General features: G+C 37.1%; 1 protein-coding gene across 2 annotated transcripts; it reads left to right on the forward strand.

The window, feature by feature from the left end:
• The first annotated feature begins 5479 nt into the window (after positions 1-5479).
• COL1A2 (collagen type I alpha 2 chain) lies at positions 5480-58618 on the forward strand. 2 transcript variants are annotated; one of them, XM_032235695.1, is made up of 52 exons: positions 5480-5717; positions 9191-9201; positions 9670-9687; positions 10559-10594; positions 14306-14389; positions 15087-15143; positions 18714-18758; positions 20138-20191; positions 20625-20678; positions 21066-21119; positions 22159-22212; positions 22868-22921; positions 24332-24376; positions 24562-24615; positions 24716-24760; positions 25804-25857; positions 27073-27171; positions 27445-27489; positions 27602-27700; positions 28715-28768; positions 28878-28985; positions 29993-30046; positions 30173-30271; positions 30812-30865; positions 31365-31463; positions 32703-32756; positions 34093-34146; positions 34238-34291; positions 35327-35380; positions 36832-36876; positions 37939-38037; positions 39136-39243; positions 40482-40535; positions 41343-41396; positions 42649-42702; positions 42819-42872; positions 42975-43082; positions 44048-44101; positions 44196-44249; positions 45392-45553; positions 47567-47674; positions 48987-49094; positions 50729-50782; positions 50881-50988; positions 52200-52253; positions 52850-52957; positions 53559-53612; positions 53747-53854; positions 55011-55257; positions 56153-56343; positions 57526-57768; positions 58172-58618. In XM_032235695.1, exons 1-52 carry the CDS (start codon positions 5648-5650, stop codon positions 58316-58318), a joined length of 4092 nt encoding a protein of 1363 aa, XP_032091586.1. In that variant the 5' UTR covers positions 5480-5647; the 3' UTR covers positions 58319-58618. The 2 variants fall into 2 exon arrangements, with proteins under 2 accessions (XP_032091586.1, XP_032091587.1); XM_032235696.1 differs by lacking the exons at positions 25804-25857; positions 27073-27171.
• The last annotated feature ends 2330 nt before the right edge of the window (positions 58619-60948 follow it).

The following is a 60948-nucleotide window of genomic DNA, read 5'->3' on the forward strand; positions in this document are numbered from 1 at the left end:
CATTTAGCAACAACAGCCTGAGACCAGGGTCCTGATTACTCGCGCCATCTGGCCTTGGAGTGGGACTCATAGGGCCGGAAGGAGGGATCTCTGTGACGTAGCGAGCCCTCCTTCCCCGGTAATGGCCAGCCCTAAAGTCCCCGCCGTATCTGCCCCTCCCTGTTACGACCGTAATGCTCCGGCCCACTCCCGTGTCCGTGGTTCCCTCAACCACCCCATGGCTCCCGCGTTCCTCGACAGGCCCTCCGAATCAAACACACTCATTTGTTCACCCAGGCAGTCCCCACGTAATAATTAAAACACATAAAATACAAAATAATGGAATAATAAAAAGTGGGATCATTCACTCAATCACATGCAGTCCCATACACTCACCATACCAGTTAAAAATTGCGCAATCGCGTGAAGTCCGTACAAGGCTTATATCTTAATGATCTTGGCCTTCTCCTCTGCCAAGTCCAGTAGAGAGTCCAGTAAAAAGTATAGTAAAAAGTATATGGTCCAAGAGGGGTGTTCCGCCCCTCTCCCTTTCTCCAAGTTCCAAAACACACCCAACAAAGGAGAGGCCGCACTGTGAGGAAGGCCGAGTTAGATGGGATGGAGGGGGGGGCACCCAGACGGGTCGCGGTGGCAACAAAACCAGCTGCCAGATCTCATCAAGTGTCCTGCCAGGCCGACCACCCCCTCTCTGGAACAGTTCAATGCAGTCCGAAGGGGAGGGCGGTCGGAAGGCAGAGTAGGTCTGAATATCAGCAGCAGCAGCGAGAGCCAGAAGGCCAATCATGATGGTCAAAGGCCCAATATGCAGAAGTCAGTTCACAACAAGAGTCGTACCAATCATACCAGCCCCCTTAGTAGTCTAAGCCCAAGGTTGAAAAAAGCTTCGTCCAAGGTGGAAGGAGGGGGGGGTGTCCCATTCAGCAGCTGGGCCCCGGCGTTCTCAAAGGGGCCTCAGCAAACCAGAGAGTCATCGGGCCAGCAGCGACATAATGATGATTGTGGTAGTCGGGGAGGTAGTCGTAGCTGAGTCAGGCTCCCCCCAAAAGCATCTGGGCCATACGGTCTTCCAAGCCGCTAAGCTGCTAAGCCGCGGCGGTCTCACAGCCAGCGGGCCAGCGAGCCAACAGACAGCAGTGGTTGCGGCAGCCAGCAATAATCGGGGGAAGATCAGGGCTCCCCTAGCAGCTCGGCCGCAGAGTCTTGTAACAGCTGAGCCGCGGCGTTCTCAAGCCGCGGCGTTCTCGAGCCGGCTTCGGCAAGCCAGCGGCACAGTGGCAGTTGTGGTTGTGGCGGTCAGGCAGTAGATACGGGGGGGTTGGGTTTCTCAGCGGTGTCGGCGTCTTTCGGAAGCGGCAGCCTTGGGGAGTAAAAACTCGCCAGTCCACTGCCAGCTCCAGGACCGTGAAAAGTTCACTCTACCTTAGCCTCTCTCGGCTCAGTTCCAGAGCTCGATTTCTCCTCTCTACTGGTTGTTTCTCCTGTACAGAGCCGGAGCGGTGAGCTCGGCAGACATGTTCCTCGCACATGCGCGGGGGTAGAATTCTTATGATAATTCTTCTGATGAGCCTGAGGCTGCTGCAACAGGGAAGGCAAAGGAGTGATATACAAACTGTATTACCCACAGCTGCAGAAACTGCTGAGGATATGACAGAAGAAATGCTGATTGATCTATTCAGTGCACTACCTGAACTTGAACAAGTTATATATATATATATATTTTAGCTCCTTCAATATTATTATTAAAATGGCTGCCTTTATCGACTTCATGCACTGGAGAAAAGAAACCACTTGGATTTCACAGTGGAGGGATTTCAGTTCTGGATGTGATGAGGACTAACGTTTCTCCTCCCTTTTCAGTTCTTTGGACAGTTTTAGCAATCATCCTTTTTGAACGGTCCAAAGAATGTAAAGAACGGTCCTGGCATTGACATTTCTGATTCTTTTCCTTCTAAATTTCCTCACCACGCTGAAAGTGGTCCATACAAAATTGCAGAAGAACCAAATCAAGAAGTTGTGAAAGACATTGACTGAACTGGCAGACAGGACAAGTCAATGTGGGAGGGAATTCTAGTTTATGGTGGCCTTCTCTGCATGTCTTCTAACTAGTTCTCCAGCCTCCTGACCTGCTGTTAAGTAAAACCCTAGAGGAAATTCCACTCAATGTTCTGTTGTGCCCTCCAAAACTGATTGATTGGTCTATGCTGCTGTCTTCCCACCAATGAATTTTTTTTTTTAAATTAAATAATGTTTTTAAAAATAATTTTTTTTTCTTATTGCTCTTTGAATACAGCTTCATAATGGAATTAAAGGCAATGGGGATTTTTATTAACAATTTAAAGTTTTCTTATTATTTTCAATGTTTATAAACATACATAAAATATGTTTTATAGGGAGATTATATGTGCACCAACAATAAAATGACATACTATTACTAAATACCTGTAAATATGATATAACAGAATAACAGAGTTGGAAGGAACTTTGGAAGTCCTCTAATCCAACCCCCTATTTAAGCAGGAAACTTGTACCATTTCATACAACTGGTTGTCCAATCTCTTCTTTAAAAACCTCCAGTATTGCAGCACCCAATTTCTGGAGGATAGTGGTTCCACTGATTTATTCTTCTAACAGTCAGAAAATTTCTCTTAATTCTAGGTTGGTTCTGTCCTTGGATTATTTTCATCCATTGCTTATTGTCTTGCCTGCTTTGGAGAATAAATTGACTGCCTCTTCTTTCTGGCAACCTCTTAATTATTAGAACAATGTCATCATGTCACCCCTAGTGGTCTTTTTTCATTGAACTGAACATACTCCTAGTCCTTCTTTTCATTAAACTAGACATACTCAATCCCACAACTGTTCTTCATAAATTTTAGCCTCCAGTCCCCTAAACCTCTCTGTTGCTCCTTTCTGTATTCTTTCTAGAATCTCAACATCTTTTTTATATTGTGATGACCAAAACCGGATGCAATATTCCAAGTGTAGTCTTACCAAGGCATTATAAAGTAACATTAACACTTCGCATGATTTTGATTCTAGCCTTCTGTTAATGCAGCCTAGGACTGTGTTGGTTTTTTTGGCAGCTGCAGTATACTGATGTCTCATATTTAAATGACTGTCCACTAAAACTCCAAGATCCTTCTGACAGTTACTGTTATTGAGCCAGGTACCCCCTATTCTATACTTGTGCATTTGGTTTTTCTTGCTTAAATGTAGAACTTTACTTTTCTCACCATTGAATTTTATCTTGTTAGATAGGGTCCAGTTTATAGCATCACTAAATAACTTCACCTGTCTATAATGACAAGAAGACTTCTGCATATGCTCAAGGCACTCTATTCTTTATTGATGCTTAACTCAGATTATAATTTGTTGCTGTTCTCTAAGCAGGATTCTATCTGCTTTCTGTTGTTTGCTTTCCTCCCTCCCAATAAAAAAGTAAAAGAATTTCAGTCTGCCAATTCCTCTCTTCCTCCCGCCTCCTACTTCAGAGTGGTGATGGGGAATGAGATGAAGTGGCATAAGAAAATCCTATGAAAGGTTTTAAGAAAGAAGGTTAGTCAAGAGAGGGAGACATTGCTCTGGAAGTAGATCAGCCAACCCAAGCTTCCATCTTGAGATACATGCCAATGCAGCTGACTTTCCAAGAAGGGGTAAATAGGAAGTCACGCCCCATCAAGTGGAAGCAAGCTGGGCAAGGAAGAAAGACCACGTCAGCCACCGGACAAGGCAGCAGGTGGGCGGAGGGGGGAGGGCAATGGGAAAATTGGGGTATCAGAGATTGTGATGACAGCAAGGCAACCTTAGGAAGCTGTGGAGGAATGAGATTTACATTTAACATTTAAAATGCTTTCTTGGAGGCAAGATTCCTTGGAATCTAATGAGTTTAGAAGTGAGCAGAAATTTAGTTGAAGCCCCTTCTCCCTCTGGGGGAAAAAACAGGCACAAATAAGGCAAAAGTATAGCAGGACACAGCATGACTATGAAATGAAACCAGACTAAGAAAAAATATTCCTTAACCTTAATTATAAGTGGATTATTTCTTGATCTCACATTTTACTACTTGTGAAATTGTAATATTATCAACCAACTTGAGTAGATTGTTTGTGGGGTTAAAAGAGATCATAACTCAATTTCAAAGTCTTATATACTGTCTAATGAGAAGATTAGAATTTAATTGTAGGAAGGAGAAACCAATTAAAATACTCTCAGAAGAGAGAGCTGGTGGCAAAGGAGCTCCGCTAAAATAACTACAAAACCATAGAGAGTGGAGAACGTAAAAAAATGAAGTGTTATGTATACATGTGCATAGGTGTGTTTGGATATTTGCATACCTACATATAAATCTTTAGACTAGGTTATTTGAAAACTGTTGTCCTCAATTTGGGGTTTGGAAGCCACAGATTGTTTCTTGTTAAATGTAAAAAAGGAAAAATCTTCTCAGAAGAAGAAAGCATGATAATGATGATGATATATTGTTTATGTGAGTCATGAACAAACACCCTGATATAAAAACACTGCAAGAGGTAAGATAAGGTTACCTAGACAAAATAATGGTGATACAAAATATTGCAGGAACAGCAGCAAGCACCACTTCATAGCTGGGAAGTATAGCCATGTGGGCGTCCAGAAAAGTGCCAAATATCCAACTCTCCTTGCCCACCTTCCTTTGGGCAGAAATTCCAAACTGGCGGTGTCTCAAAGTAGCTTCCATCACCTAGTGAACTTGAGGAAGGAACTGGGTTGGCAGGGCTACCAGAGAAAGGCTTCGATTGGTGAAGGGAATCTTCGTACAAGAAGGGGACGGTGGGGGGGGGATAGTAAGGAGGGGAAATAAGCAGTTTTTGCAGTGTCGAAACCATCGAGCTTCCGCCTGGATGCCTCAGTTGATGGTAGAACCTGGACAGCTCCCCTTTTGAACGCGGCGGAGGGCTCCGCAGCCTGCCCTGCAACCTTCAATTTGCCCAAAAGGCTAGAGACGATAAGTGCGAGGAGTAGGAAGAAAGTGGAAGAAAGAGAAACAGGCAGACACAGAAACACACACACACAGAGAGAGAGAGAGAGAGAGAGAGAAACACACACACACACACACACACACACACACACAGAGAGAGAGAGAGAGAGAGAGAGAGAGCGCCACATTCTCTTTTGTAAAGCTGCAAAATGTCCACGTCCTCAAAAAGAATGGAATCAATTTAACATTCCCACCTCCTGCCCGGCCCCTTTACTCCAAGCAGCCCACCTTCCCTTCCCCCTTCTGCCTCCCCCGCCCATCATCGAGGCGTGCGCGCTCTTCTCGCGCCTCCTCCCCTCTCCATCTCCAGATCCCAAAGTAAGGGATAGGTTAGAAAGGGGGGAGGTCACGTGACGACCACGGCTCGTCGTAACCCACCCTCACCCACTAGCCAGTTTTGCTAATCTCCCATTGGCTGAGGCGCGTTCCACGGCTTTGCCGGAGCAAAGAAACTCCTGCCATATAAATAGGGCCACTGAGGGCTTTATTATTTTAGCATCCCGGGCAGCAGGTTTCTGCTAAGTTTGGAGTTACGCGCCCCACGACTGTATGCCTGCGTCCCTTAGATAAAAGCTCACCATCGACACCCAGGGACTCAGAAACACAAGGAGTCTGCATGTCTAGCAATTAGACATGCTCAGCTTTGTGGATACACGGATTTTGTTGCTGCTTGCAGTAACTTCATGCCTAGCAACCAGTCAATGTAAGTGCCTTTGGGTCTTATTTGCAATAGGGTGGGGAGCGGGGAAATTGAAGAAAAGAAGACTGACTTGGGGTTGGACTACTGAAAAAACTATTTCAAATAGTTCTGGACATATCCCACCGGTGGTGTTTTGTTTTTGCCCCAACACTATTTGCCCTGGTAAAGCGCCATTCGGACAAGCTGCTCTAGTGTAAGTAGTTGGGATATCTTATGTCTATGGAGATTCTCACTCATCCAAGTTATGGTTGTCCCAACGGTGCTTTTTTTTAAAGAGACAATTGGACTTTCTGGTTTTTCTTTGAAGACGCTTCGCTTCTCATCCAAGAAGGAGGGAAGGAAGGAAGGAAAGAAAGAAAGAAGGAAGGAAACGTGTCCAAACAAAAGCTAGAAAGTCCAGTTGTTTCTTGAAAAAGCACCTTTGGGATATCTTAATTATCTCTTTGCAATGATTAAAATTGACAAAACGCCTTCTTGCTTCGGACGGACGCAACGAACAGTTTAAATTGGTTTAAAACGTATTGAATTTTTCCTCCTGCTTTTCTTGGCTTAGATCAAGAAATCCTGGCCAAAAGCCAAGAAGTCTCCCCTCGCTCCTCCTCTGGTTTAGAAATGAGAGTTGGAACATAAAACGGAACCCAAATCCGAAGTAGGAATAAAAAGAAACGACTTGCATTTAGATTAACTTGGACAAACGAACTTCTACAGATAAATGCTAACATTATTGTTATCATCTTCGTTATACCATGTAAGGAATTTAGAAAACAAGAGGTGACCAAATGTTTAAGAACAGTTCGCCTTCTAGGGCGTTGTACATAATCTTTACTGAAGTTGCTGAAGATGCTCTAAGAGCTCCCTCTAGGGGGGAAACATGGGCAGGGCAGGTAAGAGTGTAAGTATCCCCGAGCTTGTAAATAATTTAATTAAGAAAATTTTGTTGAATGTAATATTCCTAAACAAAGAAAGGACTGTCAGCAGTTCTTTCAGGGTATTTTTTTCTTGACAAGAAAGAAAATTCTTTTGATAAAGGGCCACCCAGTAAAAGTGTTTCCTGATATTTTTATTAGGAACCCAATTTATATGAGGGACAGATATTTTAGTTATTGCATTTTATGAAGCTCAGAGATTGATTTTACTATGAGATTTTAAATGGTCTTATAAATAATATTCTAGCATATAATATTAATAAGAAGTATCTGGTTTTTAGTAAATTATAGAAAGACAATAAAATGTGATACTAGCAATTACTCCCAGATTAATTTCAGAACATCAATAACTACTTCTTTATCTTGGTATAGTAAAATTAACATTAATTTGTTGAGGTCTCCAAGTAAACTAGCATAGATTTAAATTTGGAATTGCCATATCCAAACAAAATTTTAACAAAATATAACTCCTATCTTCTATGGGCCTCGTTTCTAGTACTGTAGACAAACATCAGAATTACTGCATAATTCAAAAATTGTCAGAGCAGTGAGTTTAGGTATGCATGAACGAATGTTATGTTCCTGATGCTCACTAACACATCCATTCTCCAATTTTTATTTTTTTAAAAACACTTTTCATTTTGAATAATGCAGATCCTAGCTATGACCATATCTGGCCTTAGTTAACTTAGTTGACTAAGGATTATCTGAAATTCCTGGACTGTAAGTGAGACTAGAAAATTAGAAAACAAAATAACTTGGAGAAGAAACAGCAAACTACTTCCATACTAATGCCAAGAAATTTATATGGAAACAGACCCAAGCAGCTTTACTTTGTTTTGGAAGAGCAGATTGCCATGATTTCAAGAAGATAATTAGATCTAGTAAAATCAACTGGCAGTAAGAAATTCTGCAAATTATTCAACATTGAAGAGTTTGCTGAATCTTTTACTGCCCAATTCTTTATTACTGATAATTATTCACCACTGAATTCAGCAGTGGGTTTTTTTAATGGCAACATTATCAGTTTGCTTCTGTTCTACAGTATTAGGTCTATAGGATGTCCTCTAGTGGCAAGGAGAAAAAGTGACTTTTTCCAACCAATTAGTATTTCTTTCTACCATTTAGTTCTCCTTAGCTTCAGGTTTTATTTGCAAGCATCAGTTTTTCAAAAACAATATGTAACTTTATTCAGACACCAGACCAAAACCATAATTACAATTTATCCTTTCACCGAAGTAATTATATATATACTTGAGATAATTAGAATTTGCTAAATTAGTTACTTCCGCTATGAAGCAATAATCTGATTCATATCAGTTATCAACTTTAAGCATAATACTGTAGTAATGTGCCATTATCACTATTTATAATAATAACAATTACACACTTAAGGAGAAGGAGAATGATAGGTTTTTCTTTCGAGAAGTTATCTGAAGTGTAGAATTAGGTTGTCGACCTAAATACACTTAGAATGTAATTTTACAGGCATTTTCCTGGAATTACATACTACTGAACTCAGTGGGCTTACTTCAGTGAATGACCTGCCAAAAAAGGCCCACTGAGTAAAATTCAGCTTATTTCGGAGTAAGATGTCTGAACATTTTTTTAAACTAGCTACCTAGTATGGATTCTCTTTGAGTAACTAAGCAGAATTACCTAATTCTGCTAGATGAACCTAACACAATGACTTCATGATAGATACATACATGCATGCATGCATGCATGCATGCATACATACATGATGGTATAGATTTGGTACATAGCATTACAAGATCCCAAGGAATCTCTTGTCAGAAAAACTTCTCATTCCCCCCACCCCCAGTAATCCAGGTTTAGCTATATCACCCAGTAGCCAGAGACAAATGTGTGGAAAATGTAATATAGCAAAATATAGTTTCTTATAGTTTCTTGTAGTTTCTATTTTTGTGCTAAACTGAGATTTAGCTATTTAATTATAAAACAAAAGCCCAAACAAAGGAGCAAAACTAGAATGTAGGCATTTCAAACACATTAGATGACAATGAAGTATGTTCAACAGTATGGGATCTACTTAGAAGTTTTTTACAAACTTAGATGGACTTCGTTATAGAAACAACTGGCATCTCCTTGATGCCACATCACAATCTACATCTGGAAAAGTAATTTGGACAAAAGTCAAAACCAATTGGTTTTGGGAATCCTGGCCTTCATATGCCTGGAAAATGTGGTGTGAAGCTGTTTCCCAATTTTAAAAAGAGTAGTTAAAAAGAAAATAATATGAATAAGTTTGCTAACTCAAGACCTACCTGAGTTTATGAGTTTCTATAGAATTTCAAACGTAGTTTTTGGTGTTATAGTGCATTTTATTAAACATATCAATTGAGTCAAAATCCTTTGTGAGCAATAAACTGTGAAAATCATTACTAAATAAGCTTTTTCTAAAAAAAGAAAGACATATTTGTATTTCCTACAATCCTGCATGTAACAGTGTAAAATATAGCACTTCAAATACAGAACAATTTGCCAAATAATATTAATTATCTGTTTCTTCTTGTTATTTTTTTCCAGCTGTAAATGAGGTCAGTATAATTATATTAAAATACAGTAGAGCATAACATAGAAACACCAGACAAACTCTTTTTGGAGGGGGAGCATGGCCATTTACTAACTACTGTTTTCAAAACGTGCATGGGAAAGCTAATTACTAGGTTTCATGGGTATTGCCCCAAATATACCCACCCCTAATTTCCTAGTGGGCTGTCCTTATAATTTAAAAAAAAGTACTTTCATAGGTGAATGCAAGTGTCACATTGCATGGATAGCAGTTTCTGGTGTTCCTTGCTGGATTTTGCTCTAGGATTGTAAAGCATGAATGAATTCAGGTTTGCTTTTTAATATACCTAACTTTTGTAACACTAACTTAATTTTTCTATCATTTCAAATTTGAAATTGATAAAGCTTCTTTGCATATAATAATGATTAATTCTAGCATCTGGAATGGAACATTATTTAATACTTTCCTTAAATTCATTTTTATTTCTTTCTAGGCAACGGAAGTACGGAGGGTAAGCAATTTTAGAAAATTCTTATATAAGAATTGTAGATTAGATTAAAGGGCAACTGATGCAGAAAAGTAGAATTGGCACAAGTGAGTCTTTTTAAAGTACAAAATTAAACTGAAAGCAATTTAAAATGAATTCAAACACAGAATCAGTATTTGGGAGAAAATATTTTTCTTCAAAATAGGTATATTACAAATAGTTTGCTTTCAGAAGTTGTGGGTGTCTCATCATTGGAGCTTTTCAAGAGGAGGTTAGACAACCATTTGTCTGAAATGGTATAAGATCTGTTCGTGCAGGAGGTTGGATTAGATGACCTTCAAGGTCGCTTCCAACTCTGTTATACTACTATTGTTAGATTACTATTGAGATTCATATTTAGTCTCATGTGGTTCCTCTTAAACAATTGTTAATAAAAACACACTTCATTGAAACTATGCTCCAGCATGAAGAGTGGAATTTCTGATGTATTGGCATCCAACAATAAGTGGAGCATGGCTGGAAATGCAAGCATATAATTAATCATTTAAAATACCAATTTAATTTAATGATTTAAAATATATTCAACTGCTTTGAAGATTAAATATGCAATAAATGAACACCAGATGTCTAATGATTGGAACTTCCTAGTAACAAAGTAGAGTTTTTCTCATATATATCACTATTCATTTTTTAACAAAAATTTAAAAGTAATCTATTAGTTTGTTAACCTGATTCTTGAATTAGATTGAGAACTATCTTTAGTAATACTAAGAGAGTAGCTTTTTAATCTATTGCATGTTTAATATCAAATAGTTATTATTAATATTACATTATTCTGTAAATAATTATTTGAACATTCATTTCTAATTAAGATTCTTTATTTATGCTTTTTCAGGGTCCAAGAGGAGATAGAGGACCACGAGGAGAAAGGGTAAAGATTGTATTCCTGTGACTGTATAACATCTGAATCATTCTGAAAAAATATAATCATCTGCCCTATGAAAATTTCTAGAATGACAGTATTAATGTTGCATCTTAATCACAGTTTTCCAAAACTGAGTCTTAATCGTGTATGTATGTATTTATGTATGTGTACACATATACACTCACATGTGCTTTAAATATCTTGGCAATTTGAAATTACAGAGTTGGATCAATGCTATATAAATGAGGCTTCAGTGCCCTTCACTGAGGATTTTTAATGGCATTAAATAAGGTTTTGGTCTACCTAATCACCTGTTTTGGCCACCTGTCTTTTATGTGCTGTAGCTAAACCTTTCCCATTAACTCTTGTTACACGGATGTATTTGTATGCCTGTATATTTCCTTATACAAGTCACTTCAATAGAGTTATTCTTATGTAGATTGGAATGAATTTATTTGGAAAAGCAAGTATAATTTAGGGAAGCATATAGAGATCTGAGGGGAATATTCAATTTTAGGTCAAAATTGGGACAGCAGATGTCTTAATTTTATAATTTGAAAAGTCAATTACACAAATGTATTATTTACAAATCCTATATCAATGTCCAGAATTTTTCAAACAGTTTTTACCAAAACTACACTTACAGATAATTTTTTACCTATTTTATAGGTTTCTGTTTGTTATAATTTAATTAATTAATGAAGGTTGATGGGATGAACAAAAATATAAAAGAATTAGATACATTTTCATACATTTCATTCATTACTAAAAATATCACTACAAAATTCACATGTTACAGTGACAAAGCCTCATTTTTCTTAGCATACATTCATAAAGTTCCTAGTTCAAAATGCATTATATAAAAAAGATGGAAAGTTAATTATTGGCATTCCCATTATGACAGGAAAAAGTCATATATAAAACTTTTGACAGCAGTTCCTGCCAGTCAGTGTCAATATTATTATGTTAATATTGTCAACTGTTGTTCACAACTAATTCAATTTAAAGCAGTTCCCTTTTATCTTGAAATTCTGTGGCTTAATGTAGCTGCAGTATCATTAACATAGATACCATAATAATTTGGGAGACACTGTAAAACAGTCTAATTTTGCTTCCTTAAACTAGGTTATAGCTCATCTCTATGATATATTTCTTAATCCAGCACCCCTGTGCATGGTATCTTCTGGTGTTTTTGACTCCCATAGCCACCAGCAAGTAAAATAGAAGTTTTATTCCTATTTGGCTAATTGATTGATGTGCAGAAAATAACCTCATATTGTAAAACAACAGATGAAGGGAGCAGCTCTTCATCACATATTAAACCATACATATTTTATCTATAACTCTGTATGTGTGTGTTTGTGTGTGTGTGCGTGTATTGTGCATGGCTTTCCACTATAGTATGTGATACTGGTATATATATATATCCAATACATAGGTGCATTATTTGCTACATGCAATGTTAAACATGACTATGATACAACATAAGAAGGTAATATGTTTAGGTCAATCACCCTCAATCCAGTACCTTTCATATGTATTAAGAGTGCAGCTCCCATAATTCCTAATTAGCACGGAATACTAGCTATTAGTCTAGAATCACTTATGGTATGTTCTTCCTTCATAATTTTAATTAGCTAACATTGAAATAGGCACCAATGTTTTGGTATTTAGTGTGTGTAAGCTAATAATATTTGTATTCAAACAATTGCCCAGAAGTAACCTGACAAGAACTCTTCTCCCTCCAAGTTTAAGAATAGGTGTTACCAAACTTTTTGAAGCACTTAGGAACATGCACTTAGCTAAATGGGTCACATCAGAATAGATTTAGTGATGATAATGTGCCATGCAAGTGTCTTAGCTTAACATTCCATCAGGGCTCTTCCCCGCCCCCATGACTTACTTTCTTTAAATACTAACCGTAAAAGAAGACATATTTCCCAAGTCTTTCAGACATCATGATTCTGTCTGAGATGGAAGTTATCTCAGTGTTAAAACTAACAGTCTGATGAAAAGTCTTTCAAATCAGCCTGGTCCTATGCAGTGCAGATATTGCAAAGCTGCAGCATAAATTACTAAGGATCCAAAAACACCATAGTATTATTTTGTAAGTCATTTTTACTCTATCAGACAATACAATGATATTTGTTAAGTTCTACTTTAGGTCATAGTTAGTTTAAGAGAATTTTTGTATACATTCCGCCTCTCCTTTTGGAATAAAAGGTGGGCATTGTTCATAGATATGCAGAAGTCCATTAAGTTCCATTAATGTGATATTATTATGCTCCATTTCAATGTACACATTTATTAGTAAATAATGCTGTAATTATTAGTTAGGCACATTTTCAATATGCTAGGATATAATCTCCATTTATTGTGGCAAACAGACACAACTTGTCATTATGAAAGTGAATTCAATATTTGATTAAATGTTTTAATAGTTTTTTTTTTGTTAAACTAACAAGTCTGAATAATATTAATCAGCTAATAGAATACACACATATATTTTTATTGGCTATGAGCTTTATCAGTGGAAAATACAATGTATACAAGTAGTCCTCAACTTACAACAGTTCACTTAGTGACTATTCAAGGTTTCCATGGCACTGAAAAAAGTGACATACAACCAGTTTTCACACTTATGATCCTTGTAGCCCCCATGGTCACATGATCAAAATTCAGATAGTTGGCAACTGACTCATGATGGTGGCAGTGCCCTAGGGCCATTTGATCCCCTTTTGTGATCTTTTGACAAGCAAAGTCAATGGGGAAGCCAGATTCACTTAACAACTGTGTTATTAATTTAACAACTGTGGTGATTCTCTTAACAACTGTGGCAAGAAATGGTCACAAAATGGGGCAAATTAACAACTATCCCACTTAGCAATAGAAATTTTGGAATCACTTATGGTCATAAGTCAAAGACCACCTGTACTATCGTTCCTGCTGTTATACATGAAATATGTATGATTTGTGGGAGCAGAACAATTTGCTCAAATATCTAAGAGACACTTCTTAAGTTACACTTAGGAATGAATGCACATAAATTGCAGGGTCAAAAGAATATATAGGGCTGGCTCATTTTCTTACATCATGATAGTTAAAGATTATTATAATGTTTATCATGAGATGTTCAGATGTTATCTTCATAATTATTCCAGTTTCTAAAGTAATAGCCACCAAATGAGCTCAAATTACATATTTCAAATCCCTAGAGCATTTTCCTTTTGTCCCATTGCTTCAGAATTGTGGGAAGTGTAAAACAGACATAGCTGGAAAAGATTGATATCCTTAACTTTCCCAAGATAGCGGGAATGTTTCTTTTTCTTATGCTGCCATAAGCCATCCTAAGTTTGAGACAACCATCTATATGTAGCTTTAAGTCATATCAAACGCCCAGATAAAATTATCCATGTACTAAAGCCTCTAGGGATTCAGTCAAACAGTTACACTCATTTACTTGGGAGGCAATACCATTGATCATAGTATGATTTCCTGCTAAAATGTCATGCCTGGGATTACATCCCTAATCTTCCAGTCTCCTTGAAGTATAATGTAACATGAAGTTTGGATATTTGCAACTTACAAAAGTTGCGAAGCTAAGGGACCGACCTTTTGCGTTGAGCAATATCGTATGAAGTTATGAAGTCTCCCCTAATTGGTTTTTTTTTTCAGTTTTGCTTTGTAACTGATTGATGTAATATATTTTTCTCCTAGGGTCCAGCAGGTCCACCAGGCAGAAATGGTGAAGATGGTCCACGAGGTCCTCCAGGGCCCCCTGGACCTCCTGGTATTGGTGAAGTAAGGCTTCCAACTTTTTATTTTACTGACAATGCATCTAATGTCTAAGGATAAATATTTATATAGCACCAAAGAAGTGACAAAAGACTTATTTTGTGACTTCTTTTAAAAGCATGAAGTATACATTTAAAGGCATCTTTTCATATGTATATGCGCTTCAGGTAGCTTAGAAACATTTAAAGAACAACCACTATATTGTTCTTCAATCTAGAACTAAGGAGAAATTTCATGATAGTTAGAACAATTAATCAGTGCAACAAGTTGCCTTCAGAAGCTGTAAATGTTCCAACACTAAGAGTTTTTAAAAAGAGATTGGACAACCATTTGTCTGAAATGATATAGTGGTTTCTAATTAAGCAGTAGGTTGGACTAGAAGACCTCCAAGGTTCCTTCCAACTCTGTTATTCTATTCTATTTTCAGTCTTCAGTCTTCCTTCACTCTACTCATTTAAGATCCATTTGATAAGCTGAGTTTTCAAAATCCCAGAAAGTAATGTTGAATATTTATGATGAATGATGATTTATGATAGAAATAAGAAATGTAATACCATTTAGTAGGGTGAAGTTGTCATCCCCTTTCCCATGTAATTACATTTAATATACACTAAAATAAGTATAAAGCACTTGAGGTACAATTAATGCCAGTTCAAAACAGCTCTTCTTAGTCATGTTGATATCTGCTCTTACTCATTTACAGACCTTTGCTGCTCAATATGACATGTCCAAATCAGCTGATATGGGCCCCGGACCTATGGTAAGCAAATGTTTCATTTCACACATATCCAAATTGTATTCAGTGGGCACTTCCAACAAGGCAAAATGAAATCTGCAGCAAGGCTTCCCAATATTGCATTTCTGCTCTGTGATGCAACTCAACATAAATTAGATTAGTGAACCATGGAGCCCATTTTAGCTTTTCAAATACCATTAGAATCCAAACCATGTTTGGCTGGGTGTACAGGAGTCAAAACTGTCCTCTACAAAATAAATTAAGTATTACCGAGCAAAAGTTTGTATAATTGTGGTATTCAACAGCTGAATTTACAGAAATCTAGGAATTTGCAGAATTTATGGAAATCTATCTAGAAATACTATGAAACCATGCATATAACACTTCTGTTCACTGTGAGTCAATGAACTTTGCATCCCTTCATTAAGAGATTCCCACTTTCATAAGTGTTCCAAATATTGAAGTAGTTTTGATACCAAATTCTAATACTGCATTTCTCTTCTTATATGTTACAAACACATGAACCTATGAGAAAACAGCACTCATTAATAATGTAGAAAAGATAATACTTGGTTAAGAGATGCAAGATCTAGACAAAAGATCCCCAAAGCAGTACAAGAAGTGAATTTTTAATGTACATATTTTGCTTTTTCTAGATTAGGAAAGGGTATTATACCAAAGGACCCCCAAAACAGGAAGCCAGCATTGCTTCAAAATATTCAATTCAGAAAAAGTCAATAACTTGGCTTAGAATCATGTCCTATACGTAATGCTATCTATACTTATTTGACCAGAAAGACATATGTAGTGTTGGGATTGTGATAAGTAAGCTTTTGAGCAATGATATTATGGTTACCAGTTGTCTTCAACTTTCCTCATGCTTGGTGGTTTATTTACAGATATTTTTTGTTTCCTTTCATACATATGTTTAAAGAAATGCCCTAATAAATTGGATCATCAAATTAAAGAAATATCCCAATGAATTGGAACATAAATTTAATCTTCTAAATTAGCCAGCCAAGTTATGTTATGATGTGGCATACATTCAGTGGTGATGCCATTTGGTGCATAGTCATATTCTAAAATTTGCAGTAATAACATAAGGTGGAATTGGAAACACAGACACAGTTTTTAGATGTATATTTCCCCAACTAAGTGGCCTTCATATGCATCAGGACTCTCAAAATCCCCAAATAAACTCTCAATTTACTAAGAAGGCAAAAGACAGGGAAATCTGTATTAGTTTATGAACTTCACCCATCTCCTTTTGTCTACATATTTTGGAATGAGATTGTCAGATGAAATTTATTCTCTATTGCATTAAAATATTCTTCCGATGGAAGAGATTCTTGATGTTCTCAGGTGAACATCAATTTGGTTGTTTTCATGTAGATGTTTCATTACAAAACTAGGTAGTCAGTGCCTAACCAAGCTCAGGGAACACTAAGAATACCGCAATTCTTGTCATTTATTAGAAAGGACTGAACTGGATGGCCTTCCATATAGTAAAATGTATCAGTAGATGTGACCTCTTGGATCTCATTGAAGATAAACATAATCTATTTAACTTTTTAAAAGTTTTTATTACTTAATCCAGTATATTTAAAGCCAGTTTTATCTAGCAGTTAAGTACCAAGCTACAGACCAGGAAACAATGATTTTAACTCCTGTCTTATGCCTGAAAGCCAGTTAGGGGACTTTGGGGCAGCCATTTTCTCTCATAACCACTCCTCACAGTGTTGTTGTGAGGAAAATAGAATGAGGAATATGTATTCACCGCCTTGAATTATTTATTTAAAAAATAATAAAGACAAAATAAATAAATATTGTCACAAGTGATATAATATAATATCAGCTCAATCTATAGAACAAGAGGCATAATAGGAAGCATGGCCCGCTGGGGGGAAAGGGAGAGAATATTAATATTTCTTTACTTAGGCTTGTCTTTTACAAATGTAAACTTTAACATAAATACACTTAGGAAAGTTCACAAAAAGAAAAAAAATATTCATGCTTTCTCCCTTTCCGTTACCTGTGGCCACTAAACTTAGCATCTCTAGGGAACTGGAAACACTTTCATGGCAAGGACTATGTGAGAAATAGCCTTACGTTATCTCACCTCAGAGTGACATCCCTGAGCAGCTTCTCCCTTTCCTGGCATCTCATTCCACATTGTATGGAGAGCCCATTCCAATGTCACTGAGAGATTTGGGGCAAATCAAGGAAGAAGAATAAAGGAAGGAGGCTGGACTGACTCTTTTAATTAATGTTCAGATCCAGGCCATATTCTAGTTATTAGGAAATATAACCAAAGTTCCTGGATCAGAAAAACTATGTTCATACATGTAATAAATGAAAGTGTCTAATCTCTTATACTAAAAGCGCAGAATGAGAAAGGAATTGGCTGCACCCATTATTATTATAATATAAGCCAAACAGGTTTTATTCTTGCAGAAGAAACTTATTTTCCAATTCTCAACTTTAGAGAAGATTCAAAAAGTTAATAGGGCTTTGGAGAAAAAAAGGAATTTTGATCTATCAGCACCATCTGTTAGTCTAGTTGAAGAGTCCTTTCCTATTATGATGTATTTTCAATATTGTCAAACCCCAATGATGTAGGACTTTCTATCTACAGGCTGATTAGGAGACCATTCTGTCTTTTTGTTCATACAACTAAAAATCTTTGAGTATACAGATCAGCCAGGAAAGAAAAAGGGAAAGGGGAGAGAAATTTTATTGATTTTTTTTTATAAAACAATTTTTTAAAAGACTTTGGGCCAGTTACAAAAATTATATTTAAGCCAGACATCCAGCCAACTATTAAAGTCTTCTAGGTATAGATGAAATAAATAAATATAGATAAAAGGCAAAAATTTTGTCACGTTACTGAATTATATGTGTGAAATTGCAATACATCTTCTGGGGTTGCTATTACATTTCATTTTTATATACTTTTTCTCATATTTGACAAGCTCATATCATGCTTGACAAGAACTATTAGAAAACAGTACACTATTGCTGTTGATTTGCTTTTCTAGCAGAGTGAGATCCACTGGGATCCACGCATATCTAATCCAGCTCAAAGTGTACAATTTGTGAAATCAAAAACTCTCCCATTAAAAATATTCATTCTTCAAAAGTAGTAAGCAGTAAGATTAGCAACAACAACAGGGGAATCATGCAATAATACCACGATGGAAAAAAGCATTTATTTTCTTTTAGACAAAGCCAAACTAAAATGCAAATTTAATTCTCCTCTAATCCAAAATAGTGTAGTGTTTAAATTCAAATTAGATAGACCAATGTAATATTTTCATTAATACTGTAATAACAGTCTATTACACAGAAAGAATAAGCCAATATTTGCTTTTTTTTTTTTTAAAATGGCTCAATGATTACAGTAAACAAAGTCTTCAGTTACGTTGGATCTCAAATCCAACAATCCTCAGATATAACCTTCATTGCTATTTTTAATGCCAATAATACTATTTGTTTATACTTCAGCTTTAGATAAATTATTACTGTATATTTCATGAGAGATTATTCAGTGTCTTATTTTATATGACTTCTATCTTTTAAAATATCCTTTTTCAGGGATTAATGGGACCTAGAGGCCCACCTGGAACCAATGGAGCCCCTGTAAGTATATTCTGATCCCTCCTATTGATCCCTCCTATTGGTAGGAAAGGAGCTTCATAAGCTACAACTGTCAAAAGCATGAGTTGCCAATATGAATGACTCTGTTACCTGTAGTGTGACCACAGTGTTCCACGTTGGCAAGTTCCATATTATACTCCTCAATTGATGATCAAATATAACATGACAGAATTTATCTAAATTTTCTGCCATGGTAGAAAAACATATCCTTGTTTGATTATTCTATTTTGCCTACTTCCCCATTTAAGCTTAACTATTCCTAGGATGTATAAAGTGTGCAATGGCTGGCTTAACACTATTTACTTAGCCATAGTGTAGTTTTATCACAGTATAAATTTAGCCACTGGAGTTTGTAAACTAGTGTTTATGCTTAGCGCAGTATGAATCACAAAATGTGATTAAAACAAATCACGGCTTAATACAATGCAAGACCTAGTCACAGCCTTCCTGAGTATGAATTCTTGGCATCTCAATTAAATTATAGGAATAATTTGGAGGGTTCCTTCTGTCTAAACAGATTAGTAGCATTCTCCTTTATTATCGGTGTTTCTGGGTCACCTACTTCTTTTTCTGGTAAGGTGGTGGGGAGGAGAGCAATCTCAATCTCTCAAGAATTGACTCGAACCTTCAGAGGGACAGCATATACCATATTTTTGGAGTATAGGATGCACCGGAATATAAGATGCACCAAGGTTTTGAAAAAGCAAATTAAAAAAAGGTTTTTCACTCTGCAAACCTCCCAAAAACAGTCCCTTTTAGCAAAAATGGGCCTTTTTTTTTTCAAAAAAGGCATGAATAGCTTTTAGGGGGCTTGCAGAGTGCTCCTGGGGGGGGGGGGAGTTGAGAAAAAACGGGCCTGTTTTTCATAAAAAAGGGTCATCGATAGCCTTTAGGAAGCTTATAGAGTGCTCCTCGGCCTGGAGGGGGGTAAAATTGAGCAAAAAACGGCCTGTTTTTTGCTCATTTCTGCCCTTCCCAGCCCCCAGGACCTCTCTAAAAGCTTCCTAGAGGCTATGCACAGCCATTTTGGTGAAGGGGGCGGGTTTCAGGAGGCAAAAAATGCTGCATTCGGTTTATAAGATGCACTCATATTTTCAGGCTCTTTTTTGAAAGAAAAAGGTGTGTCTTGTATGCCAAAAATATGGTAAATTTATTAAATAATGCTAATATTCTGATTCTAATAATTCCGCATGGTCACAGCTTGACCATTAGAGGTTTTCCAAAAATCATCGTGGGGTCACTAGACCCTATGTTTACTGATTGAATCTGTCCAAACTATTCTCCAGGTACCTTTATTATAGAGAGATATGTACTTCCTTTTTCTCATAAATATTTAATAGCATGCCTTCTTTTTATTGTAGGGTTCTCCTGGCTTCCAAGGACCTGCAGGTGAACCTGGTGAACCTGGCCAAGCAGTAAGTAAAATAGTGTTCTACTATAAGAGTAATTCTAATTATTAAACAACTGTTTCATTTCATCCACAACATGCCCCTTTTGACAGTCTGCATAAGTCTACTGCTCATTGTTTTGCAGGAATTTATGAATTTTCTTTCCAAATCTAAATTATATGTAAGATATCCTGGGAGAAATGAGATCTTGCTGTAAAGGAAACTAGAATAATTGCACTGCATTGTCTTTTATTAATTGAAGAATAGTTTTAAATGAAGAATATGGATAATTGGACTACGTAATAAGGAGCTATGCTCTCACGAAATCTAGAAACCATCTTAGGGAGAAAGGATTCAGAATTGTGGTTTTGATTTTGTTAAGTCACCATTCGAATGAAGGATAAAAGATGTGACGTCTCTTAATTCCCCTTGTTTCAAAATTATTATTTTTTATCACTAGGGACCTCAAGGTTCTCGTGGTCCAATGGGTCCTCCTGGAAAATCTGGTGAAGATGTAAGTATTCATGAATACAAGCCATGATTTTCACTAGATGTAGTTTATAGTGTGCTTGATATAGTATTATGTAAAATACGCAGAATAATCTCATGACACCAAAAAAATAATTGCCTATATATTTAGGAAGTAACTTTGAAGAGATAAAATGTATGCTTCTTGAAACCTAGAAACAAATAACAAAAGTTGTTCAGACCAATTCATGGAAGTCATGGGGATCAATGGCACTGAAAACCATCTGCTGGGAGACTAGCAACTATCTTGGGCATTTGGTTGGCTATTGTGGGAACAAACTTCTGGAATAAATGGACCAGGTTCTGCTTATATTCTTAAATGCAGGTTTAATTAATTTGCACATTAAAAAGTCAACTTTTGTCTCCTCCTTAGGGCCATCCTGGAAAACCTGGAAGATCTGGAGAGAGAGGTGTTTCTGGACCCCAGGTGAATATTATATTTCACTCCCATATTTGGGAGTGAAATAATTTTTATTTATAACTAAATTCATCATTTCATATAATGACAGAAATTCTAGAACAGTTTTCTCCAAAGGTAGTTTTCTTTGATGGCTTTCAGTTATGCTCAACTCTAACTTCCAGAATTCCCATTCAGAATGGCTTAATGTCTCCACTGATTGGTGGAGAGGGGTTGCTTAAGATAGCCAAAGTCCATCCTGAAGGAATGTCTCAATATTCCAAGTCTGTAATCATCATTAACAGCTAAAGGCTATTTATGAAGAAGAGGAGCATCAGTTCAGTAGGAGAACACATTCTTTGAATCTACTAAGTTTTGCTTCCTTTTCTGTTGTTTCCACATTAAAGTTTCAATCTCCAGGTAAAGGAATAAAATCACACCTTCTTCAGACAGTATTATTTGAAATTTAAAAAAATAGTTCCACTTAGATCTGGGCAGTTTTGCACATATGATACTCACACTTGGAAGGACCAGTAACTATCTCAATGAAACTGATAAATGGTTTGCTATGCTGGCAGGAGATGAAACTTGGCCCACTCACTGTCCATCTGCCACTTCCTCTGCATGGCCAGAATTACAGTACATACTGCAGTGATGCTGATCAATGCTCATATATTGGATCTAACAATATTGCCTGTAGAGCAACTCAGTACAGCTGGAGACCTCACAAATACTTCTGGAAAAGAAAACACCCCTCTCTAAACTACATGCATAATTGTTTTAATTCTAAAATCTCAGAAAGTTGCTTTGTTGAACTCACAACCTCTCAGAATTGAGCAGAACAATGGTGTTTGGCCTTCTCTCACACGATTTGTAGAAACAGAAAATAGAGAGGCTGGATCAGCATTCTGACCAACACTTTTATATTTGCATTGTTAACCCCACAAAAGCACAGACATTTTTCAACCTCGTTTGATAAGATATTTGATTTGTAAACTTACCTTAGGATACTGATACGTAAACAAGTTATTTACACAAATTAAATCTATTCTCCTGTGTTATTTTCAAGGGTGCTCGAGGCTTTCCTGGAACTCCTGGTCTGCCTGGATTCAAAGGAATAAGGGTGAGTGTTTTATGGAGACATAAGGGAACCTATTAAAATAGTGACACCTTAGAAGATAATATGTAAAACTGTTCTTCAGAGGTGCAAGTACCTCCCAAAGTTTTAGAGCACATTTATAGAAGATGTTATCATCATGAACTGCTGTAAGAAACTAGAATTAGAGAATCATCAATTATACAGAAAGCAATATATTTACTGTAACTATGAAGTGCAGCCTTTGTTATTAATAAGAGAATTGGCATTTATTCTATTTCCTGCACCTGTCAGAAGCAATAGCATTCATTCAGATCAGAACTGACTATAACCATTGGTTATGGAACCCCACTTAGCTACACTAAGCAGGAGAATGTTTAAAGAGCTAGTTTCCTAATAACATCAGCAAAGAGTTCAGTGGCACATCAACAATCCATTCTAATCAGCTATCTTGGAAAGGAAGAAATACAGGAAATGATAGTGCTCATGCTTTCTATAAAATTCCATTCATGCATCCAGGATAGAAGAAAGGAGTGAACAGAGGGACTGTGAAATTATAAAGTTGAAGGTGTCATCTAAAGAATGTGTGGACACTTCCCTCTTTGAATGTCTTATCATTTAAAAAATATTGTTCCAGATTTTTTATTTATATTTCATAAAAGTAAATGTTTCTATATAATAGGGACACAATGGCTTGGATGGTCGCAAAGGAGAACCTGGTGCTGCCGGTAACAAGGTAATATAATTACTATAAATAGTTTCTGAGAATATGTACTGGAAACTTGTAAAGTCAAGGTAAAAGCCCAAAGGGACACAGCAAAAGATAGAGATTTTAGCACAAATCCTGTTTCAAAAAAATAAAAGCCATCAAAATTTTTACTTTTCCAGAATTATTTATATATAAATAATTTTAGTGAGAATGAACAACAAATATACACATGGTATTGCAATCATGTATTTACTTCCTTTAGAATAAAGTCAAATGAATTTTGTGACTAGATCAATGCAGAATGAGAATTAGATACTAAGAAACAAAAAAGCAAGAGCAAGGCTGTTCTTTGGAAGTTATTATAAACAGGTTGCCACTTATTCTTGAGATTAAGATTCAAAAATCTTGCAAGGAGAGAGTCAGAGAATGAAATATCTTGGATCTCCTTTTTGGCAAGTAATCATATTCATTAATTTATTCAGTTCTTTCTCCATTTTGTTTAGGAAACACAATGATGGTAGAAATATAACTTGCAATGTATTGATCCCAGGATTAACTATTGGCCCCGTGTATCAGACTTAATTATACAACATCTCATGTTTGTCTAGACATTACTTTTAGAGTATATCCTGGTTTTTCCCTAAATTATATCACAACCTTTGTAAATCTATTGAAGAGGCTTTTTTTCAAGTTAAAACTAATTTGTTTTTACTGAAAGCTTAAAAACTGCGGCACATCAAAATCAAACCCCTCCAAATACCTACCTAACAAATTAGGTATGCATTTGGATTATGTAATATTATTCTTGGAAACATGCAGTGATGACTATGTATAGATCCATCTTATGTTATATATTTCGTTTCTCCATTGAAATAAATAGGAGAATCCTAGTTGTAGGGAAGTTGTAAAATTTGCTTTATCAGTTCAATATCCATCAGATAAAACAAATGGATAACATTACTATATATTAATTAAACTGTGTCGAGAACTAATCTAGTCAACCAGATGTGACATTTAACTTTCAATCAGCTGTGATATTTAATTTTCAGCCAGTAAAACATTCAAACAAATATCCCATTTATATGAATGTGGCTAAATTGGAATTCCCATTGCTAGGAGACTCTAGGTTGACTGGTTTGTCTGGACAACAGCCAGTATTTATTGTGTCCTTTTAATAGGGTTTGAAAATGTTTAATTAAGTATCACATTAAAAAGCTTTGTTTGATATTAATATTGTTAAGCGTATGGTTAGCTGCCCAATGAACCAGATGATTAAGAGTGGATTTGACATTATTACCCACCTATTGAGTCATTCCCAAAGAAAGGAGATAGTGATTGATGATGATTTTGCATTAGATTTTAGAAGCATCAGCCTAAATTTTCTAGCACTTCTTAAAATATATCCATAGTAATCTGAGGTGTATTTGCTCTTTATAGGGTGAACCTGGTGCCGCTGGTGAAAATGGTACCCCAGGACAAGCTGTAAGTGTTTTCTCTTTTATAACTTGCATAGGATCAAATTTATCAAATATTCTAAAGCGTCATTTATCAATCTCAGTTGCATTGCCCCCAGTAATGATAGCCAAGAAAATTAAACAAACTTCATGATACTATTCTTATGCTTACACTATGCCTTATTAAATAATTTGTGTGTACTTTGCTTTCAGGGTGCTCGTGGTCTTCCTGGTGAGAGAGGAAGAGTTGGTGCTCCCGGTTCTGTTGTAAGTTATTTTATTCCTCGGCAACAGGGTGTTTATTTTCTTTGGTTGTAATTATTTTATTTTATACCAGGAATTTAAAATTTATATTTATTTTCTTTAGGGTGCTCGTGGCAGTGATGGAAGCGCTGGCCCTGTTGGTCCTGCTGTAAGTCTTAATTATCTTCTATCCAACCTGTTCTTACTTTGAATGATGCAATCAGTGAACTGTTACTGGGCCTATCTCTGTAATCCATTTCACCTCTTCACCTGCCCTTTATTTGGTGCATAACAGGGAGTTTTCGAAACAATTTTCAGTTATTTCCAAATGCGTATCAAGGATTTTCATTTGTATAATATTTATTGTCGTATAAAACAATGAAAGCCACATTTAAAGAGTAATTTTGAATTACCACAGTTTAAGACAGGTATTAATTCTTGGCATTTTGGAAATGAAACATTATCAAGCCTTGTTCTCAGGGAATTTCGACAGACTGTTCAGCTAAAATTGCATGTTTTCTTCCTGGATAATTTGAGGAACAATTGGATTACAACCACACCTTCATATTTATAAAGAATATCTTACTTTTTAAACAGGTACATCACATTTTTACACAAACTCCTAATACACTACTAACTTTGCTTGATTTTCCCAACGTGGATTTTAGTTTAGTATAGTTAGTCTGTCATCTGTAACCAGAGAACCCATCTAAGTTGCTATACAGTCTGCAGAAGCAAACCTCGGGTAAAAGCAGGTTCTGTTAGTAGTTCACAATATATTGTAGTGAATCTTGAGTGAGAACCTGGTTTACCGGTACTACATGATATTGCAATCCATGATATTTCAGTAGATATAAAGCTCTAGGTTTTTTTTTAAGCCACAAATTCTTCCAAAGCCCTCAAGGAGCTGACAATTTCAGCTTCTCCTTGCTGGCAGTGCCACCCCATCACTGCTGCACCTGCTTCAAAAATATTTTGAAATGATTTCAGAACACATTTCTTCTCTTACCATTTTTCACACTCGGTTTTTTTCTTTCCTAAGTTAATGCTAGTGAATTTTTTTTTTCAGTAAAAATATTTATGCCATTCCATTGAATGGGGTGGCATAAAGTATATTTTAGCTACCTCATTAAATGTACCAGACTTAATTCCTGTTTTCTGTGATTTAGTTCTGTAGATATTTAACCATTAATTTTGTCTTTTATCTTGCAGGGCGCTATTGGTCCTGCTGGCCCTTCTGGATTCCCTGGTGCTCCTGGAGCCAAGGTATGAACAAGCTTCAGAATGATAAAATATATAAAAAAAGATCCTCAAATACATCAAGAACAAACAACTTTCAAACGTAAAGCATCTAACAGCTTTATAGTTTTTGAAGAAAATAGAGGATTTCCAGCTACTAACTTATAACAATTGTCAACTGGTTAGTCTCATATTTTTGAAGAAAAGAGTTTTATGAGTGTATCTCCATTTTTAAAGAATCTTTAAAAGTTTCTTCGAAGATTATATGGTTGACTACATCGCTTCTGATGTACAGCAGCCTTGTCAGTGATCATAACAACAAATGGTAGCCATTTCAAACATTTAGGTTAATCAACTTTCCAAATCTGGTAACTGATTTTTTTAGAGCCACTACTCTAGTAATGTATCCTTCAAAATTAAAATTGTAGGTAAGGTGGAATGAAATGAGGTAATTGTTTTTCACAGTTCCATCTTTTCTCCCTCTTTCATAAAATAAGAGCTGCATAAAATTCTGTTTGCTTTTCTATCAGTCAATTATTTAAGATTATTTACCTGTGTATAAAGCCCTTTTTTAAAAATGCCATAGTTCCTATGACACAAATATAAATGTAGGGATATAAACATGTTTTTAAACATTTATTGGTTTTTGATTTCTCAAATAATACTATGCTTGAGGCATGAATGTTATATGCATGACATTTTTTCTAAACTAAATATTAAAATGACTGTAATAATTAATTTTTCATCTCATTGATAGGTACAATGTGATATTGCCACTGATACATTCTACTAATTGATAGATTTAAAGCACCTAAACCTTATCTACCCCCTTAACAATTTCATTAAATTTCAAGAATTATATCAAAATAAAATCATGTGTATAAATACCTTTTAAGCTGTCCTCTAAACTATAACAAGAATGGCTCAATTCTAGCAAATGTTTTTAGAATAGGAAAGCTCCATCAAGGAAAAAGAAATGTTACTGATGTTAGACAAATTCATGATGAAGTCTCCAAACGGTGCCCCATTGAAAACACTGAGCATGGGAAGACTGTGAAGGAATAGATTTATGCAGAAATGGGCATTTGCATCAAATTTAGCAGCTTAAATTGGATTTTAAATTAGAGTTGTGCTGATAATTTAAACTGAGTTATCACTAATTTGCACTAAAACAAACCACATCTGTCTAATACTGTTATCCTGTCTTTGAAAACTGATTAGTCCATGGTCTCTTTCTGACAGGGTGAAGTCGGTTCTGCTGGAAATGTTGGCCCAAGTGGACCTCCTGGCCCCCGTGGTGATATTGGACTCCCCGGTTCTGCTGGACCTGTTGGTCCTGCTGTAAGTGACACAGAATCTCTGCCCTTATAAATTTGGCTGTGGGATTCTGGGAAGTCCATATGCCTTAAAACTTCTGAGGTTGAGAAGCACTATTTTAGAGCAACTATTTCCAACTTGATATTCTGCTTCAACAATATTACTACAGAATACTCCCAGCCAGTATGAATTCTGGGAGTAGCTTTAGTTGAATAAACTGCACCCAACAAATATGAAATTATGACCCTATACTTTTGTAAAATCAATTAATTACATATATTTTGCTCTCTTTTTTAGGGTAACCCTGGTGCCAATGGCCTTGCTGGTGCTAAAGGTGCTACTGTACGTATGCTTGTATTGAAATCAATGTATTTCCCTATGGGGAAGATCGCTCTTGGGGAAGACAATCCTAGCATTGTAATATGGTTTCCTTTTTTTCTTTCTCTTTGGACAGGGTCTTCCTGGTGTGTCTGGTGCGCCTGGCTTGCCTGGTCCTCGTGGTATACCTGGTCCAACTGGTGCCGCCGGTGCAGCTGGTGCACGAGGACTTGCTGTAAGTTGCCTTAAATGCACTTAAACCTTTTTGTATTTGCTGCTTTTTCAAAGTTTGAAGTGCCCAGTTTTAATACTGAATGTTTTAATTGGCTATTAGACTTGCATCTACTCTGTAAGCCTGCCTGCATCTTCTGGATAAATGGTGCACAATTGACAGATTTTCAATATCCTTAATATTCTGCATCTAGATTTAATATGACCACATCTCTTTAAAAAGTTTTAAAATATATAATTTATTAAATCTAGAATTCATGATGTTCTGCGCTATTCTTTCAAACTATTTTTTGAAGGAGGCCTTGTGATTGTTTCTTCATGTTTGATTAACTACTATAATCAAGTTCACAACTGACCACTTGGTTATGCACAATTGTGGTATGTAGTGAAAAGAAGTTCACTATAAACTGACCACTTGATTATGTACAATTATGATATATAGGGAAAACAATCTCCTCTATTAGGTTATTGTTGCTTAATCATGTCCTAAATGTATAAGCATCCTATTTTCCACCAAGATTTCTCCACCATTTAACATTTTAAGTCCATACTGTAAACTTATATGGTTATCATTAAATTGTAAGGATTTAAAAGAATCCCACAGTCACGTTGTTCACTACTAGCTGAAGTCATATTCAGCACATCCTAGCTAAATTATCTGTCATGGTATATAAACCACATTTCTTATTTTTTCCCAACTCATCTCTTTCTTCTGATCTCTGAATGTATACATTTTCAAAGCCATTTTTATGAAATTACCATAAATCAAAGTATAATGAAATATAATTTTGCTAAAATGATTAGGCAGGAGCAGAGAATATTTATTTAAAGATGCCCACTCCCTTAAAATTCAAACAGTAATCCAAAACCAGAATCAACTTGATTGATATGGGCGAGCATCTTAGTGTGTTATTTTTAAAGTTCGCTTTTCACCTTACAGTTCTTCTTGAAAAATGTGTACTTAGAAGAGAAGAAATTAAAATACTCTCCTCTGATATCGTGTTTTATTTGGTTTTAGGGTGAACCTGGTCCCGCTGGATCCAAGGGAGAAACTGGTAACAAGGGTGAGCCCGTGAGTATTAATAATGACATGAAATATCTTTAATTTTCAGAATGGCTTTTCATCCAAGTGAACTGGGTTAACAAACTAGTGACTTTTCTGCTCTCTTTTACACTCATAGGGTCCTGCTGGCCCAGCTGGTCCTGCTGGTCCATCTGGTGAGGAAGGCAAAAAAGGTCCCAACGGTGAACCTGGATCTTCTGGTATGCCAGGATCTGCAGGTTTAAGAGTAAGTTTCTTCCATACCATAAAAACAATGCTTGGGAAAATCAATAGGGAGTATTCTGTAGTGCACATCCTTCATGAAAAACATATTTAGTCTCCGAGCAGTTACAAAACTAAATAGGCCATTGGAAAGACCTATTATGTACCAGTTAAGGTGTGAGAAGTTCCTAGAAAGATCTGAGTTCAGTTCCCATCCGATAACGGAGGTCAGTGGGTGATCTCTCTTTCATCATACTGAAATAATGAAATGAGGAAAGGCTTCCAATTTGCACTGCTGATTCCAACCTAAAGGCAAAGATGAAAGCTTTTTCCTTTATATATAAAATGTGGGGGCTTCTTTACAAACTCATGTAATTGCTGGATTTGGTCCAACAAGACACAGTTTAGGATCATGTTCCTAATTGAAAGGTCCCAGATACCAAAGGAAAAACACAGACAATTAAATAAGAGAATTGGGGATAATATGCTGCATGTTAAACTCTTGTGGATGCCAGAGTTTATTTATTTTTACTTTTTAACAGTCCTGCGCATCATCTCCAAATCTTCACAACCTTAGAAATGAATTATGATATGATCTGCTTCTTTCGTAACATATAATTTTAGTCCCCTGAACTGATTCTGAGAAAAGAAGCAATTTCCATGCACAAATAATGAATGAAAAGAAATAATAGATATACATTCATGCCTATTGCAACCTACTTATGATGCTGAAATCATATCTTTCATACCACAGAAAAGCTCTGGTTCTTTAAGTTTTTTGCTGCGCTATAATCCATAAAGATACTGAAAGTCTAGTATTTAAAAGACTCACTTTTCAGTTTCAATCCCACATGCTGAGTTCGATTTAAATGATAAAGTGCCAGAAAACTAACATTTTGGATCTTTCATTATGTCTATTCTTCCACTGAACAAAGAGATATCCTTTGTCTATTGCAATGTAAATGCTAATGCCTTATGTGTTTACCGAAGCCTTTTTCCAGTTCTGATCAAAAGTTGTGGTTTCTTTCATAGGGTGTTCCTGGATCTCGTGGTCTCCCAGGATCTGATGGCAGAGCTGGTGGTATAGTAAGTTTTCAATTTTTTTTACAATCAGTTTTATAATTTAGACAAACAAACTCCCTGCTACCCTACCCCCGTAAAGTCAGCCAGATTTCTGGCAATGCGCCCTAATGCAAGCCTCTTCTTTTCTAGGGCCCAGCTGGCAGTCGTGGTGCTACTGGTGCTGCTGGTGCTAAAGGTCCCAGCGGTGACCCAGGCCGCCATGGTGAACCTGGTCTCATGGGTGCAAGAGTGAGTAAAGAGGGATGATCTTGTGAAATCAGTGAACAGTTTTATATAGCAGCTGTGTTCTGAATTTACATGGGCTTTTTTGCTTACCCATGGCCACTTTTTAAAACATAAACATTTTTAAGAAAATGTATATCAGATCTAGTAAAGGGATCTTCTGTAGATTCATGACCTTAACTGCCTCCCATACCTGCGCTGTAAAACAGATTCCTCCTCTTCATGTTTTAGACATACGAAGCTGAAGTTTCAAGCTCCCCTATATTAGGTTGTCCTCCTATGCTCTTTTCCCCACAGAAAGTCACACTGAACTGAATAATGGGTGGTGGTGTCACTTTTAAATATATTTGCACTATTTTGGCAGATAAAACTAATTGAATTCAGTAGGGCATCTCTAGATAACAATTTTTGATTGAGAATTCTGCATTATATTACATGTATGCCCATATTTAAAAATGCACGTAGAGTAAAATTAAGTTTCCCATTCCAATTTTAAGTAACTCAAAAGGCACATTAAGGCTAAATACTGTATCTATGTATATTTAGGGTCTCCCGGGACAGTCTGGAAGCCCAGGTCCAGCTGGAAAAGAAGGTCAAACTGTAAGTATCCCCTTCTGTTTCGTTCTGCAAAGATTGAGCAGTAGAGACATAGATATTTTAAATGCATTTTCTGGATAGCATCTATATTTTATACTGATGTTTTCATGCTAAATTTTAATATTTGAATCCTATTTTTCTGAGATTTTTTTAAAAATATGGATTGTTCAAGAATTAATAACTAAGCCATGAACTGGAATTGCATTTTTATGTATATTGTATCTAAGCAATAGCTGTGTGGCCAAAGCTGCTAATTTAATATTTATTAATTTTTTACTAGTTGTGTAGATCCATTTCCATATAATCATGAAGGGAGGAGGTATTTTACTTGGGGGGGGTATCAAACTACTGGACAGCGCTATAAAGACAGCCATGTAGCAAAGTAATAAACTCTGAAATGTCTTCGCAGCCAATTTGAGATGTCTTGCTCTCAATGGTCACATAATATTCAAGCAGTGAAACTATATGTTACAATGCAAGATCTGAACTTTTCTTCCTGCAGGGTCCAGCTGGACCTGATGGTCGCTCTGGTCCAACTGGCCCAGCCGGTCCACGAGGTGAACCTGGAAATATCGGATTCCCAGGACCAAAAGGTCCAAATGTAAGTACGCTAGAATATTATGATGTTGACAAATAATACAACAGCAATTTACATTGTGTTCATAGCACCAATTTTATGGCACTCCACTAAATGGCACCTCAGCTGTGCATACCAGAAGTGTACTACTCTAGTGCTAAGATATTTGTCTTACTTAACAACATTGTGCTGATCCAAGAATGCTTTGAATTTAGCTAGCAGTCCCATTTATGAAATCCTCTACTTTGTCATTTTAATTATTTACCAAGAAAAGGGCTGAGCCTCACTATGAAGAATTTATTTTCAGCTTAACGATTACTTTAATTGTAAACCACTTATTGTTTTAACTGATGGTGGGTTTCAATTATATTTTCTTTATTTCTTTCACTTTGGTGTGTGTGTGAGAGAGAGAGAGGGAGGGAGGGGGAGGGAGAGAGAGAGACAGATCGATGTTTTAATTTTTTTTTTAACAATGCTCGGATAAGGAATGTTGTGGGTGCAGCATTTATTTGTATTGATTTCTTCCATGGTTATATACACACATAAATATGTCACCTGAATCTTGCTCAGGTGTGAATAAACATAATGCCATTGAACTGGAAGAAATGGCAAATATGTTTGGTTAAATGCACCCACAGCACTGAATCTAATGATAACATATCAAGTTAAATCCATAGTGGAATAAATTGCTTAGGAGACCCGTGGAACTGTTATCTTTGGATGTATTTGAGGCAACTTCTCCCTTGGATAAATATAATAGCTGGTTAGAGGCATGATGATTTGTCATTTCTCTTTCAATTCAACATTTATGTGGTTTTGTGCATATACATTTTCACTTTATGTATTTTTTAACTGGGAAGAAGTTCCTCAGGCCATATGGATGTAAGTGTAGCCCAGGATGTTTTATTCGAGCGGGACTGGGGAGCCCATCCCTTTGGCAATTGTTTGCTTGCCAGTGAAAGTATGCAGGCTAAAGCTGTATTGCTGCTTGTTCTTTTATCAGAATTCCTAATTTGCTCATTACTTCTTAATCTGAGAAGGGGTGAGCCAATAGATAGCAACCTTAAGCAGGAGAAGCAGCAGATTAAAGATGCTCATCATGATATGACTTCTGCTAGAGCAGCCATCTCAAGACATTCCCAACTGTGCCAACTATAGACACTGTACAGAAATGTAGAAATCTGGAGCCAAGTATTGTGATGGGGTTGCTATTATAATTAGTTTTAATGCAGTAACATATTTAAATGTGTTTCATTTTATCAGGGTGAACCTGGCAAACCTGGTGACAGAGGCAATGTAGGTCTGACTGGTCCACAGGTAAGTAAGACTATTTATACCCTACTTTATAACTTAGTTAGGGAAATAAGTTTTACAAAGTTAAGAACCTGCAATAATTGAATAATTTATAAAACAGAAACAGACTGCTCTATTTATAAGTTTTCTGGTGGTAGTCATAAACTAACACTTTGAATGATGGTTACATGAAATAGAAACAGATACTGTACCTTCTAAGACATCATTCAGGTATCTGTATTATTTTACTTTATACCTTAGACCAGTGATGGCAAACCTATGGCACGCATGCCAGAGGTGGCACACAGACTTCTCTCTGCTGTCACGCGTCTGCCCCCAGAACCCCGTGGCGTTTCTTTCATAGCTTCTGTTTCCCTGCAAATGACAAAACAGAAGCTCACGAAATAAAAAAAATCTTACCTCTTGGTGCGCTGCCAGTGCTGGGATGCCCCGCCTCCCACCAGCCAGCTGGTCTTTGGGCCTGTGCTGCGCATGTATGTTTTTGCACGCACACATTTCAGTTTGGGCATGTGCACATACATAGTTTGGGCACTCTAAAAAGTTTGCCATCACTGCCTTATACTATATACTTTAGCTTATTGTAAGAAATTAAAATTTTCCCTACTTATCTTCTGGATCCAGGACAATATTTTTAGGAAAGCAACCTACACTAACAGATTGTATTTTAAGCCACACTAATATTTTATAGCAGTGGCCCCCAACCTTTTGGGCACCAGGGATTAGTTCCGTGGAGAAAGGTTTTTCTGTGGATCGGAGAGGCATGGTTTCATGTGCTGCCTGCATCCAGTGGTCAGGGCTTCATTTGTTTGCATGGCAGATTTTCTGGCATGTCCCATCCCAATGCTGGTCCACAGACCAGGGGTTGGGGACCCCTGTTCTATAATACAATACTGAAAGTTTTCATATTATATCTACTACCCTGTTTCCCTGAAAATAAGACCTCCCTAGATAATAAGCCCAATCAGGCTTTTGAGTGCATGGACTAAAATAAGGCCTTCCCCCCAAAATAAGCCCACCCTGAAAATATTGCAACACAGTAGCAACCTTGAGGTGATCATGCTTGCTGCCTCCTATACCTCAAAATGAATAAGATCTCCCCGAAAATAAGGCCAGCCGCTTATTCCAGGGGTCAAAATAAAATAAGACCCTCTCTTATTTTCAGGGAAACACAGTAGTGAGAGTTCCATATTCATTGAAAGCAAAGTTTCTATCATGTTGAAATCAGCTCTTGGTAATTTAACCCAAAATCATGGAAATAATTAAGTAAGCAAATAAATTCAGTGTGTGTTTTAGAATATGATTGTCCACACTATGAACAACTGAAGCTTTGTGGTTCTAGGGTGCTCCTGGTCCTGATGGAAACAATGGAGCTCAAGGTGTACCTGGTCTCGCTGTAAGTACAAGATTCATCCTAGTTAACTTTTGATGATTTTTTTTGTCAATGATTTATTTCTCAGCATTTCAATTTTAATTATTTAATTTAGGGCAATGCAGGTCCAAAAGGTGAAACTGGCCCCGCTGGTGCTCCTGGCTTCCAAGTAAGTAAACTTACATTTTATCCACTATTGCCTTTTCTTGATCTGTAATGCTAGAATTGAATAAAGGCTGTTCAAATGCTGTTAAACATCTCAACAAACCTTGATGACTGATAATATAGTCAAGCATTTTATCCTACCAAGTAAATTCAAATGCTTTACTAAACCTACATTGCTGGTTATATCATATCTTGCAAGGTGCACTTGCAAGTACTAAAAATAGGCATGCATAGAATTCAAGTCACTAAGCTTCAGTGACTCAAAGATAATCTGGTTGCAGGGATTGAAGACACTGTTCTTGATTGACAATAGATACACACGTTTGCTGTGTAGGACTCTGCAGTGCCTCCAATTCATTTCAGAAGAGGTGTTTTGCAATAAACAGAAATGTGAGCTCAGCCCTGGTTGGAAGTTTATTAAAGAAATTAGATTTGCTTGGCGAGTCACTGTGTTGACATCACTAAGCATTTTGAAGCATCTCTTTCAAGTCAGATTTGAAGTACTTTATTGCCATGTTCACTATATGCAGGCTTAATGGATGAAGCCAAGACATGGAAGGACTTGGGAAGGGAAATCAGAAACCAGCAGAGAAACTGAGATTCACAAATAGTGATTATTTTCATGTAGAAGGCTGGTTTTACAAGGAAATTTTTGATTCCTTATTCAAGAATGAATAAGATTGAATAGAGCAGTGCCCTCCCCCAAACTTTTGGCACCACAAACCGGTTCCGTGGAGAGGGTTTTTTCTGTGGAACGGAGGTAGTGTGGTTTAGTATGCTGCCTATATCGCACAGATGAGGCTATGCTTGGTTGTGTGGCCCAGTTTCTGGCAGGTCGTGGAGCAGTGCCTGTCCATGGACCAAGAGTGGGGGAACCCTGGAATAGAGTACAGTAATAGGGACAGATGAAGATATTTTATAGCATGACCTGTGGTTTCCCTATACACACATAAACACATACAGCACATAAACACATACAGCACATAAACAAGTTGCAGGAAATTGTTTTTCCTTTATCTGTTCATTTATTTTCCTATAGGGTCTTCCTGGTCCCTCTGGTGCAGTTGGCGAAGCTGGCAAACCAGGTGAAAGAGTAAGTAGTAAAGTAATACAGATTATCTCTCATGGTTTAATTAAGAAAATTCTAGTTTGATTTGACACAGTTTTGTTTTTAACTTGCATTGGATAAACTGCAGATTCTATTCAGTAGTTTGGTCTTTCCAAGTTTGGACTCTTCCAAGGTTCTTCCATCATCCCCAGATCCTGGAGCCATTAAGAAATTGTACAAAAAGAATGAGATTAAAGGAGTGATTATGTCCCCTGGGAAGACATACTTCATAAAGTGTCTGAGAACTAGCAGTGAGGTTTCCATTTCTCTGCTATAATCAGTGCACTAAAATCAGTGAAAATAGCATGCCAAGCAGATAAATATTTCTTCAGCATTATTTGAAATTCCCCTTTTTTCATATGAAGTGGTTATCATATACCTCCCTACCCATTTTCTGGCAAGTTGGAAAAGCAAACTTACTGCTTCTTTTTGTCCTCTGAAACAGAAAACAAAATGCTGGGGTTTTAAAAAGGGACTATTAAAACAAATCCACCAGCTTAGTTTATTTTCAGACAGCCTTCAACAAGTAACCTATGCATTGGACACAAGTCTCTCTTTATCTCCAGAGTTTTCCTTCCTTTTAATCTCACAATTAAGAGTAAAGTCTTCTGATTCCTTGTATTCCTTGAAACTAGCTGGTCACTTCACTGATTTGTCCATGTAATTTTCATGCCAACAATACAAAACTGGTTTGCCACATTGCAGCCCCTTAGAACCTTTTCCATTTTCTAACGTGGGAATTTCCTGCCAGAAAATCCAAGTAATAATTATAACCAGCACTATTTCATTTTTGAGATCAGCCAAGATTGACGAAGCACTGCAATATTCTTGAGTGAATCTCATAGCAACCCATCAGTCTGACCTAGCATCATTCAAAATCTTATAGAGAATTTGAATCTTGAGTAGTCATTCACTTGATATCCCTCAAACTATCACATCTTCCATAATTTCCAGCTATAGGAGAATAAAGACTCCTAGAATTCCCAAATCAAATGGCATTTAGCCAGACTAAGCGACAATCTGGGGATTGTAGCTCTAATTCATCTAGATTAGAGAATACTGTACTGCCACATAAATGTCATGTTCTGTCACATAAATGTCATATTCTGCCACACAAATGTCATATCCTGCCATAAAGTCAAACAGCATTTGAAAAAAAAAAAACCACAAATATTGTTCTCTTCCTGCAGTACCAAACAGCATTTTAGTGGCCAAGGGCTGAATTTAAATTATTCACAAGTTATTTTGAACTGTACAATGCATTTTACTGAATTACAGCAAAACTTGCAGAAAGGTAGAATCTAGTTTTACTCCTTTTAGTGAGCTGATTGTCTTTCTTTTGCTCAGAATATCTATTGCCTTTTATCTTTCTGGATGAAAATATCTTAAAAAATCCTTTTAAAGAATGTGTTAACAAACCTTTATTTTGTATCTAGGGTGCTCATGGTGACTTTGGACTTCCTGGCCCTGCTGGCTCAAGAGTAAGTATATACTTTCTATATTTTAGTGGGGGTTTTTTCGGCTGTATTTGAAATACAGTATTAGGTAGTATTATACTATAATTTGAAAGTGTATGAGAGTATATAAGTTTCTTATCTTGTAGAAATCAATATTTTAACACGAGTTCCTATGTAGAAACGTAGTTTTATCATATAGTTAGATTTTTTTGAACTTGACCATAATCATTTTCTAAAGATTATTACAGGAAAATATAAATATTGAGATAATATTTATATTTTATTATTTAGTGTAATTTATAAATCATGTAATGTACATTTAATAGGACCCAGAACAAATAAAAACTGTAAATACATAACTACTGTAATCCCCAACATTTCCTATATGTGGTTGTAGTTTCTTTAAATACTTTTTATGGACAACTCAGACCCCACTGATGATTAGTAGATAGGTAGGTAGGTAGGTAGGTAGGTAGGTAGGTAGGTAGGTAGGTAGGTAGGTAGGTAGTAGGTAGGTAGGTAGGTAGGTAGGTAGGTAGGTAGGTTACGTAGATAGATAGATAGATAGATAGATAGATAGATAGATAGATAGATAGATAGATAGATAGATAGATAGATAGATAGATAGATAGATAGATAGATAACCTGTACAGATATTAATCTTTAGGTTTGCAAAATAGTAGGTCATATTGGAAAAATTAAGACGTGAACTGACTAAGAAATAAATCTAGATACCGTTTGATGTACTTTTGAGAAAAACTGGTAGTGAATCCCATTGGCCTAATGGAATTTCATTTCTAGATCAAAAGTAATTTGAAGAATTTCTGGAAATCATTATACGTATATATAACCTGAATAAATAAATATTCAAGGCTTGTTAAAGTGCCCCCTGCCAGTCTCTAGATTAAGCTCAATAGACCAAAGATGGACACAGTTAAATCTAAACCATCTGAAGTAGCTGTGACATCTATATGAACCAACAAGAATGACATATATGTACAGCTTTCCACACCTTTTCAGTTTCTGCATTAATAAGATTCAGGGTCCCGGATTGCCATTTACTTTATACTAATCTGCTTCCTTCAGGGTGAACGTGGTGCACCAGGTGAAAGCGGTGCTGCTGGTCCTGCAGGCCCTCTGGGAAGCCGTGGCCCATCAGGTCCACCAGGTGCTGATGGTAATAAGGTAAGGCAGAAGGAAGGGTTGCTATTTTTCTTAAATCCAGGAGGGGGCAGTGTGGGAAGAACCCAGTCTGATTCAGAGAGAGCAACAACATCGACATTATTTCTAAGCAACAAATCTTCATTGTGAAAATTGCAGATTTTAGCATGTCTTCTGTAAAATTTCACAATGTACAGAATATGCAACTGGGAAACATCAAACAAATAGATGGGGAAACAATATAGCTCTAGGTTTTTTTTAGCATGGGATTTATTACTTTCAGTTAACAACAGAACTTTAAAATGCTATATGTGTAACATTGAAAGTTCTATTTTAAAAAGTTTGGGCACCTGCTTTCAAAAGTTCACATTTCATTTTTGTTTAAATAACATCTTGTAATGTAAAAGTGATAAACTGTTCTTTGATAAAAGGACTTGGAAGTCTTCTGCACCAGCTGATCTATACAGCTTCCTCTGGCTGTTGAGGAGGAAGAAAAGGAAAACGAAACATGTCACTAGCTTTCACTGACAGTCTACTACATTTCATTTTAAATATTGACGCTTTGCTGAATTTGAATTTGCTAAATACTAGGGGCATTTTTCTGTAATCTATTGTTGTCATCTACCCTGGATTAAATCCTTATGAAATGTAAAACAATTCTGAAGTGAATACAATTTATCACAGAGATCCACTGATATATGTTTAGCATAAATACATAGTTAATATATATTCATCCAATTCTAATCGCTTGACGAATTCAATAAAAATGCCCTTCAACGTATTGATGATGATGACGACGACAACCAATAAAACCATTGCAGGTTGTGGACCATAATATATTATGTTGGTCCAGTACAAGTTTGTTAAACAGCTTTTTTTTAAAAAAAAAAAAATCCAGTCTTGGATGAAACAATTGATTGGGCTAGAGTCTTCAGTTGGCTTCTGGTTCTTAGTCTAGCATCTTAACACTTACATCCCACTGGCTCGCTCTTTAAATGCCTTAATGCTGATTTTCTTGGAAAAGTAACAAATGAGGGTAGCAGAAAAAAACCTTGCCCGTTTTTTTTTTTTTGTTTTTTTTTTGTTTTTTTGAGTCCTTAAATCTTTTCCTTTCTTGTTCAGGGTGAACCTGGATCTGTCGGTGCAGTTGGTACTGCAGGCCCATCTGGTCCTAGTGGAGTCCATGGTGAGAGAGGCGCTGCTGGTAGCCCAGGCGGCAAAGGTGAAAAGGTAAAAGAAAGCTATCCCACAATTAAGAATACACAATTTACCATCAGTTTTCCGCAGGGAAAGAGCTATAGCTCAACAGTAGTGCACGTAGCTTGCCATCAGAACATCCCAACGTGACCAGAAATAGCAATAGTATTTAGACTTATATGCCGCTTTGCAGTGCTTTACAAACCTCTCAAAGCAGTTTATAGAGTCAGCATATTGCCCCCCCAAAATCTGGCTCCTCATTTTACTTCATTTGGAAGGATGGAAGGCTGAGTGAACTTTGAGCCGTTGAGGAATGAACTGCCGGCAGTTGGCAGTCAGCAGAATTAGTCTTCAGTACTGCATTTTATCCATTGTGTAGAAATGAATCCATTCTAAAAGTCTAGTTTGCTGCTAAAGGGGGGGGGGGGGTTGGGGGACTTGATCAAGAAACACCAATAATCTTGCTCTGAAGCACTTTGTGATACCAGGTGAATGGGAAGGTGGTGGGGAAATTGAGCTGGGTGTGTCTGCAGAATCTGGGATCCATGATCAAAGACATTTTTGCTTAATTTCTGAAGTAGCCTTCAACTTCTACAATGCTGTACCAGCATGAGCAATGTGTTTAGAATATACCTGGTTTTTTTAAAATAGTTCTGAGGGTTGGCACACATGTGAAACTATACAGTCAATATGTTATATTAAGAAAGGTTAATTGATTAATTAAATTAAGGAAGATTTCAGACAAATGTTGAGAAAAGGCTGAGAAGAAGAACCGAAAAATACCCTCCAGGAACTAGGAAGAGGGTTTGGGGCTGCGCAAAGCGCACACAAAGCACACAAAGCAAACCACTTTGGGGCTTAAACTCTTAACATCTTAATAATTGAAAATTTAAAAATAATGAACTTTAAAAAAAAAATCTGACCATTTTGTTTTTTGAGAATATTTGAAATATTGAAGTTTCTTTAGAAGATTCACAGTTATTTTGAAACTACATTTCTGTCACCCAAATGAGAGGAATTGTTTTACCAATAAATCAATCAAGTGGCTGAAATGGTTAACCCAGAAAAAGTTTAAAAAGCAGAAATCACCCTACAGAAAAGATGCAGTGACAATTTCAATCACTATCTACATTCATTGTTGTGATTATGTAGGATTTGGAGTTAAACTGTTCCTCAACATTTGTTTGGAAATCATAAATATATTATTTATATCATGGATATAAAGCACCCCACATTACGTTGGCATTATTACAATTTGTGCTTTATTTCAGGGTCCATCTGGCTTCAGAGGAGATCCTGGAGCGTCAGGAAGAGACGGTTCAAGGGTAAGCATGCATCTTTAATTTATTTCCAAGGAACCGTGCAATTTTTCCAGCAACTACAACGTGAAAGCCAGCTAGAATTTTAAAATGTAGATTGCATGAAATTGGCCTTACCCTTAAATGATCTTAGCCTAAAATCAGTGGCAAAAAGCATATAAATTGTTTAAGATTTAGATCAAATTGCACTTTAACACAGAATGATTGTATTCTATTTATGGAAACTGAAATTAAACTTATTTCAAATTACCTGAAAAGTTAGGAACATTTGGGGAAGAGGGGTGCTAGTAGAATTGAAAAAAAAATCAAATTCTTTTTTTAAAAAAACTGTGTAGTATTTTATATTAAACTACCCTTTAGGTCCTTATTGAGGGCTTAATACTATCAGTTTAGTGACCGTTCAAATTTACAACAAGACTAAAAAAGTGATTTATGACCAGTCCTCGCATGTATGACCATTGTAGCATCCCGACAGTCACTGGATCAAAATTCAGGTGCTTGGCAACCAGCATGTTGTATATACAATTGTAGGAGCTTCCTGGAATCATGTCGTTGCCATTTGTAATCTTCCCAACTGACAAGCTACATCAGTGGGGGAAGCTGGATTTATTTAACAACTATGTGATTAACTTAGCAATTCACATTTACGATTCACATAACTGTGGCAAAAAGGATTGGGCATGACTCACTTAACAATCACCTTGCTTAGCATTGGAAATCTGGTCTGAATTATGGTCATAATTCAAGGACTACTCATATACTAATCTCAACAAAAATACCACCGAGATCTAATTATTCTGTTTTATTTTTCAGGGAGCCCCTGGTGCTGTTGGTGCCCCAGGACCTGCTGGTGCTAGTGGCGAAAGAGTAAGTATTTATTTATTATTAAAATTATGTGCCACCCATCTAGTCCAAGTGTTTTTTGGATATTTCCTAGGTATATTTCCAAAAAATATGCAGAATATAAATGTGGATCATTGGCCTTCATATAGCTAAAAAGGTCATCCTTAGTTACTGTTTAGAAATAGTAGGTTTCTCCTTCCTGTTTAACATGAGTCTCTTCATTGCAAAGTCTCTTGAGAGTGGGTGGCATACAAACCAATTAAATAAATAAACATATTAAAACAGCGAACAAAAAATAAAGTAGTTGCACATTCATGCCATGATAAAATAAGGGGCAAAAAATTAATCATGACTAAGTGTCATTGAAATTTCATGGTTTTCATTAATTTTATTGAATAGATTTTAATATTTAATTTCAGGTCAGTGTACAAAATAAAAAGATGAATAGAAATCCCATAGGTGAAAAACATTTCACCTGATATCTTGGAAGGCATATTTCTAACTAATAAAGGAGAATATTGGTAGCTCAGGGTTGAAGCGAGAGTTTCCTGGGTGCCATTTGAGCTTGGTTATTTTCTTGCAGCCATTCATTAACCAAACTGATAACATCAGTTCGGGCACCAGGAACCCCTCATATATTTCTAAGTTTGCAGTGTACTGAAACAATCCTTTCCTCAAAGTGGTACTTCCCAACTTCAACAACTTTAAAGGTCTCTGGACATCAACTCCCAGAATGCCCCCACCCATTATTCTTTTAGCATTCTCCCAGGATTATGAGAGTTAAACTCCATCCAAAGCAGGGGTGGGCTGCTGGGGGTTCGCACAGGTTCGGGAGAACCTCTAGCTAAGATTCTGTGCAGTTCAGAGAACCCACAAATCCTATTCCTGGCTGGCCCCACCCCGCCCACCTCGTCCCTTCCAGGAGTCCCCATGCAGCCTCTTTTGGATGCAAATAAGTGCAGGGCACACACGGGGGTTCAGGAAGTGCGAAAAACAGACCTACCAGAAGTTCAGGAAGGGCGGAAACAGAGGTCCTCTGGATCCTGGGGAGGCCATTTTTGTCCTACCAGAAGCTTGAGGAAAGCCTCTGAGTCCAGGGAGGGCAAAAATGCTCTTCCCCCCATTGTAGTGCAGGAGGCCAACTAGGCCACACCCACGCCCATCCAGCAACCAGGCAGAGAACTCCTTACTAATTTTTTTGAAGTCATCCAAAGTGGTCAAGGTGGACAAACATTATTCTACAGCCTAGCAACAGCTGATATTTTGTTTCTATTAGGGCGAAGGTGGTTCTGCTGGACCCGCTGGACCTGCTGGAGCTCGTGGATCCCCTGTAAGTAGTAATATATATCTACGTATTTAAAATGACATCAACATTTTTTGGAACCTTTGAAGTAGAAGAGCAGCCAAAGATGTCCTTAACTTCCTTTATTTTTCTCCTTACTGTAGGGTGAGCGTGGTGAAGCCGGGCCTGCTGGGCCTCCTGGATTTGCTGGTCCTGCTGTAAGTATAAAGAACTACAGTTTGCTTTCTCCAGTTCTCTACATTCAATTATTTAATTAAATATTTGAACTTTAAATATTTTAAATGTTTTGTTTCCATCAGGGTGCAGCTGGTCAGACAGGTGTTAAAGGAGAGAGAGGACAGAGAGGACCTAAAGGTGATGTAGGTCCCCAGGGTGCCATTGGTGCTATCGGTAGTGCTGGTCCTGCTGTAAGTAAATGAAATCTTACATTACATTCTTTACTTTTTGGCTACATGACGTAATCTTGGTATTTCATATTCACATTCTTAAATCCACTGCTAAGGTGCCAATAGCACACTTGTTAAGTAATCTCAAATCCTAAAATCTAGCTTAATTTATTTGTGGGATATCAAGAATTTCCAAAGAATATCTATATATTAGTGACTACAAATGAAGATTTCCTACTATGGATGACATTTCCCTCTCCCCCCCCCCTCTCTCTCTTTCTCTCTCTCTCTCCCCTCTCTCTCCCCCCTCTCCTCCCTCTCCCTCCCTCTATCTCTCTCCCTCCCTCTCTCTCTCTCCCTCCCTCTCTCTCTCTTTCCCTCCCCACTCTCTCACATACAACTTAATTTATAATGACTTACAGTGGTTAACAACATTTTTCACTGCTGGAATGAATAAACTGATTTCATTCAGGTAGGATTAGTTCAAGAAGTTAAGATTCATACAATGAGGTCTGATTAGTCATGAATAATTACTTTATTAGTGAATGTTGCTAACCGATCATGTAAAAACTAAAGTTATAGACTTTTTGTGAACGCTCCTGTCAGTGTTATATTCTAAAAGGTGGGGCACAGGAGACCTTTAACACATAGCATCTGTTTTTGGGGAAGAAACCACTTCTACAAACCATCCTTTAGTGTGACATTGTTATAGGAAAGCTAGGTAAGCAGCAAAGAACCATATTACTCCTAGATGGTAGCAAAAAAAAAATGTGAAACATTTTGTTTCCTACTTGTAATAGTCCTAAGAAAAATCATTGTTCCTATTGTCCTTCTCAATGAAATCGTTGTATTTTCTTAAGCCTGGAGATCTTTGTCAAATAGGAGCAAATAAGTCAGTCGCAGAGTTATCATTGATTCTAAAGGAAAACAGGGCCATCTGGAGTACTTCATGAGTCTTATTAGATGTGCTTTCTTCCTACATATAGGGTCCTGTTGGTCAAGCCGGACCTTCCGGAGCCCGTGGAGATGGTGGTCCACCTGTAAGTCTGTAAACATACCTTATGTATCCATTTCATTCATGTAGCTATTGATTATTACAAAATCTAATTTTTCTCTTGCTTTTTTTTTAAATAGGGTCCCAACGGTTTTCCTGGGAATGCTGGCAGACCAGGACCTCCTGGCCCTGCTGTAAGTAATTCCTGCAAAAATCCCTTTGTAATTCATACAAAGTAAGCTTTTGCTTGCCTGTCCAGACCAAGGTTCCTCAGCCTTTGTATGAACTTGAACTCTCAGAATTCCCCAGCCAATACTGCCCAGATGTTAATTTACTTCACTGAGGTTCCTTACAATTTTTATGAGAAGTTTATCCACAATTTCCTATCCATTACTACCAGTTATTGTATCTAAATAGGATGGGGCCATTTCATATCTCAACAGGCAGAGCAAAAACATGGAAGTCTTGGTATTGTTTCCGGGGAAAACCATAAAAACAGAATGCAAAAAGATCTAAATCTGGAGGGTTTCTTTGCTGTTTTACTCTTATGCTGATTTTAAAGATCTGTAGTTTCACTCTCAAAATCACAGGAAACTGCTATCAGTTTTCACCCATCACACCCAGAACTATTAAGGGTCAAAAAAAGGGGAGAATGTGAATTGTTTATAAGCCTAGGGCTGTAGATTGCCTGTGTCTGATGTAAAGTATATTCTGCCCTATTTTTTCAAAATCAATTTTTTCAAAACCTGAAGTTGGACAAATCACTGCCCTGATCGTTGCAGTCTATTAACTGTAATGAGCAAAGTGTTCATGTAGCCTGCATGCATTACTGTCCAGGCTCAAATGCTTTGAATTTATTTATTTATTTAGCGTATGGCCCACCCTTTGAAATGTAGCTATGACATAGAGCTACAATACAAGGCAGATTCCCTTAAATGATCATGAACACCTGACATGTATGTAGATTTGCTTGCCAATACTACATATAACACTTTTTTGTCGTATTTCCCATTAAGTCCAGCAAGAGTGGCCCATAATGAGGAACACTTGGAGTTGTAGTTTAGACAGATGGATGGCTAGGATATATCTGTGAAATATAACAGGCCACATAACAATCAATCTAGATTACTAAAATTTTATTCCAGCAAATGCCATTTTACAGTGATGTCAAGCTTCCTTTACATACGCGTTTGATTCTCTGCAGTTTCTTAAAGCAATATTGCATGAGGTCTCATTAGTGACTTTGTTCACTCTTTATTTGGATTAATAATTTACTATCTCTTGACTGATGAAGCTGAGATGTCACTATGCAATTACATTATGATTTTATTCCTAGGGTATCACTGGCCCATCTGGGCCCCCTGGTCCTGCTGGCAAAGAAGGAATTCGTGGCCCACGTGGTGACACTGGCCCAATGGGTCGTTCTGGTGAAACTGGCATTACTGGACCACCTGGTTTCGCTGGAGAGAAAGGTCCATCAGGAGAAACTGGTGCTGCTGTAAGTTGTCCAGGACATTTTTCAATACTTGTTCGATTTATATCCTTGTGCTTTGAACTTTTTTCCTCTTTCCTGATAATTCTTTCTTCAACTATCTTCTTGTGTTTCATAAGAACACACAATCGTTCATTCTAAACAAATAGTCATGTTTGCATAATATAACTTTTTCCCCCTATGAGCAAATATAAACAAGCACCTCAGTCTTCTGAGTTGGCATCCCATGTAATGAATTTGGCCACTAGGAGGCACCATTCTGACCAATTTTATCCTATTGGGACTTATCAGATATGGGCAACCAAAAGTTATTCCATAGTATTCAAACTCTGTACTGGGAATTGACTCACAGACTGTCCCAGTTTAGAAGACTGTATTTATTTTTTAATCTATTTTATTTTTATATGTTTTAAAATCCTGCCTTTATTATCTTTTAAAATAACTAAAATATTTAAAAACAAAGGAGCAGACGTACCAACTTCTTCTTACTCCTATTTTCATAACCACAATAACTCTGTAAGGTTAGTTGGGCTTTTGAGTGAGTAACTGGCTCAAAGTTACCCAGCCAGCTTTCATGCATAAGGCAGTACTTTCTCCTCCTCTTTCTTATACAGTACAGCAAGATCTATTTATTTGTAAGCTATCTTCATTAGTTTTACAAATAACTTAAGGCAGCAAACATATCCAATACATTTCCTCCCCCTATTTTTTCCACAACAACAATCCTATGAGGTGGGCTGGGCTGAGAGAATGTGACTGACCCAAAATCATTCACCTGGCTTTATAGCCACAACATTAGCCTTAGGAGCAATTCAGATTATCACTCAGCTGCTGAAAGAAGTCAGATGTAAAAGCTATCAGGCATACAGCTTGGCTTTTCTGTTAAGCTCTCAAAGCCAAGAAAATAGATATTATGTATGTAATATTTTTATTTATTAATATTTCATATTTCTAGACCATCATCTCCCTCAAAGGAGGCAGCCACTAAGCCATGATATTTTGTAATTCCATCATTTATTTGAATATGTTTTTACAATGGAGCATGGATTAAAAAAAACTAGCTGACCATTATCATTAGGAATGCTGCTAATGTTTTCTATGCTTCTTCAACCAGCCTATTTCCAGAATTCCACGTTACGATCTTCTTTTAATAATGGTAGCAATTCCTTTTCTGCACACTGTAAATAAGGTCAATAATCTGAGAAGTGTGAAAGCGAGGATGCCATAAGAATTTTTCCTTAATCCATAATGGTTGCTAGTTGCATCAGCCACAGGTGGGCTTCAATACTCAGCAAGCAATGCCACCTTATTCCACTGGAATTACAGAAAATAATTGATCCAGAGAATGCAGACCATATCTTTTCATAATATTTCTCCCAGTGAAGTTGTTTAGCCAAGGGCACTTGCAAAATACATTTAAAAAGAAATAAAGATGTTTAAAATATTTGGTTCTGCCACAGTGCATAATTTTCTTACTAATATATTATAGTCATGACCTAGATTGACATACTATCTATAGTACAAAATAAGGGCTGCTGATCATAATTTGTGCCTTCTCCTTCTGAAGGTGGTTTATCAGCCAAATAGTTTTATTTGTGATAAAACTGGGCAAAACATTGTATTTGCCTTGCAAAAGAACAATTATGAATGTATGTGTTAATAAATCAATCCGTCCTATTTCTTCATGCACATACTTCAGTGGTGGGATTCAAATAATTTAACAACCAGTTCTCTGCCCTAATGATTTCCTCCAACAGCCAGTTCACCAAACTGTTCAGAAACGTAACAACCGGTACTCCTGAAGTGGCTGAATCCCACCACCGACATACTTTCACAAGTTTTACATGGTTTTTAAGGCAATACAGAAAGTTTGTTTGTTTTTTGACAATGGCTGGATGCTAAAATGGACTCTAGGATTGAGGTCAAAGAGAAAGAAAACAACTTTTTGCCCAAACAAAATTGTGCTAATCTATTATAGATTCTGAAAATGTTTTTTTTTTCTGTCCCCCTTTTCTTCAGGGTGCTCCTGGCTCCTCAGGTCCTCAGGGTATTCTTGGAGCACCTGGTATCCTTGGTCTTCCTGGCTCTCGAGGAGAACGTGGTCTTCCTGGCTTGTCTGGAGCACTTGTGAGTACCATCTTTACCAAATTTGCAAATAGGAGACATAACAGAATAACAGAGTTGGAAGAGACCTTAGAGGTCTTCTAATCCAACACTCTACATATTTGATTGAATTAAATAGCAACTGCAAAAATTAACTGTTTGTCACATTGACAGCTGACATTGTAACCCGAGCAAGTACACTGAAGCCCAAATTGGTTTATGGACATTAGCATTAGTGGCAAAGACAGACCTAGGCAAAAGAAGGAGTTATTATAGATGTATGCAAATTGGCATCAGTGGTGGCATATGACTGGTACATCCCGGTAAGGTTGTACCGATGCCTGCTGGGAGCACCAGGTACTGTTCCTGTACGGTGCTTCGGAGGGCCCGCCTGCCCTTACCTGTATTTGAGCCGATCAGGGCTTCCGCGCACGCACATGGAGCATACGGCGCCTACATGGCACTCCACCAAGTAGCTGGAGTGTCGCGGGCAGTAAGTACACATGCTGAGCGTGTGCATGTGGTGGATGCCCAGCCCCGTTGCATCATACCGGTTACAACGGGATGCGGAACCCACCACTGATTGGCGTATACAAGTGATTGGGAAGAGCAGCAAGGTTATTTGAATGTAAATGAAAGCAGTGTATTTGATTGGATACAGCACATCATTAATCTAATGAATCAATGAGGCAATTAAATAATTGGATGAGGAGTATAGCTATGTGGTAATGGAGCAGAATTATACAAACAGTGGTGGAGTTGAAAGAGCAAATGTTATTTCATAAGTATGGCTACTTTCTAAACAGAATCTGTTTTGGAGGACTTCAAATTATCCCTGGTTGTATATTTGCCTTCTGGTATCTTTTTCCCAAGTAGAAACATCTTGTTATGTTTCTTGTCTGTGTACCAGGAGGACTGATATGTATTGTGAGCACATGTTTGGTGATATTATATTTCAGTGCAAGAACAAGATTTTAGTAGTAGCTTCTTGTTGATTGTGAAGGGGAAATAAAGCTTGGGAAATGCTCAGCAAATTAAAAGGTTCTGTCTTGCCTGAAGACCATTATGCTTTGATGTTGATGGTGCAAGTTGTTGTTTATGCTGCTTTAGTTAGGATCAATAAAGAACTACTGTTGTAGTTTTTGTACTTTGTGTTACCTTGTACTATTGTAATATATTGAGTACAGCGAAATATCTCACGAGGATTGGTGCCATTAACTAACTAGTTAATACCAATTAATCCAATAACCAACAGATATAAAATGTACATAACATTTTGAAAGTCCATGTATAATAACTAAAAATAAAATATATTCCAATTATAATTGTTTCCTAGGGTGAACATGGACCTGTTGGCATTTCTGGTCCCGCAGGTGCCCGTGGCCCATCTGGTCCCATTGGTTCTCCTGGTGTAAATGGTGCCCCTGGTGAAGCTGGACGTGACGTGAGAAATTATTTTTGGTCATAACTTTGGGGGAAAAAATAAAGTAAAATACCTAAATATGCAGCAGCATTTGATGTAGTAACCAGTTATTGTATGATACAGCTCTTTCTCCCATGCCGCCAGATTTTTTTTTCAGAATTATTTATATTTTTTATTATCTTACATACCATTTACATAATTATTCTTCTTTACATTTATCATTCTTATACATTTATTATTTCATTTAATAGGTTATAATATAGAGTTTGGGTTGCTTTGTTTACCATCCCTTCCTCCTTTTGTAACACCACCTTATTTTCCCTTTCTCTTCTCCCTCCCTCCCTTCTCTCCTTTCTTCTTTCCTCCTCTCCTTTCCCTTCCTTCTTCCCCTACCCTTCTACTCCTACCCCTTCCCCTTCCTAACCTCTCTCCTTCTTTTCCTCTCCTTCCATTCTCCTCTCCTTACTTCTCTCTTCTTTATCCCCATCTTCCTTTTATTCTCTCTTGCTCTCTCTCTTTCTTTTCTATTATTGTAGGTTTCCCTTTCAGATATCATTTTATGTTTCCTTGGGATGGACCATACCATCAGTTTTTAAAAGATTTATTTTTGGGATAAACACATGAAGTTGAAGTGGTAAAGCGTTTTTAAATTTTGTATTAAAAAATGATTGGCAGACATGAATTGCTTTAATAAAACGATGTATTTTAAATCAAAGCAGAAGAAAACTCCAGACACATACTGGTACTTTTCAAATCAAGCCATTAAGATTCGAAAGTTTTAATTACCTTAACTATGATCCTACTTACAATTTCTGCAACCCTTAAAACAGTGGTTCCCAAACTTGGCAACTTTAAGACTTGTGGACTTCAACTCCCAGAATTCTCTAGCTGGCTGGAGAATTCTGGGAGTTGAAGTCCACAAGTCTTAAAGTTGCCAAGTTTGGGAACCACTGCCTTAGAAGTTTTTTTTAAACCTGGTGCACTTCATACTGGTTGAACAAAAATCCATAATCTCTTAGTACAGGTAGTCCCTGATTACAACAGTTCATTTAGTGACCATTCGAACTTACAACCACACTGGAAAAAATGACTTATGATCTTTTATAACGCTTATGACCATTATGGCATCTCCATGGTCACGTGATTAGAATTCATACACTTTACAGTTGGCTCATATTTATGATAGATGCAGCGCCCTTGGGATCATTTGATCCCATTTTGTGACCGTCTGACAAGCAAAGTCAATCACTTAACAGCTGTAGTGATTCACTTAACAAATGTGGCAAGAATGGCCCTAAAATGGGATAAAATTCACCATTAACATCTCACTTAACAACAGAAATTTGGGGCTCAATTGTGGTTGTAAGTCAAGAAGTACCAGTATGATGGCTGAGGATTATTCAAGTTTCTTTTTGTAAAATATCATATTGCTGAATCATAGTTACTAAAAAACAATTTACAGAAGATTCTTGTACTATTTCAATACTTTATGACCAACATTCAAGTTAGGAACAGAAAGGGGAAATTGTTTTACTGGCAGCAGAGATTCATTTAAAATTTCAGCTTATGCGGTAGTTCAAATATGGCAGGAAGTATAACAGGTAATATAATTTTTAAAACACTATGTGTCACTAAGAAGACATTTTTCTTCCTAGGGAAATCCAGGTAACGATGGTCCTCCTGGCCGTGATGGTGCCCCTGGTTACAAGGTAATTGTGGCTTTCTTCTGTAAGCAAAAGGAGCTTCTTGCAAGCCAACTTTAGCTTGTACATCTAAATCAAACTATTTTCTTGCTTGTTCTTGTTAGGGTGAACGTGGTGCTCCTGGCAACACTGGTCCTGCTGGTGCTCTTGGTGCTCCTGGTCCTCATGGCTCTGTTGGTCCTGTTGGCAAATCTGGAAATCGTGGTGAACGTGTATGTAACTTTAAACCATTGTGAAAACATCAAAATGCTTCTAATTGTGTCAGATATATCAAGACCCTCTGCTAAACTCTTTAGCACACCTTTTAAGATTTTGTCAAGCCAGAAAGGCTAGGAACAAGAGCCACTTGGATTGCCCCAAAATATGTTTGGTAGTAAGATAATGTAAAAAAATCTCAAACACCTGTTGAAGCAATTATCTTGCTCAGCTTAATACCTAGAGTAAATAAGGAACAATTGTCCTAAAGCAGGAGACTCCAACCTTGGCAATTTTAAGACTTGCAGACTTCCAACTCCTATTCTATGAATGGAAGTCCACAAGTCTTAACGTTGCCATGCTTGGAGACCCCTGTCCTAAAGTTTATTTGCACTTCAGCATATAGTTCCCCTGAACATAGTGGTCCCTGTCTCTTGCTTGGCTACAACCCTGTCAGAACTTTCTCCAGATGAGTTTGTTACTAGGAGGATTAATACTTTTTTTTAATCTTGAAGAACCATAAATCCATGAGGAACTCCTGAAGTTCCATCAATTTATAGGGAAAGAGATAAATTCTGGCAGTGGTTTGCTCTTCAAGCTTGTTTCAATTTAGTTTCTGAACATTTCGTTAGGAGACTAGGTAACATCATCAGCAGGATTTTCTTGTCCTATTCATCTTTGTCCTATGTATGCCTTGTAAAAAGACAGCAAAAAAGGTAAAAGAGATAAATTGATAAAGATTATAATGACAATACTTGGATTTCATCCATCTTCTATCCAATAGTCCTATCTTCTCATCCTACTTCCAATGAAAGACATCTGTATCTGTTGTCTTACTTAACTGAAATGTACAAAATTATTACAATACAATACAATACAATAGCAGAGTTGGAAGGGACCTTGGAGGTCTTCTAGTCCAACCCCCTGCCTAGGCAGAAAACCCTACACCATTTCAGACAACTGGCTATCCAAATGGGAACCACATCAGCTCTTTTCCAGTCCTCTGGCAGTTCACCAGTGCTCCAGGATCTCTGAAAGATATAGTTCAGTGGTTCTGAGATCTGCCAGTTCCTTCAGAACTCTGGAGTGTAATCTATCCAGTCCTGGTGATTTGAACTCGTCCAGGGTAGACAGGTGCTCACTTACTATTTTCTTCCCTATATTACATTCACTTTATACATTATTTTTATGGCCCATAAGCAACGGTTCCACTGTGTTATCATTTCAGGGTCCTGCTGGAGTTACTGGCCCCAGTGGTCCCGCTGGTTCAAGAGGTCCTGCTGTGAGTATAATTTTAATTATTGGATAGCTGTTGGTTTTTAAAAAAAAACTGTATGCCTGTCAAGTATTTTTAAGAAGATACTCTCTTTTGGACTAGAAATGAAGGCATAAGTTTTGGAAATAATTCAGAGGGATGCCTAACTGATTAAGAAATGAATGAGTAAATAGAAAATGTGGATATGCAGGCAAGGATGGTCCAAGCCATTTCACTCTCCAGATCAAAAGACAACATAGGAAACTTAATTGTATGCCAGACGTCAAATGGGCTGGCAATTATATGCATGTTTGCAATATGATGGTGTCCTTGGGTAGTTTAGAGATAATGTATCATGTCTTCCCAACCAAAAAGAGATGTGATGGGCAAGAATAATAAATGGTGGGCTGCCACTACTCCTTTTTAAACTTTCTTGCTTTGGTTACCTCACTTGTATTAAGGTGTAGAGGAGTTTCCAAATTGAAAGAATCTACATGCATTTTAGTTCTTGGTTAATGGGATTGCTCTTGGACAAAGGTGGTGTATCTGAAACTTCCTCCAAGCTTTCTAGAGTACAAAACTTCCATTTGTAACTTTTCTCTATTTATCACTCTATTTATTAGGGAGCACAAGGTGTACGTGGTGAGAAGGGTGTTGCTGGTGACAAGGGTGCCAGAGGCTTGCCAGGTTTCAAAGGACATAATGGACTTCAGGGACTGCCCGGTATTGCTGTGAGTACAATTATCTGAACTATGTCCTAAACAGAAACAAATCCATTCTTTAGAACGGGTGTAGGTGCTCTGGTGAAGAAGAAATGGGCAAGCTTGCCATTTCAGAATGATACTGAAACACTGGTTTGTGTTCACATATTTACAATAAGATACAAGAATATTGTATTATCAGGATATACAGGAATGTCAAGGTGACTCCTCATGGCTCAGTATAGCGATTTAAAATTAAGCTACTAATTTTAAGCTAGAATTAAGCTATTAACCCAGATCATTGGATCCATATAGATCAACAAGTTTATCCAAGATTCTTTGGTTTCCTAGGACCTTAGGGATGTATAGGTGCTGTCAATTCAGCCAAGCCCATTGAGAAGCAAACTGCTCTATTAGAAATCCTGTTCCCACCATCTTTTCATGTTGAGGAAGGGAGAAGCTGTATACGCTCAGTGGTATTCATATCTCGGTACCCAATTTCCCAGTCAAAGAAATTCTTGGTCAAAATGATTGTAATTTTTCCCCAATTTTAGAATCCATCAGTTATAGACAAAACTCTGCAAGAAGACAGTAGGAAATTACAATTTCGTATTTTGTCTCATATTAATAGGGTCATCATGGAGAACAAGGTTCCCCTGGTGTTAATGGTCCCGCCGGCCCAAGGGTAAGTTTATATGAATGTCCTTTGCGTGGAATATTGAAATATCCTTTTGGATCAACAGGCATGTTGTCTCACATTTTTACTGTTTACTTGCATCAGACGTATACTGATGGCTTTGTTCTTCATTCCTGTTTTAGGGTCCTTCCGGTCCTTCTGGCCCTGCTGGAAAAGATGGTCGCAATGGTCTGCCTGGACCTGTTGGTCCTGCTGGTTTGCGAGGATCTCATGGTAGCCAAGGACCATCTGTAAGTCTAAGTCTGAAGGATTGTTAGTGTAACAAAAACTTTTTTAAAAAAATGAACAGCAGATGATCCTGCATGGTTCTTCCAAAGTTAAACTTCACTTCATTCATTAAACTTAGATAAAGTCCCAGATAAACGTATATAAATTTGCAATCTCATTCCTCTACACATTTCACTGGGACTAGGTTCAGTGGTGGGTTGCAGGCGGTACGCCCCAGTACAGGCATATCTGTGCCTGCTGGGAGCAGCAGGCACTGTTCCGGTATGGTGTTCAGAGGGCCCACCTGCCTGTCTGCGTTCCCGAGCTGTATTTGACCCAAGCGGGCCATTTGTGCATGCAAACGCAGCATATAGGGCCTGCATGACACTCTGACGAGCAGCTGGAGCATCGCGGGTTGTGGGTGCACATGCGAGCGCAGTGTGCATGCACATGGTGGACGCCCGGCCCTGTCGCAGCATACCGGTTGCAGCGGGATCCGGAACTATATATATATATGAATATGAACATGAACATGAATATGAATATATATATGAATATATATGTGACTAGGTTCTTAGTATATTTCAGCTCCAAGAAGTTTAAGAGAGAATTTTAAGAACTGTGGCCCCAACACATTTGGAGGATAGCAAGAAGGGGAAGATTGCTTTATGCCATAAGCATAAAGGTTGATTTCTAAATATTCTTAATTGAAGCATCAGAACAATGCTAGTGATATATGTCACTAGCTAGATAGCTGCCATTACAAGTATTTAAATCAGCATTTTAAATTAAGTCACATAAGACAGCCTTCACTGAAGACATTCTTCCTGTTGCTGTAAAATAAATAAATAAAGAATAAAGAATTTATTCCAAATTCTTTGTTAGATAAAGAACTTACTCTCTGATTAGTAAACATTCCATTAAGAATATATAGGTTCATTGTAAATTCATAGCATTCTTCTCCAATTTAATTAACACTAACCATTTCTGAAATTGGGCAGGAATAGATGTATTGTTATATTTATTACTCATTCAATTTATATATCTTTCTATCCAAAGCTTATAGTCCTGATTATATTTAAGCCATTCAGATAGTCTTGAGATAGGACCTTATGCATATGACCATGGTGAACTGAGTTTCAACAAGCTAATTTTATTTTTTCCAAATGTACATTTTAGGGTCCACCAGGACCACCTGGTCTTCCTGGCCCACCTGGTCCCAATGGTGGTGCTTATGAAATTGGCTATGACATGGAATACTATCGTGCAGATCAGCCATCTCTTAGACCCAAGGATTATGAAGTTGATGCCACTCTGAAAAGCCTGAACAACCAGATTGAGACCCTCCTGACTCCAGAAGGCTCTAGGAAGAATCCAGCTCGCACTTGCCGTGACTTAAAACTCAGCCACCCTGATTGGAAAAATGGTATGTTAGCATCAAATAGTCAACATAAAATAACTAGTTGCATTCTTAATTTTTACAGTAATCACACAAAAGATGTAACTTGCCTACTCACAAAATGCATCAATATAGTCTTAGTTATCAAACTATCATGATGAATCATGATGTAATGATGCATATGTTATTCAGACATTATCATAGCTTAGTATAAATACCACTGGAATCAGTAATGCAACTGGATATTTATTCAAAGCAGTAAACCTCTACGTATAATATTTTCAGTGGAAATCTTTTTGTGCCATTTAACCTAGTGTATTCCATCCTTGGTATAAATAACACATATGAATGACAATTTCCCATTTCATAACAAGAACAAAACAACCATAAATTCACTCACTGAACGTGTATAAAAAGCAGACATTGGACAATTGTGTTTTTCTATCCATATATTCAAATGTCTCTCCTGAAAGTAGTGCTTTCCAATATCAACTTGGCTTCTAAGGATTTCATTGATAAACACATTTAGTTCACCCAGAATAAGGTTTTTTTAATGCATTGTTTTCATATTTATTATTTTTAAAGTAATGAGTTTCTACTAAAATTTATAAAGCAGTTCTTTCTCCATAATCTAGATTATGTAGTTAGCCTGGATCTCCATAGTATCTCAAGTAGCACCTTATAAACCTTTATATGTTAAAATTGTACAACATATTATATTCAAGCAAATGCTAATCAACAGATCTATATTCTCATGTTCCCTCCTTATTTTTAGACATTGGTATTAATCAAATGTAAAGTTATAATCAGAGACAAATAACTAAGGGAATATCACCTTATGCTAGGATTTCAGAAGTGCTATTCCAACAGTTGAAGTATATACTGTATTTAGGTGTCTAAATCATTTTCTGTTTTGTGATAGGTTTCTACTGGATCGATCCTAATCAAGGCTGCACAATGGATGCTATTAATGCATATTGTGATTTCTCCACTGGTGAGAGTTGTATCTCTGCTAATCCTGGAAATTTCCCAGCCAAGAACTGGTACAGTGGCAAGAAACCTGATGAGAAGAGACTTGTTTGGTTTGGAGAAACCATCAATGGTGGTGCCCAGGTAGGGTTTGTTCTGTATAGCTATGGGAGGAAATATTTTAACCTATACTTTATATTCTTTATGTTAAATTAATCTACATATAATGTGTAACTTATCCACTTGTTTGTTGTCTTGCAGCTCCATTCCCCCCCCCCTTTAAAAGCTTGTAGCTTACAAACATCATATTTCTGTTGATATTGCTCTCATGAAAGTTACTGCCATGCTAGCTACATAAGCAACAAAACTTTCATAATCAAACACACACACACACACATATACGACACAAAATAAATTAGTAAAATAAAGTATAATTTCCTTAAGCAATCCCGTGCCTACCCTGAGCCAGTTTATGCGAAAAGCATGCTTTTGGGAATTTTGAATCATAATCTAACAAATATAAGGTGCCAGATTGGGAAAAACTCATCTGTCCCTCAAGTCTTGTTTAAAACTGTCTAAACTAGTTAGCTACTAGAACTGTGTGTCCCGATTGAATCCATTAACCTCAGTTTGTGATGAGGTACATTGCTCTTATGGGATGCTGTGGCTCAGTGGCTAAGACCCGAACCTTGTCTATCAGAAAGGTTGGCAATTCGTAACCAACTGAGCTCATAGTTACTTGTCCCAGCTTCTGCCAGCCCCAACAGTTCAAAAGCATATAAAAAATGAAAGTAGAAAAATGGTAGGAAGGTAACAGCACTCCATGCGCCTTTAGCATGACCATGGAGACCTCTTTAGACGTGCTTTGGCTTTGAAACGGAGATGAGTACCACCCCCTAGAGTTGGGAATGACTAGCACATGGGTGCGAGAGAAACCTTTACCTTTATCTTTATCTTGCTTTTACATTAATAAAAAAATAGCTTCAGGAAAGATTACAAAGTTCTGGAAGGAGATATTTTCTCTTCATGTGCCATTCGTATTATTCATAAATACACGGATTATCTCTTTGGAATGATTAGTAAAGTTATAACAAATAACCTATTTCTGGATAGGATAAAAGTTGAGATCATTGGAATTCAGTTTCTGTCTAGGAAGCAGTTAATTACTTCCTAGACTAATCACAAGTTGTGATTATTTTTGGTTCTATAATGAAAATTATTTCTTCCCCCCTCCCCCCATTTTTTAAACTTTCACACAACCATGTGTGCCATTTAAGCACAGAGTATGCCATAAGTTTATTTCCCTGATTTCATTTTTTCCCCCAGTTTGAATATAATAAGGACGGTATGTCTACCAAGGACATGGCTACCCAACTTGCTTTCCTGAGGCTACTGGCTAACCATGCTTCCCAGAACATTACTTACCACTGCAAGAACAGCATTGCTTATATGGATGAGGAAACTGGCAACCTTAAGAAGGCTGTGGTGCTGCAGGGATCCAACGATGTTGAATTCCGAGCTGAAGGCAATTCCCGGTTTACTTTCACTGTTATTGAAGATGGCTGCTCTGTAAGTTCTACATTACTTCCTGCTCATAAATGATTATAATTTTATTGACAGTCTTTATAGAAAAGTAGGCCTTAAATTCAGCTTTTAATCACTGAAGACCACTTTGGTTCTGCTCCTCCCTTTGAGAACGCAGCTCCAGAACATCAAGAAAGGCTGGTGGCTCCCAAACCACTGGAAATTGAAAGGTCATCAGAGGAATGACAAAAGGCCAGGAATGGGACTATAAGGGGAACAGTGAGAAGGGACATGTTTGGGCTAGAGGTTGAGGTCTCCAGAAGAGTGAGTGTATGGAAACATAATTGGGTGCAAGGGATTGTGTCATAGAAGCCTTTACTGATTTCTAATAACAGCAGATGAGTGGGTTCCCTAATAATGTTAATTATTCACTATCATTATCTTGCAGAGAAAGACCAACGAATGGGGCAAAACAGTGATTGAATACAGAACAAACAAGCCTTCTCGTTTGCCCTTCCTTGACATTGCACCTTTGGACATTGGTGGCGCTGACCAAGAATTCCGTTTGGACGTTGGCCCCGTCTGTTTCAAATGAATGAACTAAAACTAACTTAAAATCAAAACAAAAAAATTCTCTCTTTGCCATTTCTTTTTTATACTGAAAGCTGACTCCTTCCATTCTTCTGTTCATCTACTTGCTTAAACTTTTGGCGAAAAAGAAGGAAAAGGATTTTTTTGGGAACATTGTTCAATGCAATTTAATACAGCCCCAAAAGGAATCAGAAGTTTTTCAAGATTTTGTCACCATGTTGTGGAAAATGTCAGCCTTTGTGTAAAAAAAAAAAAAAACCAAAAATATTAAAAAAAACCAAATAAAAACATTCCTGAAAGTTTGCACCATTTGTGGCCTTTGAATATCTTCCACAGAGGAAGTTTAAAACCACAACTTCCAAAGGTTTGAACTACCTCATACACTTTTAAGCCAAGTGTGATCCACATCCTTATACATATGTTCTGAGGTGCTTTTGGACCCATTCATAGTAGAAAGGTGCTGATTCAACATTACAGAGTATATTACAATACTTGAAATTTAATGGTGCTAGTCATTTGGGGAAATAAAACAAAACAAAACAATCAATCCCTGCCTTTCTGTATTAAGTTGTATTGTTTATTTGCAATCTGTCTGAGAATAACTTCAGAATGCCCCATCTCACCATCAGATTAAGCATGTGGATCATATCTTCCCACACCCCATCTTCATTTTCTTCTTCAACATCAAATGTCCATGCTTTTAAATCTCATTTTCTTCTCTACAATGGGCCAAAAAGGAATCATCATTTCTCAACAACAAAAAATTGTACCTATTTTGTATATGTGAGATGTTTAAATAAATTGTGAAAAAATTGAAATAAAGCATGTCCAGTGTTCCAAAAGAAACCACTGATGAGTAAAGTTCCTTGCTTTAGTATATCTATTGATATTCTGCACTTAATATTTACTTTCTAACTCTTTTTGTTGCCTATTAAACTTTAAAAGGTAGTAAGATTTGCCTTTGCTCTTAAGTGTATATGACTGTATTTCCCACTATATTTAGAGTTTTCTTATAAGCAAAAACTACAGGAAAAAATATTTCCTGTTTAAATCCATCCAAACATAGATGAATAAAACAATTTTTTTTTTTACTTTAACAAAGGATTTGTTATCAGGGATCCACAACATGGAATGCATTTTAGAACACATGTATAAAATTTCTTTATTTATTAAACTAATTTATATGGCACTCAACTGACATCAGGTTATTCTGGGTAGCTTACCATATTAAAATACGATGTAAAAATTGTAAAGTTCCTTGCATTACAAATTTCCTGCCCATGGAAAACTTAACATAATAATACACTTGAAATATTGTATTCTTAGTATGTTAACTTCATAAGTAAAAGGAACTGTTAAAAGCACCCATAACACTGAAGTGACATAGTCTAAGATATTTATACCTTATCATTTTTCAGAATGCATTAATTCTCTGATCTCACAGAATTGTTTCAAAATAAGAGTAGATTTGTTCTCAGATGCATTATTTCATTATTAGGTCTAACTAGAGAACTATCTTGCAAATGAATCAATCTGGGAAAATTATGAGACAATCACATCTTTACTAATCCTGACAAAGCTAAACAAAGACGGCCGGGATAGGAGACCAGGGGATATTCCGAAGCTAGACTATAGACTGAAAAATAAAAGCAAATTATTTGATGGGATAATGGAAATCCATTTCCATAGTCCCTGAAGAAAACAGTGTCTTTATAGTCCCCAGGAGTTAAACTCAGTTTTTGGAATGCAGGATCTGCATATAGATATTAAATAATTTATATGTTTTATTCAAAAGTTCACGCACGTCAGCAAGCTGTCAATTTTATTTAATTCCATAGAGATTAGCTATGACTTATATTAAATTTATATCAACTTATATCTACTTAGATTCATATATCACTCCACAGTTCTTCACAGCACTCTCTGGGTGGTTAACAACGTTAGCATATTGCCCCCAAAAATCTGGTCCTCATTTTACCAACCTCAGTAGGATGGAATATTGAGTCAACCTTGAACCAGTCAGGGTCGATGTCAAGAGTTTTGGCAGCATGACTATTATTATGAGACAAACCCCAGGAGCAAAAACACAACACACAGCATACAGAGCCTTGGAAAATTAATTGTGGTTTATATACAAAATATATACAAACATATACATGCAGAGATAAATCCCTTACCAGCTACGAACACAAGGAGAGAAATGAAAGACATGCTGAGAGAAACACCTTCTAATAGCCACCTATATATATAAACTTATTTGGATCTCCCGTCAGAGTCTTAAAAGGTTTATAACATAGCTGCAAGGAATCAGCGTCATTGCATCAGCCTTGCTTTACATTGGCATCAGTTTACTGATTACAGCTTACAACATTTTATCAGCTGGCAGCTATTAAATCCTCAGTATCTTGACAGTCGAATTCCTGGTAGTGGGCAGAGTTAGCTTGCAAGGCTGCATTCTAACCACTGGATCACCATGGTTCTTAACCCTATGTTTTCATATTCCTACAAATAAATGAAACTGAAGCAAAACAGTCTGGCATGTATAGAAAGGCAGTACTAGTGGTGGCTTTCAAAAAAATTTAGAACCTCTTCTGTAGATGTGGCCTGCTTTGTGGGAGTGGCTTGCTGGTCATG

Source organism: Thamnophis elegans, chromosome Z (assembly GCF_009769535.1).
Source record: "Thamnophis elegans isolate rThaEle1 chromosome Z, rThaEle1.pri, whole genome shotgun sequence".
Classification (NCBI taxonomy): Eukaryota; Metazoa; Chordata; class Lepidosauria; order Squamata; family Colubridae; genus Thamnophis; species Thamnophis elegans.

Excerpts from the sequence above, each read along its gene's own strand:
- COL1A2 (XM_032235695.1), top strand. The coding sequence starts at position 5,648 with ATGCTCAGCTTTGTGGATACACGGATTTTGTTGCTGCTTGCAGTAACT. Across the intron at positions 14,390-15,086 it reads GACCTCCTGGTATTGGTGAA|ACCTTTGCTGCTCAATATGA; the intron begins GTAAGGCTTCCA and ends ACTCATTTACAG. Across the intron at positions 18,759-20,137 it reads CTGGAACCAATGGAGCCCCT|GGTTCTCCTGGCTTCCAAGG; the intron begins GTAAGTATATTC and ends TTTTTATTGTAG.